The sequence below is a fragment of the Salmo salar genome, chromosome ssa01 (genome assembly GCF_905237065.1).
Source record: "Salmo salar chromosome ssa01, Ssal_v3.1, whole genome shotgun sequence".
Lineage (NCBI taxonomy): Eukaryota > Metazoa > Chordata > Actinopteri > Salmoniformes > Salmonidae > Salmo > Salmo salar.
Window position 1 is genome coordinate 120,876,222 of NC_059442.1, and position 66,921 is coordinate 120,943,142.

The 66,921-nt window shown below is 40.2% G+C and overlaps 1 protein-coding gene and 2 long non-coding RNA genes across 12 annotated transcripts; 1 reads left to right on the forward strand and 2 right to left on the reverse strand.

Annotated features, from left to right (window-relative positions):
• Window positions 1-7,002: 7,002 nt before the first annotated feature.
• On the reverse strand, window positions 7,003-14,250 carry LOC106560605 (uncharacterized). Its single transcript, XR_001318627.2, has 3 exons — window positions 12,724-14,250; window positions 12,508-12,603; window positions 7,003-8,796 (listed from the first exon to the last, which is right to left on the reverse strand). It is a non-coding gene; the product is annotated as an uncharacterized lncRNA (long non-coding RNA).
• Window positions 14,251-17,919: 3,669 nt separating this feature from the next.
• Window positions 17,920-31,596, reverse strand: LOC123724437 (uncharacterized). Of its 2 annotated transcripts, none has more exons than XR_006756988.1 (3): window positions 31,461-31,596; window positions 18,778-18,850; window positions 17,920-18,535 (listed from the first exon to the last, which is right to left on the reverse strand). It is a non-coding gene; the product is annotated as an uncharacterized lncRNA (long non-coding RNA). The 2 variants fall into 2 exon arrangements; XR_006756990.1 differs by lacking the exon at window positions 31,461-31,596 and adding an exon at window positions 26,487-26,544.
• On the forward strand, window positions 31,372-60,218 carry setd9 (SET domain containing 9). Of its 9 annotated transcripts, none has more exons than XM_014123646.2 (8): window positions 31,372-31,595; window positions 32,955-33,135; window positions 37,535-37,728; window positions 40,330-40,485; window positions 49,071-49,194; window positions 50,635-50,750; window positions 50,961-51,066; window positions 59,806-60,218. In XM_014123646.2, the coding sequence occupies exons 2-8, from the start codon at window positions 33,038-33,040 to the stop codon at window positions 59,891-59,893; spliced, it is 882 nt and encodes a 293-aa protein (XP_013979121.1). In that variant the 5' UTR covers window positions 31,372-31,595; window positions 32,955-33,037; the 3' UTR covers window positions 59,894-60,218. The 9 variants fall into 9 exon arrangements, with proteins under 9 accessions (XP_013979121.1, XP_013979049.1, XP_013979058.1 ...); XM_014123574.2 differs by having other exon boundaries at window positions 31,374-32,120; XM_014123583.2 differs by having other exon boundaries at window positions 31,374-32,120; window positions 32,958-33,135.
• Window positions 60,219-66,921: the final 6,703 nt, after the last annotated feature.

Below are 66,921 nucleotides of genomic sequence, written 5' to 3' on the forward strand. Positions count from 1 at the left end.
CATTCACATAACTCTTGTAGATTTTCCACGTAGACAGGGATATTGGAAATTGAATCAAAGTTTACTGGGGGACAACTTATTTTTAACTAAGACAAAATCATTTATAACTGAATTTTTCCAGTATAAAATAGGTTCAACAAATCCCTTTATTGTTTGGGATACCTTTAAATGTACCTTCAGTGGTCATTCAATTCAATATTCATCAATAATAAAAAAGCAGTGTCTGGCTAAAGAGACAAGACTAACAAGGGAAATCCATGAACTAATAGTACAGGTAGATAGCAATAAAACGATACTACAGAGATACAAAATAAGTTAGAGGAAAAACAAAAATAACTTGAGGAACTTATTCAAGAACGATCTAATGTAATATATTACAAAAAGAAAGCAAACTGGATGGAATATGGAGAAAAATTCACAAAACTCTTCTTGAATCTCCAATACAGGAACGCTAACGAAATGAATTTGCAGAAACTTGTTACTGAAGACGGAGTCATCTATGATTTTCCGAATGATATTTTAAAAGAGGAAGCTAATTATTTTAGGCAGATGTTCTCTTTTCCATCTCATCCTCTCCCACTGAATGAAGATTACGGTAGGGAAATTCTTTCCAAATAATAGAAAAAATGCTAAATTAACAAATGTACAGAAATATCAGTGCGAAGGCCAAATTACAGAGGAATAACTTTTTGAGGCTATTAAATCCTTTCAGTCTGGAAAAAAACCCAGGGCTTGATGGCATACCGGTAGAGGTATATCAAACCTTTTTTGATATACTAAAAGCTCCATTGTTAGATTGTTTTAACTACTCCTATAGAAATGGTAGTCTGTCAGGTACTCAGCAGGAAGGTCTGATTTCTATATTATTAAACCAAGACCCAGATGGCAAATATAAAGACCCAGTCTGTCTAAAAAACTGGAGGCCCCTTACACTTTAATGGTGTGATGCAAAAAACTAGCGAAATGCATAGCATTCAGAATTAAAAGGGTTTTACCATGTATTGTTCATCCTGATCAGACAGGTTTTTTACATGGTCCATACATTGGAGATAATATACGACAACTACTAGATATAATAGAACATCATGAAACATCTAAGAAGCCAGGCCTGGTATTTATAGCAGATTTTTAAAAGGCATTTCATAAAGTAAGACTGGATTTTATTTATAAATGCCTTGATTTTTTCAATTTCAGTAATTCTCTTATAAAATGGGTAAAAATAATGTATAGCAACCCCAGGTGTAAAATAGTACATAATGGCTACTTCTCAGAGAGTTTGGAATTGTCAAGAGGTGTTAAACAAGGGTGTCCGCTGTCACTATATCTATTTGTTATGGCCATCGAAATGCTAGCTATTAAAATCAGATCCAATAACAACATTAGAGGATTAGAAATCCAAGGCTTAAAAACAAAGGTGTCCATGTATGCTGATGACTCAAGTTTTACATTAAGTCCGCAAGCTAGATCCCTGCAATGTCTCATTTTTGCCTTTGTGCAGATTGCCATGTCTCATTTTTGATTAATTGAAAATGATACTTTTTTCAAAGTATCTCTCTTTTCAAACAAGCATTGCAGAGCTGGCTACAATTTCAATTTCATCCCCCTGAAAAGATAGAACAAATATTACAACAAATATTATGGCTGAACTCAAATGTGCTGGTTGATAAAATACCTGTATTTATGGGAAAGATGTTTGAAAAGGGTATTTTGTTCTTAAATTATATTGTAAATTGGAATGGTAGTTATGTCCTTCATGGACTTATCAGAATTGTAGGGGAAGGTCTGCTCAATCCAAGAGTACAACCATTTGATTACAGCATTACCCCATTACCCAAAAATGGAGGAGGCAGGTGGCAGCAGGAGGAGGTAGGGAACTGGTCTGTCTGCCCAATATAAAGGGTAAAAACTGGCGAAGGAATGAAAATAGCATAAATAGGAAAGTATACCAGTTCCATTTGAGGACCAGGATGTTGACAACTGTGCCATACAGATTGCAAAATAGTTGCGAAGAAATGCCCTGGGGCATCTGACCCTGTTGCAGGGTTTCCCAACCTTCTCCTTTGCCCAACCTTCTCCTCCGCATCTTCTTTGTGCAGCATGTGACATAGCCAACCATAGCACCAAGGAGTGTCTGTTTGAAGGGTTTTATTGGCCCTTGTCCCCAACCACCGTAATTTATCAGGATGATGAAGGGTCCCTTACCTTCCAGGAGCAAGGTGTGTGTTTATTGTTTAGGTGTTTGAAATTAAATCTGATAGCACCACCTGCCATACTCACTTTTTAGTCATGCTGCACATTTTTCAATTCATCAGTATTTACAGTCCAAATTTTGTGCCACAGCAGTGTGGTTTCCCCCGCGGGGCCCTAACAGTGACAATCGGCAAGCAGTTTATCCTGATTGAAATAAATGGTCAGTCTGCGGTTTTAAATTACTTTTATGTCTAGTAGACAACCCACGGAGTTGCTCCAGCAATGTGTTCAATGCTTGGTCATGATGTTTGGCAAAGGTCTGGAACCATTCTATCAGACTACGATGCAACTACTCGTGCCTTCCGATGATGGCTTCTTGGGAGGCGAGGGCGTTGCGGATCTGGTCCGAGTCTGCTGGGTCAGTCATGGCCAGTTCGTACTATCACGTTTTAGGTAACACCCAGATGCAGACAGTGTTGAAGGAACAAAGTTGAATACTAAAATAGGGGCAGGCAAACATCAGGTCAAGGCAGACAGAGGTCAATAATCCAGAGAGGGTTTAAGGGTCCAGAATGGCAGGCAGTCTCAGGGTCTGGGCGGGCAGAAGGGTCAAAACCGGGAAGGACTAGAAAACAGGAGCAAGAAACAGGCAGGAACAGGGAAACAAACGCTGGGACAATATGGAAACAAATCAAGTGGTCTGAATACATTCCAAATACACTGTACTGTAGGTTATGAGCAGTGAGCCTATTACTTATGAGCAGTGGAATGGTCTGAACCACTTCAGTAGGGCTAGTGATTTTCTTTTGAGTAATGAGAAAACAATAAGCAAAAGTGATGGGAATATTGCATTTTGAAAAGCAAAAATGTGGACCTGTGTGATGGGTGTCATGAAGAATTAGATAGGGCTCCTGTTACTTTCCCCAGATGAAATTGCATGCTTATATCAGACAGTAAAGATACGGTAAGTTGCCTACAAGCAACATGAAAAAAGGATGAAGACCAATTATCTGCCTAACATCCAAACATGCGGCTTCACAGCAGCATAAACCACTATAGTCCTCTTTCCATTTTATTACTTGTAGAAACTGTAACCTACTTTAGGGTCAAATGTGTAATCGATTTGTGACAGGGAACAACTTATTATAGCTTATTATATTACCGACTGACCTTGAAATAGGTTACGTAATATAGGGCTAAATGCGATAATAAGCGCATCTTCATAGAGGAGTTTATTATAGGAGTGTAATAGGCTAGGTGTAGCTATATATTCAAATACGGTACATATAGGCCTACGTGTATATAGTCATAGCTTACAGTTGAAGTCGGAAGTTTACATACACCTTAGCCAAATACATTTAAACTCAGTATTTCACAATTACTGACATTTAATCAGAGTAAAAATTCCCTGTCTTCGGTCAGTTAGGATCACCACTTTATTTTAAGAACGTGAAATTTCAGAATAATAGTAGAGAGAACGATTTATTTCAGCTTTTATTTCTTTCATCACATTCCCAGCGGGTCAGAAGTTTACATACACTCAATTAGTATTTGGTAGCATTGCCTTTAAATTGTTTAACTTAGGTCAAACATTTCGGGTAGCGTTCCACAAGCTTCCCACAATAAATTGGGTGAATTTAGGCCCATTCCTCCTGACTGGTGTAATTGAGTCAGGCTTGTAGGCCTCCTTGCTCGCACACATTTTTTCAATTCTGCCGACAAATTTTCTATAGGGTTGAGGTCAGGGCTTTGTGATGGCCACTACAATACCTTGACTTTGTTGTCCTGAAGCCATTTTGCCACAACTTTGGAAGTATGCTTGGGGTCATTGTCCATTTGGAAGACCCATTTGCGACCAAGATTTAACTTCCTGACTGATGTCTTGAGATGTTGCTTCAATATATCCACATCATTTTCCTTCCTCATGTTGCCATCTATTTTGTGAAGTGCACCAGTCCCTCCTGCAGCAAAGCACCCCCACAACATGACGCTGCCACCCCCATGCTTCATGGTTGGGATGGTGTTCTCAGTTTACAAGTATCCCCCTTTTTCCTCCAAACATAACAAAGGTCATTATGACCAAACAGTTCAATTTTTGTTTCATCAGACCAGAGGACATTTCTCCAAAAAGTATGATCTTTGTCCCCATGTGCAGTTGCAAACCATAGTTCGTTTTTTTATGGCGGTTTTGGAGCAGTGGCTTCTTCCTTGCTAAGCGGCCTTTCATGGCTTTGTCAATATAGGACTCGTTTTCTGTGGATATAGATACTTTTGTACCTGTTTCCTCCAGCATCTTCACAAGGTCCTTTGCTGTTGTTCTGGGATTGATTTGCACTTTACGTACCAAAGTACGTTCATCTCTAGGAGACAGAACGCATCTCCTTCCTGAGCGGTATGATGGCTGCGTGGTCCCATGGTGTTTATACTTGCGTACTATTGTTTGTACAGATGAACGTGGTACCTTCAGGTGTTTATAAATTGCTCCCAAGGATGAACCAGACTTGTGGAGGTCTACAATGTTTTTTCTGAGGTCTTGGCTGATTTCTTTTGATTTTCCCATGATGTCAAGCAAAGACGCACTGAGTTTGAAGGTAGGCCTTGAAATACATCCACAGGTACACCTCCAATTGACTCAAATGATGTCAATTAGCCTATCAGAAGCTTCTAAAGCCATAATATCATTTTCTGGAATTTTCTAAGCTGTTTAAAGGCACAGTCAACTTCATTCATGTAAACTTCTGACCCACTGGAATTGTGATACAGTGAATTTTAAGTGAAATAATCTGTCTATAAACAATTGTTGGATAAATTACTTGTGTCATGCACAAAGTAGAAGCCATAACCGACTTGCTAAAACTATAGTTTTTTAACAAGCAATTTGTGGAGTGGTTAATGACTCCAACCTAAGTGTATGCAAACTTCCGACTTCAACTGTACATACATACATATGCTGCAGTAGAAACGACAACACGATATACAGAAAATAAGGCACTTACTTTGATAAGAATGTACACATGTCCAAAGTTATTATTCGTAAGGGAAACAACAATGAAACAATGCGAGCGCCAGACAGAAAATGTGCCTGTGCAAATGTCAATGTGCCTGTGCAAAACTCCCCAATCAGCCCCAATTAGTCCTGGCCGGAGACCCCGTCAAGACCTGGCACATCCAGCAGATGGAGCCATCACCTTGTGATGTATACTCCGTCTGTCACCAGGCCTCGACGAGTCCCCCCTGGTGGCTGACCTGCTGTACGCCCCCCCCCTTAGCTCTGTCGGGGAGGGGACTGTCGTCAGTGCGACGTTTGTCTCCCTTCTCGATAGGGCATCCGCGTTACTCCGTCTGTCACCAGGCCTCGACGAGTCTCCCCCTGGTGGCTGACCTGCTGTACGCCACAACGTTTAACTGAAAGCCAATATTTTGTAAAGACTAGCACTTATGAAAAACAATGTAGCAATGTATGAATGCAACATTATTCTACATTTTGAAATTATATACCACGTTGTCAATGTCATTTTCTTGACCTTATCACCATTGTTGCTTACAGCTGATTTTATTGCACAGTTCAAACAAAGTGGTTCAAATTAATCAAATCTGGTGTAGAGGTTGAGTGGGTTGTTTGTAAAAAGGGAATTCAAGGAATTGTTATGATTTGCCCTACTTTGCTAAGTAAAGTTGTATAGTTAAAGCTGTAGGCTATGTTTTATCTGACAAATAGGCTACCTATTTGAAAAAATTGCACCAGCTACTCCTGTTTTATTTAGATCATGGACATGTAGCCTAGGCCACTGCTGGAAAACTTGAGGAATGAGGTAACTCCGATTTCAAAAGAGAATACAACTCTTTATAATGGATTTTCCTGACAATTACGCTGACATACGCTACGACGTCTATGTGAATTAATGCTTACTGCTGTCGAACGTGGTTGACGTGCCCCTCCTCAACTGCCCCCATCACCACAGGCCCCACTTGTTGGAAACAAGTGTCATATTTCATTTACAAAGAAAATACAAAATTACAAATCACATATACAACAGTATTTGCAATGGTTCAAATCATTTGGTTGCAAATGTGACTGTGGATATGTTAGAGACTTGTTAGGCTACTAATTTTCACGAACCACGTATGATCACAAAAGTCTGTATGACCAGTTACAGTAAAATAATGTGCCTACTTCATAGAAAATCTAGATACTTCATGGGAATTAATAGTGATGCCATAAAAAGCCTATAACAACAAGTACAGGTCCATAAAAACATGCTTTTTGTTCATAAAAAGACTTCACTCATTCGGCTAGTGTAGCATCATTGGTTCTAAATTAAGTAAAGAATATTTGCGTTAATATTTGGGACTTTAGTTGGGTATTCCCTTATAGAGTCATATGATGTATTACACCATGTTGCATGTACACTGAGGCAATGTAGATTTGTAGTGTAACACACATTTAAATCATTTTTGTCCACTACTGGTCATTTCAGAGCTACAGAAACATAGTTTGAGCTAAATCTACAAAAATATTTGGAGTCTGGGCAACATGTTGAAGTATATTTTTTGGAGTGCAGAATACTTAAAAGATGTCTGTCCATTAACTTGCTTTTATTCCTTACAATAACTTTAGTTGTAAAGTTCTGTTTGTACTCAACATTAAAGCCATGGCAACTTAACTGACCACTTAACTTGGTTCTATTGTGTCACTGTGAATTAAATTGTTTAAGTATCCAAACTGTGTAACTTTTGCACAACTTACTTACAATTTCAAGTAATATTACTATATTGTATACGTTCAGATCTCTTGATAAATAACTTAAATCATTCATGTTGTATCACTGTAATTAATGACTTTAGTTACTCTCTTCTTTGGAGGGCATTCAACAAGTACCAAATCAACATGTTCAAGTTTGCATACAACTTTTGAGTAAATTAAACATAAATCAGTAAAAAAAATTGTATCACATTTTAGTCCTGTGTAACTTGACATATTTTGTTACGTAACTCAAATAATTTGTGGAAACCAGCTGCACTTCAAAATTCAAAGTAAAAAACTATTCTTAAAATCCTTAAGTTCTTTCTGTCAGTCAACTATTCTAAAGCAAGTTAGCATTGCAATCGTTTTTTCTTAAAAATAAAATTACATTTTCTTTAAAACGCTGCATCTTCAGAATCGCAAATCTCTAATTACATGAATGCACAAAACATGATTAATCTATTTTAGCCTCCATCAATAGATGAATGCCAATTCTGTACAGTATGACTCATTTGAACATATGCAAAACTTTTAAAAGGCCCAGATAACAAAACCCCAACTTTAAATCAATTCAATACTGTGTAACATTGCAACATTCCCCATCAACAACTTAACTATTAAAACATAAGCACAGTATAATGACCCTTCCCCAATTAACACTTTCAACTGATGTGGTAGCTTCCATTCAATTAAAAGCTGTGCTGAAGGATATAAAATCAAAATAATGAGGTAGTGATGTGCCGACATCCATTTCACAGTCTAACAACTTGACTACATTTAACTGTTCCTTACAATGCCGATTAATGTTGACAATTTAAAAACATTTCGACCACGACAATTTTCACTCCATTATGTTTACAAAACAAAGTTATACTTGCAGATTATAAAATGTACTTATGCACGCAATGCTTCGGTCCTAAACCTTAATTCCTGTCTAAGGTGTAGGGCCGAATCATTAAACAGACAAATAAACGTTCTAAATGCAAGTAGAAAGTGTGTGCGAACGTTGTTTCTCCAACTTTCTTATATGTACCGGTCCACAACACTACACAGGTATGCAAAAGACCTCTCCTTACAACTCCATGAAGATTCCCTATCTATTTTCATCCTCTGGGACCTCACACATTTTTGATGATGAAGTCAGCAATGTGAGATTTGTGGCCAATGCCTCTAAAGCCTCCTATATTTAGGATTTAGGCCTAGAACTTCATCGCTGATTTGTAAGGTAACTTCACAATGCCAATGTTCAGTTTTCCCAAACATTAACACTTTCAATTAAACTCTACACAAACTGAAGTCAAGTTACTCCTGTATCTCTGTACATGTTAAGACTCAATAGATTAAAGGCCAATAGTTTTGCATGACTTTCTCATTTTTGTGACTGGTTTGACGAAAGGCACAGATCAAATCAAATGCATGGAGACATTTTAGTTGGTATTTGCCTACAAAACATTTAGTCGTCTTTAGTCGTTTTTTTTTATCCCTAATCTCTTTTCCTTATAGGAGAACGTAACTATTTACAATTGTTTAGCACCATACATTTTTGCGTTGGTTTTTCAAAGCAAGGACCTTTGGCTTCATTCTGTCTCTATCCAAGTTTAACAACACTTTTTGTATGAACCCAAATATGTTCTTCATGCCATTTGTGTATCCATGTTGGAGTGAGTACTGTACATTAGCCCATACAAACATACAAGTGCATCAGGCCAGCACCGGAAATCCTTCATAACCACCTTTTCCTGAAGGACCACGTAGACTCTTCCTAGATGGAATGGCACAGCAGCTACATCTCCATCGTAATCAATGACTAAGTTGATGGCTGCTGGTCTCTTGATGGCTGCAGGGTCTTGAGACGTTCCCTCCTGAGAAAGAACATGAAAATATAATTATCATGTCACAATACATTTACGTCATTTAGCAGACGCTCTTATCCAGAGCGACTTACAAATTGGTGCATTCACCTTATGATATCCAGTGGAACAACCACTTTACAATAGTACATGGGGGGGAGGGTAGGGGGGAGGGTTAGAAGGATTACTTAATCCTATCCCAGGTATTCCTTAAAGAGGTGGGGTTTCAGGTGTCTCCGGAAGGTGGTGATTGACTCCGCTGTCCTGGCGTCGTGAGGGAGCTTGTTCCACCATTGGGGTGCCAGAGCAGCGAACAGTTTTGACTGGGCTGAGCGGGAACTGTGCTTCCGCAGAGGTAGGGGGGCGAGCAGGCCAGAGGTGGATGAACGCAGTGCCCTTCTTTGGGTGTAGGGACTGATCAGAGCCTGAAGGTACGGAGGTGCCGTTCCCCTCACAGCTCCATAGGCAAGCACCATGGTCTTGTAGCAGATGCGAGCTTCAACTGGAAGCCAGTGGAGTGTGTGGAGGAGCGGGGTGACGTGAGAGAACTTGGGAAGGTTGAACACCAGACGGGCTGCGGCGTTCCGGATGAGTTGTAGGGGTTTGATGGCACAGGCAGGGAGCCCCGCCAACAGCGAGTTGCAGTAATCCAGACGGGAGATGACAAGTGCCTGGATTAGGACCTGCGCCGCTTCCTGTGTGAGGCAGGGTTGTACTCTGCGAATGTTGTAGAGCATGAACCTACAGGATCGGGTCACCGCCTTGATGTTAGCGGAGAATGACAGGGTGTTGTCCAGGGTCACGCCAAGGCTCTTAGCACTCTGGGAGGAGGACACAATGGAGTCGTCAACCGTGATGGCGAGATCATGGAACGGGCAGTCCTTCCCCAGGAGGAAGAGCAGCTCCGTCTTGCCGAGGTTCAGCTTGAGGTGGTGATCTGTCATCCACACTGATATGTCTGCCAGACATGCAGAGATGCAATTTGCCACCTGGTTATCAGAAGGGGGAAAGGAGAAGATGAATTGTGTGTCGTCTGCGTAGCAATGATAGGAGAGACCATGTGAGGATATGACAGAGCCAAGTGACTTGGTGTATAGCGAGAATAGGAGAGGGCCTAGAACTGAGCCCTGGGGGACACCAGTGGTGAGAGCACGTGGTGCGGAGACGGATTCTCGCCACGCCACCTGGTAGGAGCGACCTGTCAGGTAGGACGCAATCCAAGAGTGAGCCGCGCCGGAGATGCCCAACTCGGAGAGGGTGGAGAGGAGGATCTGATGGTTCACAGTATCAAAGGCAGCAGATAGGTCTAGAAGGATGAGAGCAGAGGAGGGAGAGTTAGCTTTAGCAGTGCGGAGAGCCTCCGTGACACAGAGAAGAGCATTCTCAGTTGACTGACCAGTCTTGAAACCTGACTGATTTGGATCAAGAAGGTCATTCTGAGAGAGATAGCAAGAGACCTGGCCAAGGACGGCACGCTCAAGAGTTTTGGAGAGAAAAGAAAGGGATACTGGTCTGTAGTTGTTGACATCGGAGGGATTGAGTGTAAGTTTTTTGAGAAGGGATGGAACTCTCGCTCTCTTGAAGACGGAAGGGACGTAGCCAGCGGTCAAGGATGAGTTGATGAGCGAGGTGAGGTGAGGGAGAAGGTCTCCGGAAATGGTCTGGAGAAGAGAGGCGGGGATAGGGTCAAGCAGGCAGGCTGTTGGGCGGTCGGCCGTCACAAGTCGCAAGATTTCATCTGGAGAGAGAGGGGAGAAAGAGGTCAAAGCATAGGGTAGGGCAATGTGAGCAGGACCAGCGGTGGCGTTTGACTTAACAAACGAGGATCAGATGTCGTCAACATTCTTTTCAAAATGGTTGACAAAGTCATCCGCAGAGAGGGGGGGAGGAGGATTCACGAGGGAGGAGAAGGTGGCAAAGAGCTTCCTAGGGTTAGAGGCAGATGCTTGGAATTTAGAGTGATAGAAAGTGGCTTTAGCAGCAGAAACAGAGGAAGAAAATGTGGAGGGAGGGAGGGAGTGAAAAGATGCCAGGTCCGTGAGAGGGTGAGGTCAAAAGAGGAGAGGAGTGGAAAGAAGGAGGCAGAGAGAAATGAGTCAAAGGTAGACGTAGGGAGGTTAAAGTCACCCAGAATTGTGAGGGGTGAGCCATCCTCAGGAAAGGAACTTATCAAGGCATCAAGCTCATTGATGAACTCTCCAAGGGAACCTGGAGGGCGATAAATGATGGATGTTAAGCTTGAATGGGCTAGTGACTGTGACAGCATGGAATTCAAAGGAGGAGATAGACAGATGGGTCAGGGGAGAAAGAGAGAATGTCCACTTGGGAAAGATGAGGATTCCAGTGCCACCACCTCGCTGACCAGATGCTCTCGGGGTATGCGAGAACACGTGGTCAGACGAGGAGAGAGCAGTAGGAGTAGCAGTGTTTTCTGTGGTAATCCATGTTTCCGTCAGCGCCAAGAAGGCGAGGGACTGGAGGGTAGCATAGGCTGAGATGAACTCTGCCTTGTTGGCCGCAGACCGGCAGTTCCAGAGGCTGCCGGAGACCAGGAACTCCACGTGGGTCGTGCGCGCTAGGACCACCAGGTTAGAGTGGCAGCGGCCATGCGGTGTGAAGCGTTTGTGTGACCTGTGCAGAGAGGAGAGAACGGGGATAGACAGACACATAGTTGACAGGCTACAGGAGAGGCTACGCTAATGCAAAGGAGATTGGAATGAAAATTAACTAAACAACTGGGGAAGCGAGAGAGCAGGGCCTCCCTCCCTAACCATTCACTGAAACACTCAAATATAACTTTCCCACCTTCCACTTAGAAATTATAATTGATGTAAACTACAGTGGTTCAATGTTTCCAGGAATAGGCTCAAACTTAGTTTATTCAGCTAGATAACTTGGTACAGTATTCTTCCGTGAAACCCACCCAGTGCACCGTGTCCTATGACGCCGTAGATAACTAGCATGCTAGCATCCAATAACACACGGTTAGCACCAATACTTGGTTACAACAAACTACCAATGGATCATTCGTGTCCGTGTCTAGTTCCTTTCATAACGCAGAAGTAATTAAACGTTGGCTAGCTAACACAAAGTCAGTCCTGCTAGCTACACAAGTGGACTACACAACTCAAAAGTTCAGAAACTAAAGCTTACGTTGCAAAAATCTTATTGACTAAAAATGATACAGTACTGCTAGCTGGTAGAGTTGGCTAGCTAGCAGTGGCTGCGTTTACCTTTATCTTTGATATAAAGACAACTATGTAGCTAGCTAACATTATACTAATCAAATCGTTCCGTTGTAATGTATTTTGTTTCTTCAATACTGCTAGTTGGTAAAGTTGGCTAGCTAGCAGTGGCTGTGGTGTTGTGGTGTTGACGTCGTTTGGAAAACGAACAAACAAACGAACGAACGAATACAGCTGGCTAGCTAACCTTGTTAGTTTCTCAAAGTTAGTTTCTCAAAGCTACACCTACACCTTTAGCTACACCTTTATCCTTGATGCAAAGACAACTATGTAGCTAGCTAGCTAACATAACACTAATTAAATCGTTCCGTTGTAATGTAATGTAATGAAATGTAATATTACCCACGGAGCGAAGTACAGCACGACTACTCACTCCAACATCCGGTCATAAACTCTTATGAAGACACAAGTAGTTTCTCCCCTCCTTTATTTTGAGTCTAAGAATATTTGAACAACTTCACACACAAACACAACCCACCGTGCATGTTATGAACACTCCAGAGTCATCCTCTTGGAGTATTGCTGGAAGACATCTGAGGACAACAGCTCGATTGGTGTTCACATCACATGGTTGCTACAGAGAAACATTACAACATGAACTATATATCTGTGTAACGGTATCACTGATATTAAAATATAACATTTCAATCAATTAATTCACTTTACATTTTGCTTACTGATTTAATTTATATACCTGGCTGTACAAATTCAGAATGGAAGCTATCTTCTGTCCATTTCTTCCAGTCTTTCCCTGCTTTCTCTGGATAGGGCTAGCAAGTGTTCTGTGTGTTTGTCCAACATGGAATAAAACGAATCCCGGAGTTGCTGGTTTGTGATGCGATGGCATTCTGCACATACCTAAAGTACAAAGGCAATTGAAAACTGCTTTACGTCCCCCATCCCCCACCCACATACTTGTTCCTTCAGGAAAAGTGCCGGCCATCTGTCTTGGATACGCTCTATGGTGGGGGTTAAGGTAACAATCTCTTTACGTCTCAATGCAAAGGTCCTACACATGCTGCTGTTGACCAATGATAAGTCAAACTTGTCTTGGACCATTTCCTCCAACTCCTCCACAAGGACAATCTTCAACCTCTCTAGACTTTCTTCAGTTTCACCGCTTTATCTTTGAATGTGGCGAGTCACCATCTGGGCTACTTATACTTCTCTTGCCACTGTTACCTTTCACTTCTGGACACACTGACTTGCTGAGTTTGCATCTGTTTGAACACCAAGCTGTCTCTCCATCCATCACAGCCACTTTTGGAGCCAGACTATTTCAGGCATCGATGTTTCTGAACTAATGCTTCAGCAGCACTTTTGATCTCATTGCTGCAAGGGTATGCCTTGTATTCAGATATTGCTCCAGCCATGCCCTCAAAAATCTTCCGTTTAAAGTAAGGCATTTCCCATGCAGCTATTTAGCTTCATTGCCTTCCCTGAGAGCAAATTCTATGTCATGTGGAAAGTTGGGCACCACAAACACGTCTGGCCATGCACTTACCCTTCGGGGTGTTAGGCAGCTGTAGGTCTCTCCACTGTCACTTGTCCCTGCAGAGCTGGAAGTTGAGCTACAGTCCAAGTCCATTACTCTGATCAATTTGACAGTTCCCATGTTTTGTAGTTCATGAATACTGCTCAGATTGCATAGCTGGCCACCAAAATCAGGACACTGTATGGAATTTCACATTTTTCACGCAGTAAAGTAGTTAGTTGAGGGACAGAATCTGGACGACAGGGGAGTGTCACCCGTTCAATGCCTCCGTCTCCTAAGTGGACTCTCAGTCAGGAGGAGTTCAGACTTGTCAGCCTTATCGCTGTAGGACAGGGGAACAAAGATGACTTTTCTACCTGCTCAAAGTATGAAGTGCTTAGTAGTAAGGACAAGTTGTTCATTCAGTCTGTATGCAGTTAGAAGCATGAAGTCATGGAGATCTGATGGTGTTGTTACAACATATGACTCTTGTTGTCACCTCATAGGAGTGCAGGTGCTCTATGTACCAAGACTGGCAGCTTTTGCATATAAACAGAGTTTGATTGGAAACATCATTCTCGTCAACAATTTGTTTGAATTGGGGCAAACCACCATGTAGGCCAGTGCACACAAACATGCATCTGACAAAATGCGTGTTGTCCACAACAACATGTGAAGTGCTGTACACCGAGGTGCTGTCAGTTATTCCCTGTGTATAATCCTGTGCTACAGTCAGAAGAGTGTTCGAAAATATGTTCTTTACAGTGAATGTCTCAACGGCAGGCTTAAAAAAAAAAAAACGGAGAAAATTCCAAGCAGTAAGTGGAATGTCTGAGAATTGTAGTTCTTCTTATGATTCTCTATCGAAACTACAGTATCTGTGGGGTTACGTTGAACTTTCTAAGGCTTCCATTGGCTGTCTAAATGGAATCTTCTCAGGTTTTGGCCTGCCATATGAGTTCTGTTATACTCACAGACACCATCCAAACAGTTTTAGAAACTTTAGGGTGTTTTCTATCCAAAGCCAATAATTATATGCATATTCTAGTTACTGGGCAGGAGTAGTAACCAGATTAAATCGGGTATGTTTTTTTATCCGGCCGTGTCAATACTGCCCCCTAGCCCTAACAGGATAATAAACACAAGTAAAGCATCCACAGGGAAAAACAATAAACTCTACTCACGATGACAGGAACAGTTTTGCAGGCACACAACACGCAGTGCAAAAACAACTACCCACAACCCCAAAGAAAAAACACACACTCCTATATAGGACTCCCAATCAAAGGCAACTCAACACACCTGCCTTCAATTGGGAGTCCAATCACCAACACAACACTTAACACACAAAACCCCTGCCACATCCTGACCAAAACTAACACAATTACGCCCTCTGCTGGTCAGGACGTGACAGTACCCCCCCTGAAGGTGCAGACCCCGGAATGCACCTAAAAAAAGAACACAAAAAAATCCCCAATAACCCAACAAAACCAATAAACAATAACCCCTAAACAATAAGGGAGGGAAGGGAGGGTGGCTGCCGTCAACGACGGCACTGTGCTACACCCTCCCTCCCCAACCAACCTATGCTGGAGGTGGCTCAGGTGCGGGACGTGGACCTCGCTCCACCTTCGGCGTTGCCCACTTCGGTGGCGCCGATAGCTGCGCCGGGCAGACGGGCCACTCGGGCTGACCCTGGCAGACGAGCCGCTCGGGCTGGGCCGGAGGTCAGGCGGGCCGCTCGGGCTGGGCCGGAGGACAGGCGGGCCGCTCGGGCTGGGCCGGAGGACAGGCGGGCCGCTCGGGCTGGGCCGGAGGACAGGCGGGGCACCCTGGCAGATCCGGGCGTGCGGGCCGCTCTGGCTGGGCCGGGCAGACGGGCCGCTCTAACTGATCCGGGCCGCCCTGGCGGCCCCGGGCAGTCGGGCCGCCCTGGCGACCCCTGACTGGCGGGCAGCCCTGGTGACCCCTGACTGGCGGGCAGCCCTGGCGACCCCTGACTGGCGGGCAGCCCCGGCGACCCCTGACTGGCGGGCAGCCCCGGCGACCCCTGACTGGCGGGCAGCCCTGGCGACTCCTGACTGGCGGGCAGCTCTGGCGACTCCTGACTGGCGAGGCTGGGCTGACGCACTAGACGCCTGATGCATGGGGCTGGTACTGGACGTGCCAGCCTGGAGACACGCACCTCCATGCTAGTGCGTATAGCAGGAAACACTGGACCGTCGAGGCGCACTGGCGGTCTTGAGCGCAGGGTTGGCATCACCCCTTCCGGCTCGATGCTCACCTCACCCTGGTACATGCGCGGCGCTGGTACAGGTCGGACTGGCCTGTGCGTACGTATAGACGAGATGGTGCGTACCTCAGCGTAACATGGCGCCCTCCACCTCATACGCAGCTCCCTGTAATCACGGGTAGCTGGCTTACGGCTCTTCCTTGGCCTGGCCAAACTACCCGTGTGCCCCCCCCAAAAAAAATCTTTGGGGTGCCTCTCCGGCTTCCTCACCAGCCGTGTTCCAGCATAACGTTCGCTCCCTTCTCCTGCTGCCTCCGCTCTTCTCAGTGCCTCCACCTGCTCCCATGGGAGGCGATCCCTTCCGGCCAGGATCTCTTCCCAGGTGTAGGATCCCTTGCCATCCAGGATGTCCTCCCATGTCCATTCCTCCACCCGATGCTCCTTCCTCTTCCGCTGCTTGGTCCTTTTGTGGTGGGTAGTTCTGTAACAACTGTCTTCAGAAATGGACCAAGGCGCAGCGGGAATGTGGATACTCATAGTTTCTTTAATAAACACAAGTAAAGCATCCACAGGGAAAAACAATAAACTCTACTCACGATGACAGGAACAGTTTTGCAGGCACACAATACGCAGTGCAAAAACAACTACCCACAACCCCAAAGAAAAACACACACTCCTATATAGGACTCCCAATCAAAGGCAACTCAACACACCTGCCTTCAATTGGGAGTCCAATCACCAATACAACAATTAACACACAAAACCCCTGCCACATCCTGACCAAAACTAACACAATTATGCCCTCTGCTGGTCAGGACGTGACACATATTTACAATTGAAGTTATATGCACATAACTCAGAAGCCTGTTAGGATATATTATTGCACTCAGGGTCAACCAACAAATGTTAACATTATTTTCTGGAGTGTTTTTCCAGTCACACATGACCCCTGCCGATTCATCCAAACCATCCACTTTCACAGTGTAATGTATTACTGATTGTATGTTTGTTTATTCCATGTTTAACTCTGTGTTGTTGTATGTGTCGAACTGCTTTGCTTTATCTTGGCCAGGTCGCAGTTGCAAATGAGAACTTGTTCTCAACTAGCCTACCTGGTTAAATAAAGGTGAAATAAAAATAAAAAATGAACATGTAACAAAATAGAAATATATTTTTTATGTTAATTGCGCTAAATACATTTGTGAGCAAAATTACTTAAATAAGTGTATTTTTTTATGTGTGAGGAAGTAAAATCAATTGAGTTCAAGGTACTTAAAGCAAAACAAATGTTATACTTATAAAAATCAGGTTTTGTTATGTTACAATTGCTTTTAAATTGCATCTACAAGCAAATGAATGTTCAATGTACAAGCTGTCTTTGTTATATGCACTTATACAACTAAGCTACTGTCACTTAAAAATAATATGTTACAAGTAGTTAAAAGTGTGTAATTGTTCAGGTCAACTTAAAAATGTAAAGTTCACATGACTTCTCATCAAGTTTTGTGTCAGTACCACTTAAAGTGTTTGAGTGTGTGAAACATTTGGAAATATTTCATTTCAGTCGACTCAATATATTTGTGCTAGTAAAGCATAAGGGTTTACAGTGTACTACCATACCCCGTTCAAAGGCACTTAAATATGTTGTCTTGCCCATTCACCCTCTGAATGTCATACATACACAATCCATGTCTCAATTATGTCAAGGCTTAATAAGGATCCTCCCCTTTTTTTCAATTTTCGCCTAAAATGACATACCCAAATCTAACTGCCTGTAGCAAGGATATGCATATTCTTAATACCATTTGAAAGGAAACACTTTGAAGTTTGTGGAAATGTTAAATTAATGTAGGAGAATATAACACATTAGATCTGGTAAAAGATAATACAAAGAAAAAAACATGAGTTTTATGTATTTTTTTTGTACCATCATCATTGAAATGCAAGAGAAAGACCATAATGTATCATTCCAGCCCAGGCGCAATTTAGATTTTGGCCACTAGATGGCAGCAGTGTATGTGCAAAGTTTAAACTGATCCAATGAGCCATTGCATTTCTGTTCAAAATGTTGTATCAAGACTGCCCAAATGTGCCTAATTGGTTTATTAATACATTTTCAAGTTCATAACTGTGCACTCTCCTCAAACAATAGCATTGTATTATTTCACTGTAATAGCTACTGTAAATTGGACAGTGCAGTTAGATGAATAAGAATTTAAGCTTTCTGCCAATATCAGACATGTCTATGTCCTGGGAAATGTTCTTGTTACTTACAACCTCATGCTAATCACATTAGCCTACTCAACCATCCCACGGGGGACCCACCGATCCTGTGGAGGTTTTAACAGGTGACATACAAACACACACATACATACACATTATACACACACGTACACCTGGATTGTGTTGTAGTAAGGTAGTGCCTGGAGGGCACACAATTAATCTATTGTGAAATGGTATTATAATGTATATGTATATTCCTTAATGTTTGCTGGACTCCGGGAAGAGTAGCTGCTGCCTTGGCAGGAACTAATGGGGATCCATAATAAATACAAATACATCAATAAGGGATCATAGCTTTCACCTGGATTCACCTGATCAGTCTATGTCATGGAAAGAGCAGGTGTTCATAATGTTTTGTACACTCAGTGTATATCAATCAAGTAACTTCTCAAACACAAATCTAAGGGCAGTGTGATCCACCGTCTCCTCCTCTGACAGGTCCCAAGAGGTGGTGAGGACCTGGCCTTTAAGCCCCCCTCACTCATCTTCTTCTTTTTCCCCAGAAGCAGACTAAAGCTGAAACGACAAAGTATGTTATGGTCATTGTTTCTGTACAATTTCAAAGGAAAATCAAACAAGTCTCCTGCCTCGTAGATGTAAAAAAAAAAAATGCCAGTCTGCCTCCACAAACAAAATATCAACAGATATGCTTGTGACAACAATATCTTCACTCATATGAAGGTATTTGCATTATCCACAGGTCTGACAAATTTATCATCAGTCCTGTACCCACTTGTTTGATTTTTCCAAGAACTTACATTTTTTTGCTCTTACTGAAAAGGTTTGGGCACAGCTTGGACATGTATTTTGTTGTTGTTGATCCCGGTATTTCTGAAATTGAGGACAAGGTGCAGCTTTATAATCTGTCGATATGAACACAAGAGGCTAATTGTTTAATGTCATACTCATAGCATCATGTCATATTATGTGAATCATAATTCCAGAATGAGGTAGTAAGTAGAGGGTTATTTTAGATATTAAATTGTCCACGTCAAGAACAAGATCAATAAACTGCTTAAGAAGGCTGATTCAGTTATTGGAGTTACTTATTGGCCTGACACCAGACTCTCTGAAGGTCATGACAGAGCAGAGAACCAGACAGAAACTGGATATCTGTATAGTTCTTCAAAAGACCCTAGGAGTACTTCTAGCTATTGGCTTGTAATGCCAAAGTGCTCAACAGAAAGTGTTAGGAGGTCGTTTTACCTAATGCAATACCCTTTATCATTTATTTAAATGACCTTACTTGAGGGGTACCCTACTGTTACGTGAATTAAGTTTAATGTTCTTAAACCGAAATTCAATTAAACTACTTAGTCTGCCACCCCCCAGAGTGTGTAAGATTCTGGTTGAATGAAGCAGACGGAGAACCAGCCTACAATAGTCAAAACGTTTATTTATGAGAGCTCTAAAATCCATACAATGTACAAAGCCTTCCAAATGAGCTCGCATCAGTAGAGAACTCCACCCCACTTTAGGCGGCTGTATTTTTCCACAGTACACATACATTCATTATCAAACCTTGCCACCTGTCTTCTAATCTCCTGCCAGCTAAGCCGTTCTCAGGCCGTTGTTTCTCTCCCTAACTTAGGGAGGCCTCTTCTCCTGTTCCTTTCCCAAGGTCGTCTTATCAACTCTGCTGCTCATTTTGAAGTGGTAACAGTGTCCTAATCTTAAACAGTCTACTCACACACAGTATTGGATTATAGTTTTTAACATATTATTATAGCCTTATAATTGCTAATACATTTCAACAGGTTATATGGTTTCTGAGTGAAATCATTTAGTCAAACCTTTAATCATATAATTTCCATTACACCTACTTAGACTGGGTCCCTCCATGATTGTAAAATGTTGAAGGCCTATATTTGATTGTATAGTTGCTATATATTGATGGTAAGATATTATTATTAGGCTCCCACTTCTGCCCTACAAAGGCAAAACGCAGGAACTCCGATTTTTTTTTTACTTTATTATTTTTCTGTCTGATAATCCATGATATATTCTGATCAACTAGCTTGTTCTTGTGTCAGGAAACCATTACAACAGATCAAAGATGTTTTACCAAATTCATAGTTACTGCGTTTTGCCTTTGTAGGGCAGTCTTGCCAAAGTCATATAGTGTTATTGGTTGCACTATTGCCTGCCGGGTCACATCCCTGTTGCCCCGTAGACTTGGACAGTAAACCTTTCCAGTCTAGTCCACTGATGCTGCCATTGATGCTGTCCCAGCGCAAACTTAGGCTACAACAGTCGTTCTATGTTTGACCTAGTCGTCAATAAAAACAGTGAGCTGTGGGGTAATGAATAATTTACACTCTCAAAAATAAAGATTTTATCTGATCTTAAAATGGTTCGATCTGGAACCTTTTTTTTATGAGGGTTCCCCTACAGGCATTTGTGCATTCTGAGTGCACTGTGAAAAATATCTCAATATGCTGTCAACAATGTTACACTGAGCAACTACTAAGGCCCAATTGAGTTTCTCTCTGATCATTTTAATGGTTGTGCAGGCAGGACATACCAATAATTTTTCTATTGGACACACATACAGGCCAATAAATAAACTAGCTACATTATCACAGATCAAATTAAAATGTAAAATACAATTGTTTCTTCTATTATTATACATTGTATGCAAAGTAATACATAATGAGTAATTGTCTTTTTCTTAATTTTGGTTGCGGAGTTCAACATTATTAAGTTGATTAATTATATTACAAATGACAACACGGTCAGTTCCGGTACTACGGAATCATGGGAGATTGAGTTTCAGTCTGTCACTCACAGCCCGCCATTTAAGTCATGAGTCTGAAATAAATAAATAATTTGCTAAAAAGTATATCCATGTGCTTACACGATTGATATTATTGATTGTCTTTTTACATAAATGATAATAACAGTGAGTAGATTTTTAAACAGCTAGCTAAAAGGCCTACACGCTTCTGAGAACCAACCAGCTAATGTCAACGAGTGGCGCAGCAGTCTAAGGCACTGCATCTCAGTGCTAGATGTGTCACTACAGACCAGGTTCGATTCCAGGCTGTATCACAACCAGCCATGATTGGGAGTCCCATAGGGTGGCGCATAATTGGCCAGCGTCGTCCAGGTTAGGGCTTGGCCGGGGTAAGTCATCATTATAAATAAGAATTTGTTCTTAACTGACTTGCCTAGTTAAATAAATACAAAAGAGCTCGTTTTTTTCCAAGTTCCCAATTAGAAAAACTGGCTAGCAACCCTTTTAACTGTATAAATTAGCTTGAGAAGGTTCTATTTACTTTACTTTTCCATTTAAAATAAAGCAGACTCAGTGGTTTCTGTCTAGCCACTATCTAAAAAGCATATCAAGGTAATTACACCATTAGCTACAACATGTGCATTTGATTATGTTGCCCAGTCTGCCAGTACGTCTTTCTGTCTGCCTGTCCACCTAGGATTTCCAGTACCAGGCTAGAGAGTGGTGGTGGCCACTGGAGGGCAAGCAACTTCACTGAGCACATGTAGAAGCTCATCGCCATGAAGTTCATCTATACCAGCTGATAAAAGTTGTCTAGATCCCAATGTAACAATTCACTTTGACCCAAGAGAACAATTAAGACTAAGAATTAGCAAAAGGTAAGACCATAATGAACAATATTATAAGGACAGAGGGGATCTGATCCTAGATCTGCCCTCCTACTCTGAGAGTCTTTGGGCCCTGGACACTAACCCCATTCTCTTAACCTGCTTTACACACATTTGTTTGTGTGTGTCCTAGGAGTTCCAGGTGGGGGTGTACCCACTGAAGGGCAACATCTATGAGCACATGTAGGAGCCCATCCTTGTGACGTCCATCTACACCAGCGAAGGAGGTCACCTATATTATAAGGTACATTACAGAAGCAACATTTAAAAAGTCCTTCGGTTCAGTACATACAGTAAATAGCTTTTATTGGAAAACAGTTTCAAGATATGTATGTTTACTGGGTTTTTTCCCCTTATTGCTCTGGAGCATTTTTCTGATGTAAGTGCTCAAACATGATGGAGGTTGGTGATATCAGCAACTGTGGGAGAAGGTTTGGTGATTGGCAAGGGTAGAATCAAGAGCCTTTAGTTCAACTTCATGTCACGCCTACAGTTCTCTGCAAAGGCCTCATACTCTGTATATACAGTTGAAGTTGGAAGTTTACATACACTTAGTCATTAAAACTCGTTTTTCAACCACTCCACAAATTTCTTGTTAACAAACTATAGTTTTGGCAAGTCGGTTAGGACATCTACTTTGTGCATGACACAAGTCATTTTTTCAACAATTGTTTACAGACAGATTATTTCACTTATAATTCACTGTATCACAATTCCAGTGGGTCAGAAGTTTACATGCACTAAGTTGACTGTGCCTTTAAACAGCTTGGAAAATTCCAGAAAATGATGTCATGGCTTTAGAAGCTTCTGATAGGCTAAATGACATCATTTGAGTAAATTAGAGGTGTAGGAAAAGGGAAACCGCACACTGCTCTTGATAGTATCACTGATCTTTAATAAGCTTAGGTATCGGCCTCACGGCCTTCGTCAGAGCTTTTGTGAATTAAAAACAAAATAGCACCCTTATGTAGACCTAGCCCCACCCACATCCGTTCCAAGCATCGAAAGGGGTTGGAGGGGAAAGAAAACAAATAAGTGCAACCAAATATAACAATATGCATTTCACAAATATTCGAATAAACTGGGTAAATAAGACGTATTAAACACGTCTGTAAAACCACAATGAGGACATAAGTTTTCATTCATCATTAGGTACATTGTATTAAAAACTTCAGAGTAATCTTAAATAGGGACATAATTCATGTTCAAATTCACAACATAATATACATAGGCTAGGTCTACATACGGGTGCGATTTTGTTTTTAATTCACAAAAGCCGTGAGGCCGATACCTAAGCTTATTAAAGATCAGTGATACTATCAAGAGCAGTGTGCGGTTTCCCTTTTCCTTCATCTTGTTCAACTTTTACCATGCACCTGCAAAAAAGATTGCTCAGATGTGCGAGTGCCTTTTGCAAAGTCAATTGGAGGTATACCTGTGGATGTATTTCAAGGCCTACCTTTCAACTCAGTGCCCCTTTGCTTGACATCATGGGAAAATCCAAAGAAATCAGCTAAGACCTCAGAAACAAAAATTGTAGACCTCCACAAATCTGGTTCATCCTTGGGAGCAATTTCCAAATGCCTGGAGGTACCACGTTCATCTGTACAAACAATAGTACGCAAGTATAAACACCATGGGACCACGCAGCCATCATACCGCTCAGGAAGGAGACGCATTCTGTCTCCTATAGATGAACGTACTTTGGTGCGAAAAGTGCAAATCCATCCCAGAACAACAGAAAAGGACCTTGTGAAGATGCTGGAGGAAACAGGTACAAACGTATCTATATCCTCAATAAAATGAGTCCTATATCGACATAACCTGAAAGGCCGCTCAGCAAGGAAGAAGCCATTGCTCCAAACCCGCCATAAAAAAGCCAGACTACGGTTTGCAACTGCACATGGGGACGAAGATTGTACTTTTTGGAGAAATGTCCTCTGGTCTGATGAAACAAAAATGGAACTCTTTGGCTGTAATGACCTTTGTTATGTTTGGAGGGAAAAGGGGAATGTTTGCAAGCTGAAGAACACCATCCCAACCGTGAAGCACGGGGGTGGAAGCATCATGTTGTGGGGTTGCTTTGGTGCAGACTGGTGCACTTCACAAAATAGATGGCATCACGAGATAGGAAAATTATGTGGATATATTGAAGCAACATCTCAAGACATCAGTCAGGAAGTTAAAGCTTGGTCGCAAATGGGTCTTCCAAATGGACAATGACCCCAAGCATACTTCCAAAGTTGTGGCAAAATGGCTTCAGGAAAACAAAGTCAAGGTATTGGAGTGGCCATCACAAAGCCCTGACCTCAACCCTATAGAAAATTTGTCGGCAGATCTGAAAAATTGTGTGCGAGCAAGGAGGCCTACAAACCTGACTCAGTTACACCAGCTCTGTCAGGAGGAATGGGCCAAAATTCACCCAAATTATTGTGGGAAGCTTGTGGAAGGCTACCTGAAACGTTTGACCCAAGATAAACAATTTAAAGGCAATGCTACAAAATACCAATTGAGTGTTTGTAAACTTCTGACCCACTGGGAATGTGATGAAAGAAATAAAAGCTGAAATAAATAATTCTCTCTACTATTATTCTGACATTTCACATTCTTAAAATAAAGTGTGATCCTAACTGACCTAAGACAGGGAATTTTTACTTGGATTAAATGTCAGTAATTGTGGGAAAAATAGAGTTTAAATGTATTTGGCTAAGGTGTATGTAAACTTCCGACTTCAACTGTATATATACATGCAGTACCAGTCAAAAGTTGGGACACACCTACTCTTTCAAGGGTTTTTCTTTATTTTTTCAATTTTCTACATTGTAGAATAATAGTGAAGACATCAAAACTATGAAATAACACATGTGGAATCATGTAGTAACCAAATAGGGCTATCTTCTGTATACCTCCCCTACGTACAACACAACTGATTAGCTCAAACGCATTAAGAAGGAAAGAAATTCCACAAATTAACAAGACACACCTGTTAATTGAAATGCATTCCAGGTGACTACCTCATGAAGCTGGTTGAGAGAATGCCAAGAGTGTGCAAAGCTGTCATCAAGGCAAAGGGTGGCTACTTTGAAGAAGCTCAAATATAAAATATATTTTGATTTGTTTAACACTTTTTTGGTTACTACATGATTCCATATGTGTTATTTCATAGTTTTGTTGTCTTCACTATTATTCTGCAAATGTAGAAAATAGTAAAAATAACAAACCCTTGAACGAGTAGTTGTTCTAAAACTTTTGACTGGTAGTGTATGTTATGCTCTTGTGAAGGCTGGCTGAATTCTGGGAAAGAGTATGATCTTTTATCTTAGCATGGCTACAGATTCACCCTTCTCCCTGTTTTTGTTTGCTTGGAAATATTGATACTGGAGACTGTTATAAGAAGAAACTGTGTAACCTAGCATTTATAGCGGTTATGAAATGCATTGTCATTAATTGGAAGGTTGGTTATCTTCCCACAATGTCAGAATGGATGGCAGAAATATCAAGTTACATAGCTAACACACGCTTGCTCTATGCTGCTACTGGTGAGAAAGGACAATTTTCCGAAAACCCATGAATTTGAACTTTGGCCTTCTATGACGAACATGTGCACTTAGTCTTAGTTGAAATTGTCCAAAATCACAGTTGAACTGGTTGCGTATCACACAGTACAATGTTCTGAATCGCTATTGAAATGTAACACGTACCACACATGTGGCGTGTGGGATACCACATTCACCATTTGAATGGTATGATTTCCTCCTTTTAAATCCAGCGCCCATCAGTGCTACCTATCATCCCAATTCACGAGACACGCCCATTGCAGCTACCTACACTTGGTTGAGGCTGGCGGTGAATACCGTCACTCTCGACGGGACTTGCCGCCAGAGATTAAATATTTAAAAAAATTCCATTGGTATTCTACCTGATGTTGATTTGGACTGTTTGTTTACTGAAATCACCATAGCAACGTCGTACTGGCTTGGTTTTGCCATCACCCTCTTTTTTATTTATTTTTACTAACAAATCAATACAGGAAGTACATGTGGGAACACAAGTATATATATAACTAATATACAAAGGACAATTGGGCTAGGGGGTACAATATCACATGACACAAGGACCTTAAAACCTCTTGGGGCTAGGTGGGACGCTAGCGTGCCACCCGTGGTGCACTCCATCAACAGCAGGTGCATTTCAAGAGCGGCAAATTTGAATCCAAATAAATGTCAAAATTCAAATTTTTCAAAAATACAACTATTTTACACCATTTGAAAGATAAACATCTCCTTAATCTAACCACGTTTTACGATTTCAAAAAGGTTTTACGGCGAAAGCATAAATTTAGAGTATGTTAGGACAGTACATTTACAAGAGTTGTGTGTAATGTTTTGTCAAGTCAAAGACAGGGTCACCAAAACCATAAAACCAGCTAAAATGCACTAACCTTTTACAATCTCCATCAGATGACACTCCTAGGACATTATGTTAGACAATGCATGCATTTTTAGTTCTATCAAGTTCATATTTATATCCAAAAACAGCGTTTTACTATGGCATTGATGTTGAGGAAATCGTTTCCCTCCAATTACCGGCAGTCAAGTCAGCGTAACAAATTAAATAATTAAAATTAGAAAACATTGGTAAAATATTATATTGTCATTTAAAGAATTATAGATTTACATCTCTTGAACGCAATCAACTTGCCAGATTTAAAAATAACCTTACTGGGAAATCACACTTTGCAATAATCTGAGCACTGCGCCCAGAAAAATACGCGTTGCGATACAGACTAGACGTCATGTTGGGGAGATCTAAAATCGAAAATACTATGTAAATAATCCATTACCTTTGATTCTCTTCATCAGATGTCACTTCCAGGTATCACAGGTCCATAACGAATGTAGTTTTGTTCAAAAAAGCTCATCATTTATGTCCAAAAATCTCCGTCTCGTTAGCACATGATGTAAGCCAGCCAGACTTCTCGTCATGAACGAGGGGAAAAAATATATTTCCGTTCGTTCAAACATGTCAAACCTTGTATAGCATAAATCATTAGGGCCTTTTTTAACCAGAACATGAATAATATTCAAGGTGGACGAATGCATACTCTTTTATAACGTATTGGAACGAGGGTACCCAACATGAACTCGCGCGCCAGGTGTCTAATGGGACATCATCGTTCCATGGCTCTTGTTCGGTCAGATCTCCCTCCAGAAGACTCAAAACACTTTGTAAAGGCTGGTGACATCTAGTGGAAGCAATAGGAAGTGCCAAAATATTCCTAAGCCCCTGTGTTTTTCAATGGGATAGGTTTAAAGTCAATACAACACATCAGGTATCCACTTCCTGTCAGAAAATGTCTCAGGGTTTTGCCTGCCAAATGAGTTCTGTTATACTCACAGACACCATTCAAACAGTTTTGGAAACTTTAGAGTGTTTTCTATCCATATATAATAAGTATATGCATATTCTAGTTACTGGGTAGGATTAGTAACCAGATTAAAATCAGGTAAATTTTTTTATCCAGACGTGCAAATGCTGCCCCCTAGACCCAACAGTTAAGGGACATACATATACTTATTATTCTAACAGCTTTTTTGTTAGTAGAGTATTTCATTGTCTTAAAATACAGTTCAATTTCTTTTTGTAAGGTAAGAAAATGTGGTGTTTTGTTTGTAAATTTACATTTGTGAATATGAAATTTGGCCAAAAAATAATGAAATTACATAAAAATGTTTCAGATTACTTCTATCGTAGGTAAAGAATCCAAGCAGTACATCTATCCACAATAGTGTAAGATCATAAATGTGTTCAATTATAAATCTACTGATGTCTTGCCAGTTTTCTTACATGAATACAATGCCCAAAAAAGATACAACACTGTTTCTGGGTGGTCATTACAAAAGGAGCAATTTGAGTTGATGTTTTCCTTAAACTTCTTCATATAGTGGTTGGCAGGATAATATTTATGAATCATTTTAAAGGAAACTTCCTTAATTTTGTTAACAAGTAGGTATGTGTGTGTGGCAACATCCAAACTTTTTTCCAACAGATATTATCAATAAATCCATTCCAATAAGGCATGACATAAGGTATAGATACAACATCCTGCTGAAACAAGGTTCGTATCGCTCTGTTGTTGAATGGATCAAAATAACTAATCTTTTCTACTGATGAGTCAACAGAAGGTAGGCTCAGAGGGTCTTGATGCGTTCCTGAATAATAAAGCAACACCTGGGGGAATGGCATCTAAAACAATTGCAAAATCTTTAGGTGTTTCAAGGACCTTGTAAAGTGATAAGAATTCCTTATAACTGAGTGAAAGACCCTCTGCACTTAACAGTTGACTCACCAATAGGATATTATTTCATAACCAATATTCTAAAAACAAAGAAGTACTTTTATACAATATATCCCGATTATTCCATATATAATATCTGTGTGGAGGAAAATTATGCTTATAAATTAAGGACCATGACAAGAAAACCTGCCGATGAAAAGCAGAAAGTTTCACTGGAACTTTGTCAATATTATAATTGCAAACCAACATGAAGTTAAGGCCACCAAAAGTAGAGAAGACATGAGGAATAACATTCCACATAGAAGTGGGTCTTCTTAGGAATTGTTTTATCCAATTGATCTTAAAAGTATTATTTAAGATAGTAAAGTCCAGAAAATTCAGCCCACCATTAACATAAGTGTTCATTACAACAGTTTTCCTAATGTAATGGGTACGGTTTCTCCACAAAAAGTTGAAAAGCATCTGGTCTATCTCCTTGCTTATTTTACTGTCAAGATATAAAGATAGAGCGCCATATGTTAGTCTAGAGATTCCTAATAACCAAGGCTGAAGGTCTCTTCCTTTTAAAGATAATGGCTACAGAGCGACTTGATTTAGCTTCTTCTGGGCTTTTTAAATAAGAGGGTTAAAATTTAGTAAGCCTCTAGACTTCTGATCCTTAGTAATGGTTATGCCTAAATATGTAAGTTCTTCTTTCACTGGAATACCATAATATGAAGGTGTCACACAATCTTTGACAGCCATGAGTTCACATTTATTAATGTTAGGATATAGACCAGACGCTTTGGAAAAGGATTGCAATCACATTGATCGATATGGGAATTTGGTTAGCATCTTTCAGAAAAAGTGTAGTATTGTCAGCCAGCTGGCTTATAATAATTTCTTTACCAGCTATGGAAATACCTTGTACAGGATTATTATTTAAACAATTTGTAAGAAGTTGGGTGATTAATAAAAACAGGTACGGAGAGATAGAACAACCTTGCCTAATACCTAGATTTGAGTTAAAGAGAGGAGAGATGCCATATTTCAATTTGATAGAGCTGTTACCATTTGTATAGAGTCTTAATAGCCTTACAGAAAAAAAATCCCCAAAGCCAAGTCTCTCAAGGGAGTGGAAGAGGAACTGATGCTCTACAGTGTCAAATGTTTTAGAAAAATCTCAAAATAATATGAAGCTATCCTCGGTTATTAGGTCTGAGTAGTCAAGTATGTCTAATACTAGTCCGATATTGTTAGAAATGTCTGTTCCTTAGAAAGCCAGATTGTGTTTCATCAATGATTGCATCCAGGACTTCTTTAATTCTTTTTGCAAGTAGTAAGGCTAATATCTTATAGTCATTATTAAGAAGACAAATTGGACGGCAGTTATCGATGAGCCGCACTTCTTTTTTATTAACCCCTGACTCATTGTAGGAGGGAGAACATTGTTTTTAATACTCTCTAAAAAGACTTCAAATAGGAAGGGAGCTACTTGTTTAGAAAATAATTTGTACAATTCTGATGTAATTCCATCAACACCTGGTGATTTATTGTTCTTTAGATGTTTGATAGACTATAATCTCTTCAACTTTGATGGGTTCATCACACTGTTTAGATTCTATATCACTGATAGAGTGAACATTATTCAGTGAGTCAAAAAACATCTGTGGATTCCTGACGGTACGTAGAGCTATACAATTTTCTGTAAAAATTGCTACAGTATTTAGTGATACATTTTTGGTTATCTGTAATAACACCATCAATGTTTAACTTATGGATAGTGTTATTTGTAGAGTGAAATTTCTCAAGGCTAAAGATAAAGGATGAATTCTGTTCTCCCTCCTCAATCCATTTTTTCCTTGATCTAATAAAGGCTCCTTCTGATTTTAATATATATATATATATATCAGTTTTTGTAACTCAATCAGTTCCATCTTCTCCTCCCCCGAGGGGCCGGTTGGGGATCTATGAGAAAGGGAAGTTATCTTAATGATCACCTTTTCCTCCTCAGCAAGATTACTACCATATTTTCTAAGGTATTTGGACACCTCAAATTTAATGAGCTCCCAGTTCTTGCAATAAGATTTTTCTTCACAAGCCCTTTCCCTAAAGTGTGAAAGCAGATCTTTAACCTCAAACTTACCTATATCATTATTTAATAAATGAGCTATTTATCTTCCAGTAGGATGCTCTACCAAGATTAGTATCAGGGGTAAATATTTTGATATCAATGTAAATGGCCCTATGGTCTGTGAGGGGAGTAGTACAACTATTTGTAGTAACACACTCACTATCAATACATTTGGATATAAGCCAAAAATCTATTCTGGATTGTCTGGAACCTGTTTTGTTACTCCAAGTTGATGATCTGTCGGCCGGAAACCCCTCTCTCCATATATCAGTAAGATCAAACGTTTCCATAAAAAGTATTAATTGGTTGGCCTACCTGGGGGCCATCTATCAGTTGAATTATCTATAGTAATGTTAAAGTCCCCTCCTATCAATAATAACGAATTCGGAAATTTAGATAACCAATGAAGTATGTTTCTCTATAGATTCAAGCAACTCATCATTCTCATGTTTGGTGTTGTACACGTAGACGTTTACAGTAATGAGCATAATGTCATTGTAACTGATCACAAGACAAATAAAGTGACCAAAGGGGTCACATTCCGAGTGTAGAATAAATATTACCAAAGGTATTTTTCATTGTAGTGACACCAGCGGAGCGTTCAGATCCATGGGAAAGCCAAATATCGTTGCCCCACTGTGACCTCCAGAAGTTGGCATCAGCCGAAAATTGAGTCAGACTCTTGAAAAAAAGCAAAAATCTGTTCGAAATTGTTTAGCAAATAAAAATAAGACCTTGCGCTTCACATTGTTTCATAACCCCCTAGCATTAATAGAAAATATAGACAAAGACAAAACAACAAAGATTATATAAAAGGTATAAACTGTAGTAGGATGAGTCAAAAACGTAGGAGCAGTGAACATAAGCGATAAGGAACCGAGATCTGCATCATTTAAGTCAATTTAAAGTGAAAATAGCTTATTCCATAAACTCTGAGCTAGATGTTATCCGGCTTTTGAAATTCAACTCAACTGAAAATTATGTTCAAGACCAAACCAAGGGTTCTTTGTAGTAAGACAGATTAAAAACCCTCTTTAGTGTAATCAGGAACTATTCTAAGAAATTAAATACAAAATAATAATTTAAATAAAAAGGGTACCTACTATTTTAAGTGCATATGAAAACTGATCATACATTTTTTTTTAAATAAAAAATGTTTTACATATACATGTTCCTAAGACCTTTTTCATTTGGAAATAAGTATTAATAACTAAATCGAACAATAACCGTGTAAAGTCAGAGCAGACCTGTATGCCCTTTAAAACAGTATCTTAGTTACTGTATAGATAAAAAAAAAAAATACAACTTTCAGTCTTCTTCGTAAGTTTGTAAACAAAATAGGCCTTCTGGTCATACAAGAACAAACGAATACATTGAAGTACCTGAGTATTCCGAAAAATAGTCACCTGATGCTTGTTAGGTAAAGTTAAACAACACAAGGAAAATGAGATGGCCGAAATCATCAATCTGTTCCTTCTGGTCAGATTTTAGGGAGGAATATGGATTTCTGAACCGTTGATGAAGCCTCGTCCTCCTACGAAGTAAGCAGCCTTTCCCTCATTTCGTTATCGTTGGCCACAACTTGTTCCTTCTTTCTATGTCCTCCGGGCTGAGATGCTCGGTGAAACGCATACCATGGCTCTGAAGGAAGGCGTTCTGCCTAGCAGCTTTCCTGACAGCATCCCTGTAGAATCAAGCAGTGAAGAGGATGATGATACCCCTTGGTCTTGAATCATTTTGCTGTTGCTTCTTGCCGAGGCGATGCACAACGTCGATGGTATTACCAACTTTGTTCTTCTCTGCAGGCTTAACTTCTTGGCAGATACGGATAGCCTCTCCTCGCACATCCTCATTCTCCACCTCTGGCACGCCGTAGAGTCTCAGGTTCCATCTTGTGTATTATTCCAGATCAGTGAGACGTCTATGGTAGACATTGTTATTCTTTCCCACACTTTTTTCAACTTTTGCCCCTCTCATTTTCACATCCTTTCACCACATGCAAACTCCAGTCTTTTTCATGCCTTCGATAACCATTTTCACAATGGCGTCAGACCTGGAGTTGATGAGTATGGAGAGGGTAGAGTTCATGTTGGGTTTTTTGGAGGGTGGAGGTTTGCACGGAGTAACCGGTAAAGAGGGGGAATTCGTCATCTTCAACAGCATGATATTATCCATAGGCCAAGCGCAGTTATGGCAGTTGTCTATAAGCACGTTTCTCTCTTGTTGATTAGCAATAGAACGGCTAGCTTCTTCCTTTTTTTGTCACGACTTCGCATGGACATGCCGAAATAAATGATCAAATTCGTATTCCAATCACTGGAAAGTTATTATTTCTTGAACAAATAAAAACAGTAATGACTGTAAACTTGTTTTTTTTCACAATATTTCTGAAGTTTGGTGCGGAGCTCGGTAAAAAAGCGTTTGCTCAAGCCGCCATCTTGGCCTCCTTCATAACGTTACAAACTCCGCCGTCACCCTCTGTCTCCCTGCTATGCCTACTGGTATGACTGTTTTAACGCAGCATAACTTGTTCACGGGCTGAACGGCAGATGTTTCCACTTTGCGCACGACTTGAACAAGTCCAAGGTTAATATTGGACAGTTAGAAAAGATTACGTAACATTTTGGCAGTGAGGGTCTTGATAAATGTACATATGTATACAGTGTATATGCTATTGTTGCATACAGTCATGGCTACTGCTATTCATTGTCAAATGGGCTATAATGACAATACCTTCCATTTCAAAACGCTATGTGTTTTCAATGTTTTTGGGCTACAAATTAACAATGTTTAACTAGGCTAGAGTAATTCAACTTCTTCGTGCAGGTCTATAAACTATTTGCACGACGTGTTATTTTTTATTTTACTGCTTAAGTAGCCCTGTTTCTCCCTTCTTTCAGCAGATGGCGGTAGCGTTTTTTTCCAGCAGCAACTTGATTTACGGGGAGAACCCAACCAACATGTCAGCCTACATGTCCAGATCATGTTCAGAATTGTCATGACAAGAATTCAAGACAAATGGAAGTCCTACAGACACAGATTCGTTCCGTGGATTGCATTGAATCTTCGTAAAAATGAGAGGTAAGTCTTAAGTCTCTGAATTACGTGTACAATGGTTTTATGTATGAAGAAATTGATCGAGAAAGGTGCACAATTCAGTGCAATTGTGTTGGCCTATGTTAATATAATGGTAACAATGTAATTAAAGTACTTGCTGAAGAAAAGACCACTCAAGATTTCTGAAATATACTCGTAATATTCTATTTATTCCCCTCGCTCTAGTGCTTAAACGATTTAAGCTATTAACCGGAAACGAACTATTAAATCTGCAGACTGACCCAATTTAGATTGCTTGAGAAAATCTTAATGATAGCGCATATACTTTTTGAACTGCAAAAATATTTAAATGAGCTCCCAATGCATTTCAATTGAAATGAAAAGAGCCAGAAAACAAAAACGTATAGACCTCTCTCTTTCACCGTTTAAGCTATCAACTCCAAACCAACATTGAATGTTAAGACTGACCCTACTTAATAGCTTTTTGATTATTATATATCGTTTTTGAACTCTAACCAATTTTGAATGTGTATAACTTAACATGGGTTTGAATGAGAATCATAGTTCTACAGAGGTAGCTGTTCAAAATGGTCCTGCTCCTTGGCCAATTAAAGGTGCTATATGCAAAAATCACTATGCCATTTCCTGGTTGCTAAAATTTGAATATTTTGCCTAATTTTAGTTTGTGACGATAAGCAAGTACAGTTGAAGTCGGAAGGTTACACACTTGGGTTGGAGTCATTAAAACTCATTTTTCAACCACTCCACAAATTTATTGTTAATCTGGGAAGGGGGTTCTGCTAGCGGAACACCTGGCCTACAGCCAGTGAAATTGCAGGGCGCCAAATTCAAACAACAGAAATCTCATAATTAAAATTCCTCAAACGTACAAGTATTATACACCATTTTAAAGAAACTTCTTGTTAATCCAACCACAGTGTCCGATTTCAAAAAGGCTTTACGGCTAAAGCACACCATGCGATTATGTTAGGACAGCGCCTAGCCACAAAAAAACCATACAGACATTTTCCAAAGAAGGAAAGGTGTCAAAAGTCAGAAATTGCGTTAAAATGAATCACTAACCTTTGATGATCTTCATCTGGTGGCACTCCCAGGATTCCATGTTAGACAATAAGTTTGTTTTGTTCGATAAAGTTCATCTCTGTCCAAATACCTCCTTTTTGTTTGTGCGTTTAGTCCAGTAATCCAAATGCACAAAGTCTAGACGAAAAGCCCCAAAAGTTCCATTAGAGTTCGTAGAAACATGTCAAACGATGTTTCTAATCAATCCTTAGGGTATTTTTATCATAAATATTCAATAATGTTTCAACCGGACAATACTGTTTTTATTAGAAAGGGAACGGAGCGCATGACTAAACTAAAGGCTTTCAGCTGAGCACCTGCTTAGAGTGGTCTTATTCGCTCCCCTTTCACAATAGAAGCTTGAAACAACTTCTAAAGACTGTTGACATCTAGTGGAAGCCTTAGGAAGTGCAATCTGACCCCACAGACACTGGATAATTTGATAGGCATTCACTTGAAAACTACAAACCTCAAATTACCACTTCCTGGTTGGATTTTTCTCAGGTTTTCAACCTGCCATATGAGTTCTGTTATACTCACAACCATTTTAACAGTTTGGAAACTTTAGAATGTTTTCTATCCAAATCTACTAATTATATGCATATTCTAGCTTCTGGGCCTGAGTAACAGGCAGTTTACTTTGGGCACGCTTTTCATCCAAACTTCCTAATGCTGCCCCCTATTCCTAAAGAGTTAACAAACTATAGTTTTGGCAAGTAGGTTAGGGCATCTTCTTCATGCATGACAAGTCATTTTTCCAACAATTGTTTACAGACAGATTATTTCACTGTATCACAATTCCAGTGGGTCAGAAGTTTACATGCACTAAGTTGACTGCCTTTAAACAGCTTGGAAAATTCCAGAAAATTCCATCATGGCTTTAGAAGCTTCTGATAGGCTAATTGACATAATTTGAGTCAATTAGAGGTGTACTTGTGGATGTATTTCAAGGCCAACCTTCAAACTCAGTGCCTCTTTGCTTGACATCATGGGAAAACCAAAAGAAATCAGCCAAGACTTCAGAAAAAAATGGTAGACCTCCACAAGTCTGGTTCATCCTTGGGAGCAATTTCCAAATGCCTGAAGGCATCATGTTCATCTGTACAAACAATACTACGCAAGTATAAACACTATGGGACCACGCAGCCGTCATACCGCTCAGGAAGGAGACGCATTCTGTCTCCTAGAGATAAACATACTTTGGTGCGAAAAGTGCAAATCACTCCTAGAACAACAGTAAAGAACCGTGTGAAGATGCTGGAGGAAATGGGTATAGAAGTATCTATATCCACAGTATAACAAGTCCTATATTGACATAACCTGAATGGCCGCTTAGCAAGAGAGAAGCCACTGCTCCAAAACCACCATAAAAAAGCCAGACTACGGTGTGCAACTGTACATGGGGACAAAGATCGTTGAAGAAATGTCCTCTGGTCTGATGCAACAAAAATATAACTGTTTGGCCATAATGATCATCATTATGTTTGGAGGAAAAAGGGGGAGGCTTGCAAGCCGAAAAACACCATCCCAACCATGAAGCACGGGGGTGGCAGCATCATGTTGTGGGCATACTTTGCTGCAGGAGGGACTGGCGCACTTCACAAAATAGATGAGATCATGAGATTGGAAAATTATGTGGATATATTGAAGCAACATCTCAAGACATCAGTCAGGAAGTTTAAAGCTTTGTCACAAATGGGTCTTTCAAATGGACAATGACCCCAATCATACTTCCAAAGTTGTGGCAAAATGGCTTCAGGACAACAAAGTCAAGGTATTGGAATGGCCATCACAAAGCCCTGACCTCAATCCCATAGAAAATATGTGGGCAGAACTGAAAAAGTGGGTGTGAGCAAGGAGGCCAATAAACCTGACTCTGTTACACCAGCTCTTTCAAGAGGAATGGGCCAAAATTCACCCAACTTATTGTGGAAGGCTACCAGAAATGTTTTACCGAAGTTAAACAATTTAAAGCCAATGCTACCAAATACTAATTGAGTGTATGTGAACTTCTGACCAATTGGGAATGTGATGAAAGAAATGAAAGCTGAAGTAAATCATTCTCTCTACTATTATTCTGACATTTCACATTCTTAAAATTAACTGGTGATACTAACTGACCTAAGACAGGGAATCTTTACTAGGATTTAATGTCAGGAATTGTGACAGTGTGTAAATGATTTTGGCTAAGGTGTATGTAAACTTCCGACTTCAACTGTATCGTGTAGATAATCATTATACCATCTAAACCGCTGTGAAATATATTTTCAATAACCAAAATATTGTATTTTCAGCTGTTTGAAGCTGGTGTACAAAACCAAAAGACGCAAAAACAAAAGTTATTAACGGGAAGCATAGAAATGGCAGACATAGAACAGATCTACTGCTTCTTAGACTATAGTTCTATGTGAATTTGGTCAGATCGCCCAAAAAGTTACATATTGCATTTTTAAGCTATAAGACCATAGAGATATGTGTATCTGTACCATTATGACATCTGTGACTGCATGGGCAATGCCATTGAGGCCATCTCCATTTTAATGTAGACAATTTTCTTCTCTACTACTTATATGAGTTGGTATACAAACTGAAAGTGTGCATACTGCCATCTGGAGTGTGTTGTTTTTCTACAGGTATAAAGCCAAGGTTGGCGAATTACTGCCACCTCCAGTTATAGAATGTTTGCTGAAGAGTGTAATTAATTGGTTGATCCCTCCTGATGACTTGGATGGAATCGTGATCCTTCCTTAATCCATAGGAAGTCCCACCTAGTTGACTGCTTCAAAATGCCCCTGCAAAAACAAGTTTTATCCATCTAGGGTCCTCTATCATTCTCTATGTATAAGACTAACTTTCAAATGTTCAATCTATCCTAACTTTCTGTTCTTTTAAAACCTTTAACTCTAAAAATATGCATAAAATAACCCACCAACAATAACTCTCGACCGTTCAAGCTAGACACCAAACCAACATATTCAGGCTATCCTATCCAATCAATCAATCTTTCCATCTACCTACTTTTTCCAACTATAATCAGTCACTACCACTACTACTGCAGTCACTTCTATTACTTATTTCACAACAATAGATACTTTAAGACAAGCTAACAAGCATATATTTTCTTTAGGAAATGTGCTTTTCTAGTTTCATTATCTTTACTTTGCATAATCTGCTGATTTATGTTGGCTATCCCCTTGATTATTAGGGCTTGCATTCTTGTGCTCAAGCAGGCAAGCACCTCTGCAGCATCCAGACATTTAGTGGAAGCATATTTTTTTTTGCCTCAAAGTAAGTGAAGAGCTGATTTGCAATGGCCTATTCTGTCTTTTTTTCCCCACAGAACTATTCGCCAGGTCACAGAGCGCTCAAAAGACAGGCTGGCCTCGGATGAGGTGGTGTTAGAAACACTACTACATCTTTTTAGGGCACTGCTCAGAAATGACGTTGCACACCAGGAAGAGGTGTTACGTCTGCTTCCCGCCTCGACTCAAACCCGCTACCTCAGCCCAGAGACCACTGAGGGACCAGACATAGGTTGTGTTTTTGTTTCTGCCTTTTGTTAGGGAATGGAATCATGGGTGGGAAAGACATAAAAGCACAGCATTTGTTAAACTGGCTCCTAGGCACAGGGTGTGCAGGCTTTTGTTTCAGCCCAGCATTAACGCAGCTTATTCAATGACTTAGGGGCTTGATGAGTTGTCGATGAGTTGAATTAATCGTGTTAGTGTTCTATTTACCAGAGATAAGAATCAGACCTAGGTCAAATGTATACAATATCATATACTTTTAAATACTTACTGACTTGTGCTTGATCGAAACTGTTCCAGTATACAGAGGAAACTAAATCAAGCACAGCTCAACTATTTGGAGGGATTCCTCACGAAACCTAGACAAATATTGACCATGATTTTGGGGATTTTCATGAAATGTAATCAGTAGAATGGTCCTTTAGAGGAAGGATTGTTGACATACAGTGCATTCTGAAAATATTCAGACCCCTTGACTTTTTCCATATTTTGTTACATTACAGCCTTATTCTAAAATGGATTCAATTATTTTTCCCCCTCATCAACCTACACACAATACCCCATAATGACAAAGCAAAAACAGGTTTTTAGAATTTTTTTTGTACACTTATTTAAAAACAAACTGAAATCACATTTACGTAAGTATTCAGACCCTTTACTCAGTACTTTGTTGAAACATCTCTGGAGAAACCTGAAAATAGCTGTGCAGCGACGCTCCCCATCCAACCTGACAGAGCTTGAGAGGATCTGCAGAGAAGAATGGGAGAAACTCCCCAAATACAGGTGTGCCAAGCTTGTAGTGTCATACCCAAGAAGACATGAGGCTGTAATTGATGCCAAAGGTGCTTCAACAAAGTACTGAGAAAAAGGGTCTGAATACTTATGTACATTTCAGTTTTCTATTTTTAATAAATTAGCAAAAATGTCTAAACCTGTTTTTTGCTTTGTCATTGAGGAGTATTGTGTGTAGATTGATGAGGGGGAAAAAACAATTTAATCAATTTTAGAATAAGACTAACATAATAAAATGTGGAAAAAATCAAGGGTTCTGAATACTTCTGAATGCACTGTATGTAAAAGCATAATTGAGAAATCATTTATCAAAGTTTGCATATTTATTACATTTTGGCCTTCTCCTTTAAGACTACATAATGTTTCATCGGTAGGTGCTACAAAGCAAACATTGGTGTCATATGAAGCTTTACCGCTTGTTCTGTAGTATTTTGATTTCCCTCCCGCAAAAAAATATTTCTGAAATATAGCTAAACATGAATATTGGAAATATACAAATTTAGATTTGGTATTTTTTAAATATATATTGTAGAACACAATATACTCAACGAGCATATTAGTTCCAGAGTGGCATCTCTGCAAGTTTTAAAGTCATGGCCCATTTTATACAGAGAAATTGGTGTAGTAGGCAATGTAACCAATCACAGACCTCCTTTTAATTATGTATTGCACTCCCTGCAAATCACCAGCAGAGGGCGACCCTTTTGAATCCATTTTCACGTTCAATCTGTTAAGGTTTACAAATCGGATAATAACTCTAAAAGTAGCAGACATCCCACTCTGGAACTTTGATATGCCCGTGGAGTAAACTATGTTCAATAATGTGTAGAAACATTTGCCAAACCAAAAATGGTATACAGTATTTTCAATGTTCATGTTTATACAGTATTCAAAAATTGTCATTCTTTATTGAAATGAAAATACTAGTCATATTACATACCAAGAGCTTCATATGACACATTTTTTTGCTTTGAAGAACCTAGAGATGAAACATTAGGAAGTCGTAAAGGAGTCCTGGGTAAGGCCAAAAGGTCACTTTGAATGTATTTTAAGTGTTTGACTCAGGTCTGATGATGATGATAATAACACTTATACACTGAGTATACCAAACATTAGGAACACCTTCACAACAGCCTTAATTCGTTGGGGCATGGACTCTACAAGGGCCAACATCCCTGTGGAACACTTGACACCATGTTGACTCCAATGCTTCCCACAGTTGTGTCAAGTTGGCTGGATGTCCTTTGGGTGGTGAACCATTCTTGATAAACACAGGAAACTGTTGAGCGTGAAAAACCCAGCAGCGTTGCAGTTCTTGACACTCAAACAGGTGCGCCTGGAACCTACTACCATACCCCTTTTAAAGGCACTTTACTTTTGTATTGTCCATTCACCCTGTGATTGGCACACATACACAATGTCTCACCTATCTCCTCTTCGTCTACATTGATTGAAGTTGATTTAACAAGTGACATCAATAAGGGATCATAGCTTTCACCTGATCAGTCTGTCATGGAAAGAGCAGGTGTTCCTAATGTTTTGTACACTTAGTCTATATTAATGTTATATGTGTAACTATACCATGTTCAGATTTTTATAAAACTATTTGTTACTCAAGAACAGTCAAGATAATGAGCCAACTCAAGAGCACACATCCTATACGTGCAAAAATTAACAATCTGTACCGTTCCCTTCTCAGCCCTATTAATTGTGCATGTCTTCCATTATATACCTGTCTTTCAAATATCCGGCTGGTGCCAACCATATGGAACATGTTTTCCTGAAATGCGTGACTAATTATTATAATATGAAACAGGAGAACCAAAAGGAGAGCATGGGCCCATCGAGACGATGTTCCTGACGGTTGGGTTCTGTATTGAGCGAAAGCCTAGTTCCTTGCCGTTCGCTGGAACAGGAGTCTTTGTTACCAGGGGCTTTGTGCCTAAAGGAGCTACAGTGGCCATGTACCCAGGTAATTCTCACCACTGATGAGGACTAAGGCCGGGACTCAATCTGATCGCGCTTGTCGACAATGCACCATTTTAAAGGTAATTTCCAATTGAGCCCACATACGCAACGTGTTTTTCTCCTATTTTCCCCCCCTTTCAGGGGTGTAACATTATGTTGTTACTATTATGGAGATGGGTTTCAAATACATGATCCGAGTATGTGTGAACCTAGAAGCGTACTCAGTCTGATACTGTATGAGCAACATAGTGGCTAATTGTAGGGGAGAGTGGGGTGAGTTGAATTAAAAAAAAAAATAAAAAAAAAAAATTACATTCAGCATCACTCCATCAAGGGAGTGTTCTTTCCAACAAATATATCTAGATATATTTCAAGATGTTGTGTATCCTTGGAAATAATCAGAATTCATATTAACATGACCGTTTTGAAAACAGATTGTCCAAAACAAAGTGGTCTCTTGGTGCAATTTACCTGGGTATGGGGTAAGTTGAACCACCGAACAGGCTCAGTTAAAAAAATAATATTTTATCACAGGCTTAATGCCTAACAAACACTTTGTACTTTTTATCGCTGGGATATGAACTTCCTTACCACTTTTTTTTTTTTTTTTTTTCCCCCATTTGTTTTCTTCCTCCACAGACTCCATAAAATTATGACCTCTTCCTCAATATTTGGTCAAATTATATATTTGGTTTATGGTTTCCTAGAAACAAGGGTGGGTTACCCATTTGGCTAAACTTACCCCACTCTCCTCTATAGCTAGCAGGCTATGTGTTCGTAGTAGAGCTCAACCGATTGTGATTTTTCAATGCCGATACCTATTGGAGGACCAAAAAAAGCCCATACCGATTAACCGGTAATTATTATTATTATTATTTTTTTTGCATATACATTTGTAATAATGACAATTACAACAATACTGAATGAACACTTATTTTAACTAACTATAATACATCAATAAAATCAATTTAATCTCAAATAAATAACGAAACATGTTCAATTTGGTTTAAATAATGCAAAAACAAAGTGTTGGAGAAGAAAGTAAAAGTGCAATATTTGCCATGTAAAAAAGCTCATGTTTAAGTTCCTTGCTCAGAACATGAGAACATATGAAAGCTGGTGGTTCCTTTTCTCTCTATACCATTTGTATTTCATATACCTTTGACTATTGGATGTTCTTATAGGCACTATAGTATTGCCAGCCTAATCTCGGGAGTTGATAGGCTTGCAGTCATAAACGGCGCAATGCTTGAAGCACAGCGAAGATCTGCTGGCAAATGCAGGAAAGTGCTGTTTGAATGAATGCTTACGAGCCTGCTGCTGCCTACCACCGCTCACAGACTGCTCTATCAAATCATAGACTTAATTATAATATAATAATACACAGAAATATGAGCCTTAGGTCATTAATATGGTCAAATCCGGAAACTATCATTTTGAAAACAAAACGTTAATTATTTCGGTGAAATACAGAACTGTTCTGTATTTTATCTAACGGGTGGCATCCCTAAGTCTAAATATTGCTGTTACATTGCACAACCTTCAATGTTATGTCATAATTATGTACAATTCTGGCAAATTAATTACGGTCTTTGTTAGGAAGAAAGGGTCTTCACACAGTTTGCAACGAGCCAGGCAGCCCAAACTGCTGCATATACCCTGACTCTGCTTGCACAGAACGCAAGAGAAGTGACACAATTTCCCTAGAAATTCATGTTATCAGGCAATATTAACTAAATATGCAGGTTTAAAAATATACTTTTGTATTGATTTTAAGAAGGGCATTGATGGTTATGTACACATTGGTGCAACGCCAGTGCTTTTTTCGCGAATGTCCTTGTTAGATCATCACCCGTTTGGTGAAGTAGGCTGTGATTTGATGAGAAATTAACAGGCACCGCATCAATTATATGCAACGCAGGACACGCTAGGTAAACTAGTAATATCATCAACCATGTGTAGTTAACTAGTGATTATGTTAAGATTGATAGTTTTTTATAAGATAAGTTTAATGCTAGCTAGAAACTTACCTTGGCTCCTTGCTGCACTCGCGTAACAGGTAGTCAGCCTGCCACGCCGTCTCCTCGTGGAGTGCAATGTAATCTGCCATAATCGGTGTCCAAAAATACCGATTTGTTATGAAAACTTGAAATCGGCCCTAATTAATCGGCCATTCCGATTAATCTGTCGACCTCTAGTTCGTAGATCAACTGAGGTGAATGAAGCTACAGAAGCCAAGGTGATAATGGCTGGTGTCATTTTTGCTTTATTTTTGTTTTTCAATTGCATAGAAATGCAGTAAATGAGCTTCAAATTTCAAAAATGTATTGGAATACCATTTGGATCAAGTTCAGCTTTCCCAAACTTAGGTCCTGCCCTGTTCATGCTCCCTCACCGATGCTTGCCTCTCCTAACGGTCCCCCACAACCTTGCTTGTCTTTCATTGAAAATGCATGGCTTCTGTTGTTTCATCGTCCCCAGTGGAAATCCACTGTTATCATGAACGTGATCTCTGCGAATACGGGAATATTGCCTTTAAAAGCTGCATTGTCGACAGCCTGTGATTGTATTGAATTCCAGTGGGGTGATACTGATGGTTTGTGAGGACTGATGGTTTGTTGACAATTGTAGCATTTTAGCTAAGCCAACCCAGCTACGGACAGAAGTGACATTTACGTAGCAGGTTATGAGAATTAATGTAACAGGTTAGGAAAATGTATGTAGCAACTGGGATTATATGTAGAAGCCAGAGAACAGTTTAAATTAAGCATTACAAGTTGATAGATCAATATATCCCCAAGCAACCAGGACAAAGTGTGCTGTCGACAGACTCGAACCCAACAAGCAATGGCTTACCTTAAAGGAAAAGACAAAGAACAACTTGGAGATGCAAATGAAAGCAACGAACAGCTGAAGGTTATCCAGGAAAACATAGCTAAAATGCTCTTTATGCTTACCAAAACAAACTGTTACAATCTGTTAGACTAGTTTCCTTTTGAGGAAATCTACTTTATCGTGTCATATGTGTATATACAGGGCTGGCACGTGGATGAACAAGACAACAAAATTGGCCTTCTGGAAACAGGTGCAAACTTTAAAAGTTTACCTGAATTAGCTAGAAAACGGAGACAAAATAATATGAGAATATTATCCCTACTGGAAGATGAAGAAAAAGGGGACCTTTCCAGCTACGTGATCAAGCTGATATTGGAGGAGCTAGGCGTGGATTTATCACCGGAGCATCTGGTGCGCTGCCATCGGATCGGCGTGAAGCAGAAGAACGCTAAATACCCTTGCGATCAGACAGTGACTGGAGGAGAAAGGAATCAAGTCTCAACTCCGAATCCTGGCAATTGTTGTTGTTGGTGGTTATTTGTGAGAATAGAGAGGGGCTATATCTGGGGGATTGTGATGGGGTGACTGGGATCAGATACTTCTCTCAGAGGACCCACCCTAAGTAGACCCCCCCCCCACCAGCAACTATACTGTTGGGGCTACAGGTTAGCAATGAACCCCGAGTCGGGATTGCTAACAAGGCTGGAAATTCAAAACATCAAAAATCTAATAATTTCAATTTCTCAAACAATCAACTATTTTACACAATTTAAAAGATAAACATCTCCTTAATCTAACCACATTGTTCGATTTTCAAAGAGGCTTTACGGCAAAAGCATAAAGTTAGATTATGTTAGGACAGTACATAGCCACAAAAGTACAAACATCCATTTTCAATTCAAGGTCAAGCGTCACCAAAAGCAGAAACCAGCTAGAATTATGCACTAACCTTTGTCAATCTCCATCAGATGACACTCCTAGGACATTATGTTATACAATACATGCATTTTTTGTTCCATCAAGTTCATATTTATATCCAAAAACAGCATTTTACAGTAGCGTGAAATTCAGATTTGTTTCTTCTCTGAAATGCTTCCGGTGAACATAACAAAATTACTATTCGACAACATTGGTAAATTATAATATTGTCATTCAAAGAATAATATATTATTATCTCGTAATTGCTACCGAATGGCCAGATCTCAAAATAACTTTACTGGGAAATCACATTATGCAATAAACGGGGTGCTATGCTAAGAATAATAAGCTATGCTATACAGTTAGCATCATCTAATATCGATAATAACATTGTAAATATCCCCTTACCTTTGATTATCTCCATCAGAAGGCACTGCCAGGAATCCCAGGTCCGGAACAAATGTGGTTTCTTTTGACAAAGTTCATAATTTATGTCCAAATAACACCAAGTAGTTAGCGTTCATTATGCTCCCACAAAACGTGGTGGGGGGGGTTGTAAAATCACGCCGAAAAGCTAAAAAAAACCTAGTAAATAATTTATTTACGTTCGTTCAAACATGTCAAACGTTGTAGCATTAATCATTTGGTCCATTTTTAACGATAAACATCAGTAATATTTTCACACAACCTATCCTATGTCTTGATAAACAATTAATGACAAACTCACGCTTCTCAGATTTATGCGCAGGCGCAATAAAATGAAGTGACGACATGTCAACTTCCTTGCATTCTAATTTGCTCTCTGTTTATCATAGACGCTTCAAACAACTTTATAAAGATCGTTGACATCTAGTGGAAGCCGTAGGTGTTGCGAAATGAATCCTTTCTCACTATGGTATCTATAAAACAATGACACTAAATAGTACAGTCACAAAATTCACATTTTTTTAAAATCTATTTTTCACAGGTTTTTGCCTGCAATATGAGTTTTGTTATACTTACAGACACCATTCAAACTGTTTTAGAAAATTCAGAGCGTTTTCTATCCGAATGTGTTAATAATATGCATATCCTAGCTTCTGAGTTGGTGTAGGAGGCAGTTAAAAATGGGCACATATTTTTTTCAAAATTTCTCAATACTGCCCCCGAGCCCCAACAGGTTAATTACATTTATTAGGTAATACAAACCAACCACAGTACTTAAGTGGCAGTATTTCTTCAAATGTATGTATCCACATTTTTTTATTTTTAAATGGTACGTTAGGAGAGGAAAAAAGGCCTAAAAAGGCATAGCACCTCTAGTAATTTGCATTATGTTTTTTGTTAAGTCTGCTCAGTCCAGATGCTCTATATATGCCTTCGGAAAGTATTCAGACCCCTTGACTTTTTCCACATTTTGTTACGTTACAGCCTTATTCTAAAATATATATATTTTTTAATTACATTTTTGAGGGTTCTTGGGTATTATGCTATAAGCTTGGCACACCTATATTTGAGGAGTTTCTTCCATTCTTCTCTGCAGATCTTCTCAAGCTCTGTCAGGCTGGATGGGGAGTGCACAGCTATTGTTTGCACAGCTATTTTCAGGTCTCTCCAGAGATGTCCGATCAGGTTCAAGTCCGGGCTCTGGCTGGACCATGCAAGGACATTCAACGACCTGTCCCGAAGCCACTCCTGTGTTGTCTTGGCTGTGTGCTTAGGGTTGTTGTCCTTTTGGAAGGTGAACCTTTGCCCCAGTCTGAGGTCCTGAGCGCTCTGGAGCAGGTTTTCATCAAGGATCTCTCTGTACTTTGCTCCATTCATTTTTGCCTAAATCCTGAGTAGTCTCCCAGTCCCTGCCGCTGAAATACTTCCCTACAGCATGATGCTGCCACCACCATGCTTCACCGTAGGGATGGTGCCAGGTTTGTAGAAACATCATACATCATAGCTTCCCTGTAGCTCTGTTGCTAGAGCACCAGCATGGTGTGTGCAACGCCAGGGTTGTGGGTTCGATTCCCACGGGGGGCCAGTACAAAACAAAAAAAAAATGCATGAAATGAAATGTATGCATTCACTACTGTAAGTTGCTCTGGATAAGAGCATCTGCTAAATGACTTAAATGTAAATCTCAAGGATGATCAATGGAAACAGGATGCACCTGAGCTCAATTTCGATTCTCATAGCAAAGGGTCTGAATACTTATGCAAATAAGGTATTTCTGTTATGTTTAATACCTTTGCTAACATTTCTAACAAGTTGTTTTCGCTTTGTCATTAATGGGATTGTGTGTAGATTGCTGAGGATTTAAAAAAATATATATTTTAGATTAAGGCTGTAACGTAACAATGTGGAAAAAGTCAAGGGGTCTGACTACTTTCCGAAGGCACTGTATGTAATGTATAGTATATAATAACTATATTTGTACTATGATGCCCACTGGCCTCTTATGCCATGTGTGCTAAAATGTTTTAAATGGGTCTTCAATGATCAACGGAAGAGAAGTTGGATTTTGTTGGAACAAAGTTAACCTTATCACATGGAATGTGCACTGGCTCCATGATATGGGGGGGAGCATATGGTTCTCGAACACTTAGATTGTCAGTAGATGTGGTTTTCTTGCAAGAGTTACATTTATAAAAAAAAAAAAAAAGAAATTGTATATTTAAAGAGGAGCTGGGTTGAAGAGGCCTATGCTGTAATTTACTGTAGTAACAGCAGAAGTGTAGGCATCATTATAACTAAGAATACACTATTTTACCTTACTTTACCTTTATCCCAGAACCCTGTTTTCTAATGTTGAATTGTACCTTAATGGTGAAAAATACAAATTGATTTAATTGTATATCTCACCAGGGGATAATCTAGTGGTTTTAAGATTCAAGCTATATTAGATCAAATCCAGACAGGAAGTATTATTTTAGCAGGTGAACTAAATCATACATTTGCTAAGCTTGACAGACGTAGTAATAAAAAAGGCACATTTAGGGAATCTCCAGAGGCTGAAAATGTTCATCTCTACAAATGGAGGACACCTGGACATTATTATTATTATTATTATTATTATAAAATACTATTCCTTTTTTCCCTCAAAGTTAGAAAAGCTATTCAAGAATTGACTACATTTTTATTTCCAGAAATGCACTCAACATTTTACTGGATTCAAAAATGTATGAAATAGTGATATCAGATCATTCTCTGGTATCATGTTTAATTACACTAGAAAATACACTTAGCAACCGTTAGGAGAATGAACAGAGTGCATCTTCTGGACACAAAATGTATTAAATACATAAACAAACAAATAATATTTTACAATTACAAATGTAGACAGAGGACAGAAAAACCAACCCCCAATATAATGTGGGATGCCTTTAAGGCGTACATTAGGGGGATGATGATGATCTCAAGGCTTTTACTTGTGACATAGTTAAATGCGCTAAAGAGGAACAATGGGTACATATTTAAGATGTGCATGCTCATCCCCAGAATCGTTTTACGTGTCTATTTTCAAAGTAGTATAAAGTTAAGAACATTATTAACTTCATAGTTTATAACAATGTGGAGGAAAATTAAACTTCTACAAGAACCAATATCATTCCCTAAAAACCCAGCCTTATGGAACAATCCTTGCATAGCTTTTCAGAATTCAGATTTATTTTATAATTTTTTTATTGGTCCACATGGAAAACTAAATGCATAGAAACCATAAATTACTTGGTAACAGGAAATACATTGATTTCCATGACGGAATTAAAAAGCAATTTTGTCTGACCAATGTAGATAGTTTCAAATACATGCAACTTAAGTTACATTACACAATTAAATTTGAAATCTTTTGGACATCAGAGGGAATCTTATTTGAGCCAGAAAATGACATTCATACGAAATACAAAACCTTGCAGAGAGTATATCCAACTGACAATCTTTTTGAACCAAGACTGATGTTGGCACAAGATGGAGGGGAAGTTGGAGCATAAATAACCACATTACAGTTAACTAAAATGTACGCTTAATCTGGTATAAACTAATGTATAGAATTTACAGCATAACTGCAGAGTTATGTCTTAAGTGTAAAATGAATAATGACTCAATAAACCATGCTTTCTGGGAATCCTAAAAAGTCCAGAAGTTATGGGCGGAGCTAGAAAGTTGGCTGTCAGAAGTATTACAATGTAAACTTACTTTTAATCTGTGTCATATTTCAAGACGTGGCATATGTCCCAATGAGCTGGACGATTCTCTTATCACTCACCCTGAAAAAACATATACTAAAAACTTGGAAATCAATCAATCCGCCATTAACAAAATGGAAAAATCTAATGATTTATTGAAATAGCATGGGTGACCGAGGAAAAACAAATTGGCACAATTTAAGACCAAGTGGCAAACAATAATGCAGGCACTAGGGATGGGTCTGTGAGCATGCAGGTCTGGGCAGGGATGGGGGTGTGAGCATGTGGGTCTGGGCAGATGAGATGTAGTCGTTGTTTGTGTGTGTCTGTAAGTTGTTCGTATCTGGAGTGAAAAAAAAACTGGGTTAGGCTTAGCTAAAATGCTAGTTGTCCACAACTGTTATCCCCAACACGACAACTAGATAGAGCTGTACTGATAACCACAACCGTACAAACCATCAGTCCCGACAAACCATAATTTATAACACCGACCTAAAAAGAGGGATACATATTTATACTCGTGTATCTCTTTAGTATAAGCAAGAACATAGATTAAAAAGTACCCCTTTTAACACATAGCATAGCTATTTTGAAAGTAATTAAGGAAATGCATATCACTTGGACAAGTGTTGTGATTTACCGTTGTGTGAATGAGTGACTAATTTCTGTGTTATCCATGCAGGGACCATCTATCAAGCATATGAGCCCATTCTCTTCCAGTCCATTTGGAACCCTTTTGTATTCAGATGCATAGATCATGTTTTGATTGATGGCAATGACAAAGGCATCTCTAAAATAGTGTACAGGTGAGAAATGTGGCATAGAAAAATGGGTAACACTTTACTTGACACCCAGTGTCATAACATGGTTATAACCATTGCATAATGTCATGGTGACATAACCTGTCATATAATCATAACACTCATGAACATATATTGCGTTATTTTATGGCTGGTTATGACACCTCCATAAATGTCAAAACCCACTTTTTTTTCGCAATTTTTTTCACTGCCAAGAAGTTCCCTTTCATTTGAAAGTTTGTTTCTTAAGTCCTTTGTTGTAATTAATTTTCTAGTCTTGTTTTTTTATTTTTTACATATTGCATTTTTTTGTTATTTTAACTTTATGACACTGTCAAGAAGTGTTATGACCATCCTGTGTCACTTTACTTGGACTAAGAAAATACACTTTATGACACTGTCAAGAAGCATTGTGACCGTCATAATCATACATACCCTCTTTTTGACTGATATAAGGGCATCTTGTCCTGCTCCTGAAATCTGCTCCTGCATTCATCCCAGTGGCTGCCTTTCCTTCCAGTTCTCTGCTTTCCAGTTCTCTGCTGCCAGTGACTGGAACGAAGTGCAAAAATCGCTGAAGCTGGAGAGTTACATTTCCCTCACTAACTTTAAACATCAGTTATCTGAGCAGCTAACCGATCGCTGCAGCTGTACATAATCCATCTGTAAATAGCCCACCCAATCTACCTACCTCATCCCCATATTGTTTTTATTTACTTTGCTGCTCTTTTGCACACCAGTATCACTACTTACACACCATCATCTGCTCATCATCATCTGCTCATCTATCACTCCAGTGTTAATCTGCTAAATTGTAATTACTTTGCTATCTCATTTGCACACACTGTATATAGACTTTCTTTTTTTTCTATTGTGTTATTGACTGTACGCTTGTTTATTCCATGTGTAACTCTGTGTTGTTTCTGTCGCACTGCTTTGCTTTATCTTGGCAAGGTCACAGTTGTAAATGAGAACTTGTTCTCAACTAGCTTATCTGGTTAAATAAAGATGAAATATATATATTTTTTTTAAACTGAGCATTGGGGTAGGTGCATGTCTGACATCAATGTGTCCGCAATTACAATGATCATTTAATATGGTCAATTTAAAGAAAAAAGTATATAACAAACATACTGTTGACATGTAGGATTTGGTGTAATGGAATGTTTTGCCTTGTGTTGTAGGTTTTGTGGGTTTTGACACTTATGTAGGTGTCATAACCAGCCCTAAAATAACAGAATATATGTCACAACAGGTCTAAATATGTCATGAAAGTTTTATGACCATGTTATGTCAACTGGTATGACATGGTTATGACCGTGTTATGATGCTTGGTGTCAAGTAAAGTGTTACTGAAAAATGTCCTAGGGCTTGATGACTGTCCTACGACAATTTTTCACATGTAGATGGACAGAATTCATATTTAAAAGTATTGATGTTTTCCAGGTCGTGCAGTGGAAGAGACAGGCTTGGTCCTTTCAGGTTGAGTGACATCACTTGGTTGACAGCCAATACAGAAAACCCGCTAGCAGTGGGTCAATATGTGAACAACTGCTCAAATGGTACCATCACATCTCTGCTCACCCATAGGAGAAATGGGGCTATAATTAGATTAAATATTTCTATACAGATATGCCTATATATTCTATATCATGAAGACTATTTATTTTACATAATTATTGTCTGTCTGCAATGTTGCAAATGCTGTGACCACTGACTATCTAAATATTCCTTTTCCTTTTTTTGTGTGGAATTATACTCTTATCTTTCAGAGAGGGCTGCAAATGTGTGCTATCAGGAGTATGATGTGCCTGAAGCATTTCCTCTTGAACTTCGCCAGTACCTTCCCAATGTGAACTACAGACATGACACGCAAAGGCAAGAATTTAAAGGATGTTTGAAATAATGTTGGTCCCTACTTCCTACAGTATTTGTTTGATTGTGTTACTGTTGACTGCGCCCATTGCAATCTCAAAAGTTAATTTATTAATTCAGCAGCTGTGTGGTTTGATTCACTCATAAGTAATTTAGAGCAATTAACAGTAAGTGTAGGCCAGAGCTATTAATATGGATACGGCTCTGGTCTAGGCTACTGGGGTGTTTATTTAACCGTTTTATACCAGGGATAACAAACCTAGTGTTCCTGTTTGTATTCACAGCTATAAATGTATTAATACAAATGTTAATGACCTTCTGTTTTGGCTCCATTTCCAAACAGCAGCTTTTGCTGTTGTTGACTAGTGAGTAGTCTTCTGAGCCAGACTGTCTTGAACTGGCTTAGTCTCGATGTGGCATGTGGCGACGCTTTCCATTGCCTGTCCAGCATAGCCACACCGTATTACATAGGAGAAAACCTAAACGTCCCTTGTCTGTCAAGAATGTTTCATAAAATTATGTTTGAACTTACTCTGCTGTTGAGTTCTAAATCCGGCTGAGAATATCACAGTGAGATGAATGTACGATTGCTGAAATCGCTAGACTTTCCCCTTTAATATGCCATCTCTCAGGCTGGGCTCTGTCGCTCAGAGGAAGGGGAGAGCAGACAGGTGGGGGGCTTTCTGGCGTTATAAGGCACTGAACCCTGCGACATTCACAGAGCGCATTGTACACAAATGTCAGTCAGAACCTGTCCAGAACCGCTTCAATTTCCTTAAATAGAAGACTTAACTTTTTAACCGCTTAGATGTTATAATAATCTCAATGGCCGATCTCAATGTCCAATAAATAATACTTGGTTATTTTGTCTCAAATTTCAAACCAATAAGAACCAACACCACGGACAATCGGCAGAGTAAATTCAAACGTGATTTGGGACATTTTAAGTTTTCTTATATGTAATAATGCGTGGCTACGCTGTACAGGCAATGGAAAGCATCGCTATGGAGTCAAATCCGGTTCAAAAGTTGAAGGGGTGCGAGATGAAACCTCATTGCGTGTGCTAACAGAAGAAATGTGGTCGAGCGAGCAGAGGATGGGGCCCCCGAGTCCACAGGCCAGCCGAGAGCACAAAATAAACTTGAGAGCTTGCTAGTGTGACTTTGAGCGAGCAGAACATCATAGCCACAGATCAAAAATAAACATTTCTTAAACAATAAATATAGAATTGTAATCAAAGAAATGTGATTCAAATGTGTAACAAATACATTTTAAATCATTAAATTGTCCACCAGCAATAGTCACTTGTCATGGTCAAGTTTTCGCTCTCAATTTCTCAAGTTGCTCGCTTTTAAGTCTTGGCACCTTGGTTTTGGTTCTATATTGTGGTGCTCCGCCCTATAGTGGGCTTTGCTCCTAGTGGTTTACCCCACTACCTAGGCAGCCAATAGCCTGACAAAATAATTATGCATGTGCTCCAGCCAATTGGAGTACAGCTCTCCCTGTATATAGGAGCGCACACCTACAGTCTTCCTATTTCCTTCAGCGAGACTGAAGATTAGTCTGAAGACTTGCATGGCAAGATAAGTCTCAAGATGATCCTGCCGCCGTTGATCCAGTGGGGTTACACCATTCAATTTCGCTGCCCCTCCACCCTTTACAGGGGTCGTGGAAATGGTGATGGCGTCACCCGAGAAGGTTACGGCTCTTAACAAGGAAATTGCAGAGCTTCTGGTGAAGGAAGCGCTAACAGTAGTTCCCCCAGAGCAGAGAAACAACGGGCTTTACTCTATTTTCTCATGCCATGGGTTTTAAAGAAGTCCGTACCTAAACTACCTTTCCGCATGCTCACAATGAGGCACCTTCTGGAGTGTATCCATCAGGGTGACTTTTTCCATGTTCCGGGGCTTCCGCGTCACAGGAAGTTTCTGTGCTTTGCTTTCCAAGGAGTGGCATTCGAGTACGAGTGCCTTTTGGGTACGCCCAAGCTCCTCGCACATTTTCCAAATGTGTGAAGGCGGCAATAGAGCCGCTGCGTCAACAGGGTTCTGGCGTACTTGGACGATCTGCTGGTTCTCACCCTGTCAGCAGAGCTGGCGATCGCACACACGACCTGACTGGTGACTCATCTCACCCGTCTGGGTCTTGCAGTGAATTGGGAAAAGAGCGCACCTTAGTGCTAGACGTGTTGTGTGAACCACCGTTTGAGCCTTTGGCCCAGATCTCTCTGAGAATGTTGTCTTTGAAGACTGCATCATTACTTGCCCAAGCGTGTCAGCGATCTATGCACTCTGTCAACGCGACGTGAATGTATCGCCATCAATGGTGATCTGAGCAGGGCGGTGTTGTTTCCTAATCCGGTGGTCATGCCTGAGATTATTAAGAGCTCTTACATATTACGGACCCTAGAGCTATGGGCCTTTTTTCCTCCTCTTCATGCTAGAGAGAGAGGAACATCTCCATCTGTGTCCTGTCCCCACCTTATGTGAAGGGCACAGCAATGGTTAGGTGTTTGTGTGCTATGGTGCTGGAGCGCTTGGTCGGCCACTCTCAAAACAGCGGTTGTCTCACTGGCTCTGCGATGTCATTGCCTTGGCCTTTGAGACTAAGGGGCCCCCAGTGCCTTAGGACATTAGGGCTCACTCTACACGTCAAGTGGCGGTGACTTCTGCCCAAAATGTTTAGGGGTGCAGGGGTCAAGGATATCTGCACTGCAGCATCGTGGTTGACGCCTTCCCTTTTTATACATTTCTACCTGTTAGATAAGTCATTGGGCTGTTTCGTACAGTCTACTTGGTTTAGCTGCCTAGAGGACTTAAGCTGAAGGGGGTGAGGTGGTGGGCTGTTTTGGGCAGCTCCCCCCACTGGACATATGGGTGATCATGCTTACATTACTTGATCTTTGGGATTTTAGGCTGGGTTTCTGTATATGCACTTTGACCTTTGCTGATGTAAAAAGGGCTTGATTGATTGATTGATTGGCTGTCTACATCCCTCATTCTCAACTCTGGACCTTGAAGCCACTAACCAGGAACTGACTTAGACCTGGGACACCAGGTGGATGCAATTAATTATCCGGTAGAACAGAAAAGCAGCAGGCTCAGGACCTCGTAGTGTAAAAGCTGAATACCCCTGGTCTACATGTTTAGTTCAATACATGATTCTCTGACCCACCAGTCTTTTTATTTTTATTTATTAAAGATCCAGCAGCAGCTACTCTTCCTGGGGTCCAGCAACATTAAGGCAGTTATATACCATTAGAAATATTACATTTCACAACACTTTTCACAACACATTAAGTGTGTGCCCTCAGGCCACTACCAAATATCTACAATACAAAATCCGTGTGTAGAGTGCGTGTGTGAGTATCTGTGCCTGTCTCCGCTGTTCCATAGGTGTGTATTTTTTTATTTTTTAAATTTATGATTCTACTGCTTGCATCAGTTACCTGATGTGGAATTAGAGTTCCATGTAGTCATGGCTCTATGTAGCACTGTGCTCCTCCCATAGTCTGTTGTGGATTGTGAAGAGACCTCTGGTGGAATGTCTTGTGGGGTATGCATGGGTGTCCGAGCTGTGTGCTCGTAGTTTATATAGACAGCTTGGTGCATTCAGCATGTCAATACAAGTAGTGATGAAGTCAATATCTCCTCTACTTTGTGCCCTGAGAGATTAACATGTATTGTATTCGTGTTAGCTCTCAATGTACATTTAAGGGCCAGCCGTCCTGCCCTGTTCTGAGCCAATTGTAATTTGTGGCACCTGACCACACGACTGGACAGCAGTTCATAGGGTTGTTAATAAGGCAAAGTAACGCTTTATTATGGACAGACTTCTCCCCATCTTAGCTACTGTTGCATCAACATGTTTTAACCATGACAGTTTACAATCCAGGGTTACTCAAAGCAGTTGTTATCTCCACTTTCTCAACTTCCACATTATTTATTACAAGATTTAGTTGAGTTTTAGGGTTTAGTGAATGATTTGTCCCAAATAGAATGCTTTTAGTTTTTGAAATATTTAGGACCAACTTATTTCTTGCCACCCATTCTAAAACTGACTGCGGCTCTAAGTGTTGTAGTCATTTCACTCGCTGTAGTAGCTTTACTCAAAGCCAGTGGCATGACAGCCAAGACATAAGACTCCTGAACATCAAATCAAATGGCTATCCCCCCCGCAGCTGCTACTCTCTTATCTATGCATAGTCACTTTAATAACTCTACCTACATGTACATATTACCTCGACTAACCGGTGCCCCCACACATTGAATCTGCATCGGCACCCCTGCTGCTCTTCAATTATTTGTTACTTTTATTTGTTACTTTTTTTTTTAGGTATTTTTCTTAACTGCAGTCTCGGTTAAGTGCTTGTAAGCATTGCACTGTAAGATATACACCGGTTGTATTTGGCGCATGTGACAAATACACATTTATTTTATTTGACATGTAACTTTTTATCCACAATATAGCAGTGGGTGTAAAGCCATAACACATCCATTTTTACAGCAACAGACTGATGGATAATGTCAAAGGCCACACTAAAGTCTAACAAAACAGCTCCCACAATCTTTTTATCATACATTTCTCTCAGCCAATCATCAGTCATTTGGGTAAGGGCCGTGCATGTTGAATGTCCTTCCCTATAAGCATACTGAAAGTCTTGCCAATTTGTTTACTGTAAAATAGCATTGAATCTGGTCAAACATAATCTTTTCCAAAAGTTTACTACGGGTTGGTAACGAGCTGATTGGTTGGCTGTTTGAGCCAGTAAAGAGGGATTTACCAATCTTGGGTAGCAGATTGACTTTTGCTTCCCTCCAGGCCTGAGAACACACACTTTTTTGTAGGCTTAGATTGAAGATCTGGCAAATAGGAGTGGCAAAAAAATTACAATGCTTGTCTTTCATAATTTGGTCAGTTATACTTGGATGTGTAGTGTCGGCGTTTGTTGCTGGCATGTCATGCCTAAGTTTGCTAATCTTGCTGATGGGGGGGGGGAATAATTAAAGAAGTAGGCAATATCACTGGGTTTGTGATGAATGAGCCATCTGATTCAATTAATGATGGAGCTGAGTTTGACTTTTTGCCCAAAATGTAATTTAAGGTGCTCCAAAATGTGTTACTATCATTCTTTATACAATTTCTTTGTTTCATAGTATAGTTTCTTCTCTTTGTTCAGTTTAGTCACATGATTTCTCAATTTGCAGTACGTTTGCCAATTGGTTGTGCAGCCAGACTTATTTGCCATTCATTTTTCCTCATCCCTCTCAACCATACCATTTTTCAATTCCTCATCAATCCGCGAGGATTTACGTTTTTACAGTAATTTACTTCATGGGTGGATGCTTATTAGTGACTGGAATAGGCAATTTCATAAATGTGTCAAGTGCAGTGTCTGGTTGCTCCTCATTACAGACCAGCAAATATTCCTTACATCATCACGAAACTAATTGTATGACCTCATATACACTATATTAGACCCAGCCTTTGGTACTTTGGTTTTCCTAGATATGGCTACTATATTGTGAACACTACATCCAATGGATTTGTAAAGCAAATTTCTGTAGCATTAGTAAAGATGTGACCAATACATGATTTCATTCCTGTGCTGTTTGTAAATACCCTGGTAGGTTGACTGATAACCTGAACCAGGTTGCAGGCACTGGTTACAGTTTGAAGCTTTCTCTTGATTGGGCAGCTTGATGAAAGCCAGTCAATATTAAGGTCACCCAGAAAATATACCTCTGTTGATATCACATACATTGTCAAGCATTTCACACATTATCCAGATACTGACTGTTAACACTTGGTGGTCTATAGCAGCTTCCCACAAGAATGGGCTTTAGGTGAGGCAGATGAACCTGTAGCCATACTATTTCAAAAGTATTTAACATGAGATCCGCTCTAAGCTTCACAGGAATGTGGCTCTGAATATAGACTTCAACAACGCCCCCATTGACATTTGTCTTTTCTTTTAGACGTTATAACCATGTATTTCAACCAGTGTATTATCTAAGTGTGTTTCAGAGAGTCAGAATATGAATGTCATCTGTTACTAGCAAGTTATTTATTTCATGAACCTTGTTTCTTAGGCTACATATGTTAATGTGAGGTATTTTTAGCACTTTTCTGGGATGCCTGATTTTTGTTAATCGCTTAACTGGGAAACTTAGACATGACAATGTTATTCATGTTTGAGCTGATAGTACAGGGTGAGAAAAACACAGTGGACTTCCTACTAGGGCACACCGCCTCAGTGCTAACAGTATAATTCTGGTTCATAGGCACATGATTGCTGTATACAATAGTTGTAGGCTCGACAGAGGCATTCAGGGGAGTTGGAGGGACATAAATGAGATGACTTACATTGTGACTGCCAACACCCCTGGGATAATGTAAATCTGCTGCAGCATTACGACAAGTCAGCTACACAATGGTAGGGAGTTGGGCTTGGGTCATTGATAAATTGTCTCAATGCAGCCTTGAAATTCGTGGACAGTTCAGTTCAGGAGCCAAGATGATTTGGATCGACTCCGTCATTCCTGTAGAGCATGTTCGGTTTCCAGAAGTTGTCAAAGTTATTTAGAAAAGCTATTCCAACAGAGCTACAGTAATCTTTTAGCCAGGTATGTAATGCCAGTAGCCTGCTGAATCTTTCATAACCACGGCCCAACGATGGTACCAGACCTGAAATAATTCGCCACTTTTTGGAATCTCTCAGAGCTAGAATCAGTTCTTTAAAATCAATTTTCAGCAGTTCCAAGCTAGCCCTCCTGATGTCGTTTGACCCCACATGGACTACGACAGCGTCAGCACCCAGCAGCTGTCGTAGAACACTTGGAAGCTGCCTTGTAACATCATGTACTCGTTCTCCAGGATAGCACAGGGGTTTTGCCCCAGGAACCAAGATGTTTCTTACCATAGAGCTGCCAATGACGACAGCTGGTGCAACGGCTGAGGTCCGGCCGTTCTTTCGCCTCAAGTGATTTCGCAAACCCCTCAAGGACCAAAGGGTGGTGGGGCCCGATGGACCTGAGCCAGCTGTAGTATCCATTGTGGATGATGAATGGGCCAGACTCTTAGTCTCACTGTCCCATGAGGGGGGAAAGCTCTGAGGATCTGAACACGAGGTAGAAGCCACCGAAGAGAGAGAAACAGAACAGAGGACTAAGGCGCAGGTACCTCCGGATCCAATCTCGATTTGGAAGCCCCCCAGGGAATAAGGCGCCGGAACCTCCTGGATCCAGGGCGGCAAAGCCAAGAAGGCCCCGTTTTCTGTTTTCGACTTCCATGGTGAGTGACATATCTCCATGGCTGGGAGGTAAGATCGAGAACAGGAACATCCACTAAGTCACCAGGAGCATCCTCCTAAATCCATTCTCCAGGGAAGGCAGAGACTCCTCCGGGGAGGGATTCCTGCGGAGTACCGGCAGTCGGCTGTGGAGAGCCGACACTTTGATTAGGTGTGGCGAGTTGAGTGAGGACACAGTAGTTGTTAGTCTATTGGACTACATTCTAGTACTTGTTGGCAGCCACAGCTGGGTCTTACCTTTTTTTCACAAGGGAATTGTTGGGACCGGCAAGGAGTACAGCCATCTAGCTCTATGATTTCAGGCTGATGGGGGGCGGGCTTAAAGGCAGGTAAGTGTCTAGAAACCTTAGATTGTCCATCACTCCAGTGAATGTGGCCAAACTAACAAATTCCTGCCCTTGGCCAATCCAGTGTTGTGATTGGCTATTATTTGGCCTGCAATCCATTGTGTGATTGGTTGAGCCTTCTTGTTTGTGTGCCTTCAAACAGATGCACTGCAGAGCCGTCTGTTTAGCTCAGACTAAGATTTCGCTAGGTAGCCTGCTTGAGCAGTAACCTCCAAACATATTGGGAAATAAATTAAAATAGGTATACTATACCTTAAGTTGAGTGTAATCTACTCGCTAGAGTAAGTTAGCTAATTACTTCTTAGCCAGCAACATTCGTCTGTAAAACGAAAAGCTGACAGTCAGCTCTAGCAAACACCATAAAATGAGTCCACTAATTGAAGGCAGGATCCAATATTTAGCGTATTAAGCCCAAGGACACAGCATAAATGGGGATTTTGAATTATATGAAGACAAAGGGGAGAATCTGCTGCAGTTCATACAGTACTTAAACAGTCCAAAATAATAGAAACTGACATGAATATGATAAACCAGCTAAACATGTCAGAATCTGCTTTATTTGCCCAGTACATTTGCATGTACAGGAATTTGACTCTGTGAAATGGTACTGTCCCAATAAGCAGACAAAATATATAGATGCAGAATTTCCACCCTGCATGCTTCCTTGCCCTGGAGTCGTGCAGGACCTTGGAGTGCAGACGTTAGCCAATGACCATCTCAGCAGACCGGACAATCCGTTGCAGTGATTCAGGAGGTGAGGATGGACTCTGTTGTTTAGAACTGAATCAGCACACACAGCATTCGGTTCTGCTCACTCAGTCACACGTGCAAGCTCTCAAGTTTAATTTGCATTCACCACGCTGGCCTGCGGGACCTGTCCTCTTCTCGCTCGACCACTTTTCTTCTTTGACTATTTGCTCACGCAATGTTTAATCTTGGTCGCACGGTCTATCTCGCGCCCGATCGACGTTTGAATCGGCTGTGACTGTTAACATAGCCACATCTGGACTAGCCCTGGCTCAGCTTGCATTGGTCAAAGCAAGTCTTAACTAGAGTGACAACAGCTTCTTTCTTCTCCTCCAGGCCTTTACGATGTGTGGTCCTTGTAGCGTTAAGAGACATCCGTCCAGGGGAGGAACTATTTTCTAACTACTTCACCATTGTGCATTAGGTCACATTTTAAAACTGGTACTACCTGAACTTGTTCAAGAAGAAACACTTGGCTACAGTGTGCCTTAGTGCACACAACCCAGGTCTAAGATTTTTGAACACGTAAGATTATGAAAAGTACTTATTCAACTAGTCAAGTGAAAGCCCCTCTGAAGAACTGTGGCCAGATGATTCTGTGTAGCCTGAGGGAAGACAACGAAAGAGACTGAAGGAAGAATGGAGAACATGAAACTGAGAACCATATTCATAAGAACATTTTCCTTTATTTCTGCATCTGTACACACGATTTGTCTGGAACAAAATATATAAAATATTCAACGAAAGTGTACAGTTTTATGAACAAACTTTACTTTTGAATGATGAGATTAAATCCTGTCTTGTCTACTTTACACTATAGTCTTAACCCCAATTGAACGGTCAACCTTCACAACTTCACTGTGGTAAGTCAAATACACTATATTTACAAAAGTATGTGGACACCCCTTCAAATTAGTGGATTCGGCTATTTCAGCCACACTCGTTGCTGAAAGGTGTATAAAAATCGAGCACACAGCCATGCACTCTCCATAGACAAACATTGGCAGTAGAATAGCCTTACTGAAGAGCTCAGTGACTTTCAACGTGGCACTGTCATAGGATGCTACCTTTCCAACAAAGCAGTGCATAACATTTCTGCCCTGCTAGAGCTGTCCCGGTCAACTGTAAGTGCTGTTATTGTGAAGTGGAAACATCTAGGAGCAATAATTGCTCAGCAGCGAAGTAGGTCACGCAAGCTCACAGAACTGCACTGTTGAAGTGCGTAAAAAAATTCTGTCCTCGGTTGCAACACTCCCTACCGAGTTCTGGAAGCAACGTCAGCACAATAACTTAGTTGGGAGATTCATGAAATGGGTTTTCATGGCCGAGCAGCCACTGACAAGCGTCGGCTGGAGTGGTGTAAAGCTTGCCGCTGTTGGACTCAGGAGCAGTGGAAACGCATTCTCTGACGTGATGAATCACGCTTCACCATCTGGCAGTCGGATGGATGAATCTGGGTTTGGTGGATACCAGGAGAACACTACCTGACACAATGCATAGTGCCAACTGGAAAGTTTGGTAGCAAGTCCTCGCAGCAATGTTCTAACATCTAGTGGAAAGCCTTCCCAGAAGAGTGGAGGCTGTTATAGTAGCAAAAGGACCAACTCCATATAGATACCCATGATTTTGGAATGAGATGTTCGACAAGCAGGTGTCCACATACTTTTGGTCATGTAGTGTATTACAAAAGGACACACATTTTTCTGTACAGACAGAGGGAGAGGTCAAATATACACATTGAAGAAAAATGGTTACCACTAAATACTCTTCAACCTTTTACTTTAAATACAACCCTACATTTTGTTTTTCTAAAGCTCTGCAAAAGTATTTGCTCCTCAGAGTAGGGAGAAAATAACTGCACAACCTGTTACCCATTTGAGCATGTTTTTGTATGTCAAAATCAATGGTGTAGATGCACTGAGTATACAAAACATTAAGGACACCTGCTCTTTCCATGACAGACTGACCAGGTGAAAGCTATAATCCTTTGTAAGCATTTCACTGCATGTGACAAATAAAATTGTATTTTATTGATGTCACTTGTTAAATACACTTCAAACAGTGTAGATGAAGGGGAGGAGACAGGTTAAAAAATAAATTTTAAGCCGAGACAATTGAGACATGGATTGTGTATGTACAGTCGTGGCCAAAAGTTTTGAGAATGACACAAATATTAATTTTCAAAGTCTGCTGCCTCAGTTTGTATGGTGGCAATTTGCGTATACTCCAGAATGTTATGAAGAGTGATCGGATGAATTGCAAAGTCCCTCTTTGCCATGCAAAATGAACTGAATCCCCCCAAAAAACATTTCCACTGCATTTCAGCCCTGCCACAAAAGGACCAGCTGAAATGTCAGTGATTCTCTCGTTAACACAGGTGTGAGTGTTGATGAGGACAAGGCTGAAGATCACTCTGTCATGCTGATTGAGTTTGAATAACTCATCTATGGTTACCTGCAAGGAAACACGTGCCGTCATCATTGCTTTGCACAAAAAGTGCTTCACAGGCAAGGATATTGCTGCCAGTAAGATTGCACCTAAATCAACCATTTATCAGATCATCAAGAACTTCAAGGAGAGCGGTTCAATTGTTGTGAAGAAGGCTTCAGGGCACCCAAGAAAGTCCAGCAAGCTCCAGGACCTTCTAAAGTTGATTCAGCTGCGGGATCAGGGCACCACCAGTACAGAGCTTGCTCAGGAATGGCAGCAGGCAGGTGTGAGTTCATCTGCACACACAGTGAGGCGAAGACTTTTGGAGGATGGCCTGGTGTCAAGAAGGGCAGCAAAGAAGCCACTTCTCTCCAGGAAAAACATCAGGGACAGACTGATATTCTGCAAGAGGTACAGGGATTGGACTGCTGAGGACTGGGGTAAAGTCATTTTCTCTGATGAATCCCCTTTCTGATTGTTTGGGGCATCCAGAAAAAAGCTAGTCCGGAGAAGACAAGGTGAGCGCTACCATCAGTCCTGTGTCATGCCAACAGTAAAGCATCCTGAGACCATTCATGTGTGAAGTTGCTTCTCAGCCAAGGGAGTGGGCTCACTCACAATTTTGCATAAGAACACAGCCATGAATAAAGAATAGTACCAACACATCCTCCGAGAGCAATTTCTCCCAACCATCCAGGAACAGTTTGGTGACAATGCCTTTTCGAGCATGATGGAGCACCTTGCCATAAGGCGAAAGTGATGACTAAGTGGCTCGGGGAACAAAATATCAAAATTTTGGGTCCACGGCCAGGAAGCTCCCCAGACCTTAATCCCATTGAGAACTTGTGGTCAATCCTCAGGAGGCGGGTGAACAAACAAAACCCCACAACTTCTGACAAACGCCAAGCATTGATTATGCAAGAATGGGCTGCCATCAGTCAGGATGTGGCCCAGAAGTTAATTGACAGCATGCCAGGGCGGATTGCAGAGGTCTTGAAAAAGAAGGGTCAACACTGCAAATATTGACTCTTAGCATCAACTTCATGTAATTGTCAATAAAAGCCTGACACTTAGGAAATGCTTGTAATTTTACTTCAGTATTCCATAGTAACATCTGACAAATATCTAAAGACACTGAGGTAGCAGACTTTGAAAATTAATGTGTCATTCTCAACATTTAGCCACGACTGTATGTGTGCCATGAATGGGCAATACAAAGTATTTAACTGCCTTTTAACGGGGTATGGTAGTAGGTGCCAGGTGCACCGGTTTGTGGCAAGAACTGCAACACTGCTGGGTTTTTCCACAGTTTCCTGTGTGTAACAAGAATGGTCCACCACCCAAAAGACATCCATCCAACTTGACAACTGTGGGAAGCATTGGAGTCAACATCGGCCAGTATCCCTGTGGAACGCTTTTGCGTTCTGAGGGCAAGGAGTGGGGGGGTGCAACTGAATATTAGGACCGTATTCCTAAATGTTTGGTATACATCCTTCAAGTAAGTACATCGGGGAAAAACAATAAGTTACAAATGAATGGAAAGACCACTCCATGGGGAGGTACAAAAACAAACACTCAAAAGTTACTTTCCTGCAAAGTCCACCATCATCCCCCCTCAAATCATTAAACATGGCTGTATTCACACAACTGGATGTCAACCAACACAGCAACAAGTTGTAATCCTAGACAGACCAAACACTCAGCTTGAACAAACTGTTTTTCCTGCAGGTTGTGATACTAAGCACTTCAATGACATTCGCTTCCCTCAACACGTTAAATAGACAAGCAAAGACTCAAGGCTGTCTAGTACATTTTAATACTGCATACACCACTCCTGCCATAGTTCCATAGCTAGCTCCCTAAGGACTTATCACATACACTGCTAGTTATATTTATGAGACAGTGAAATGACCCCAAGTCCAGCCTGGGCACTGTACAGCGCAGGTCTATCAGATGCTCTTCAATTAATACATAAATAATAGAAAAATTGCAAAGTGGTTTAATACGGTTTATGCATCGAATAGCTTTGATGAGTACTCATGTGTCTGTGGGACTGAGTATATTGATTAGAATTTCCATGACAGACTGAGGGTTACAATTCCACGGAGAGGAAGGTTTACATATCTTAACATATTTAAAAATTATTGCCTTGTAAAGAGGGAAGCAACACAGTACATTTGACTTCCAATAGAGTACCACATTAGGAGTCATAATACCCATAAAACCTAGAGGTCAAACAGGGAAATGGTTCCAATTGTTTTCCACCATTCATTTTTTCCCCATATGGGATTTTAGAAACACTTAAAATAAGGGCTGTGTTTCGTGTAGGCTTACCCTGGCGTGACATTTTGATAACTGTGTAAATCTCTCTAGGACAAGGTGACATCAGTATATTAGCCTTTTTATCTCTTCCCAAAATGAAATGCTAATTAGCTGTTAACCTGTTATTGCTAGGGGGCAGTATTTTCACAGCCGGATAAAAAACGTACCCGATTTAATCTGATTATTACTCCTGCCCAGAAACTAAAATATGCATATAATTATTAGCTTTGGATAGAAAACACTCAAGTTTCTAAAACTGTTTGAATGGTGTCTGTGAGTATAACAGAACTCATTTGGCAGGCCAAAACCTGAGAAGATTCCATGCAGGAAGTGCCCTGTCTGACAATTTCTTGCCCTTCTTGATTATCTCTATCCATTACAGGGGATCTCTGCTGTTAAGTGACACTTCCTACGGCTCCCATGGGCTCTCAGAAGGCGGCAAAAAGCTGAATCGTGGCTTTGCAGGCTCTGGCTGAAAAAAAGTAGCGCGTTTGGATAGTGGCTGTTCACAGTACTGTGAGACTCAGGCGCGTGCCCGAGTCGACCCCATGCTTTGTTTTCTTTCGTCTGTTTACCTAAACGCAGATTCCCGGTCGGAATATTATCGCTTTTTTACGAGAATGGCATAAAAATTGATTTTAAACAGCGGTTGACATGCTTCGAAGTACGGTAATGGAATATTTAGAAATCTTTTGTCACGAAATGTGCCATGCTCGTGACCCTTATTTACACTTCGGATAGTGTCTTGAACGCACGAACAAAACGCCGCTGTTTGGATATGACTATGGATTATTTTGAACCAAACCAACATTTGTTATTGAAGTAGAAGTCCTGGGCGTGCATTCTGACGAAGAACACCAAAGGTAATCAAACTTTTCTAATAGTAAATCTGACTTTCGTCAGGGCTAAACTTGGTGGGTGTCTAAATAGCTAGCCGTGATGGCTGGGCTATCTACTCAGAATATTGCAAAATGTGCTTTCACCGAAAAGCCATTTTAAAATCGGACACCTCGATTGCACAAAGGAGTTCTGTATCTATAATTCTTAAAATAATTATGTTTTTTGTGAACGTTTATCGTGAGTAATTTAGTAAATTCACCGGAGGTTTGCGGGGGGTATGCTAGTTCTGAACGTCACATGCTAATGTAAAAAGCTGGTTTTTGATATAAATATGAACTTGATTGAACAAAACATGCATGTATTGTATAACATAATGTCCTAGGTGTGTCATCTGATGAAGATCATCAAAGGTTAGTGCTGCATTTAGCTGTGGTTTTGTTTTTTGTGACATTATATGCTAGCTTGAAAAATGGGTGTCTGATTATTTCTGGCTGGGTACTCTGCTGACATAATCTAAATGTTTTGCTTTCGCTGTAAAGCCTTTTTGAAATCGGACAGTGTGGTTAGATAAAGGAGAGTCTTGTCTTTAAAATGCTGTGAAATAGTCATATGTTTGAAAAATTGACGTTTTTGTATTTTTGAGGAATTTGTAATTCGCGCCACGCCCTATCATTGGATATTGGAGCAGGTGTTCCGCTAGCGGAACGTCTAGATATAAGAGGTTAAAGAACTACAAATGCCATGATGATCTGGACGAGACTGCTGAATCGAGGCAAGGCTAAGAATCTCTGGATTAACTATCCAATGTGGGCTAAATGTAGCAATTAATAAATTGGCTGCAGATCTTTAAAATTTGACAATTATGTGAATTGTCTTGTGCAAGTTTTAAATTGACACAATACCTGTTAGCAAAGGTGTCAGCTAGAGATGACGTGCGGGAGCTTGCATGGATGTAGTTTTGCATGTCTACTTTGATGCTAATTAGCATTCAAATCAGTAAATAGAGCCGAATATATTGATAAGTCACCTTGTCTGAGAGAGATTTAAACGGTTATCTTAATGACACACCAGGGTTAGCCTACATGAAACACAGACCTTATTTTAAGTGTTGCTAAAATCCCCTATGAGAAAAATGAAATGGTGGGAAACAATTTGAACAAGTTCCCTGTTTGACCTCTAGGTTTTATGGGTATTATGACACCTCCACTGTGGGGCTCTATAGGGTTCAAGGGTGAGCACAGACAAGGCCCATAGTGATTAATTCAAAGGAAAAGATGAAACTAAATCTGGTTTTACGCATTATGGGCTGGTTAATAAATTGTGTGTGGTAAATCAGGAAACTTTGGGAGCCCTAGAGATGTTTGTACTTCAGCCAACCATAACTTCACAACCAGCATCTATAATTTCAATTGAAAACAAGTCAAACCTTTGCTAATAACCTCAAAACACTCACACTGAGTTGCTCATCATTGTCAGATGCCCTTAATGCTCTTCAAGTACTCAAAACCGCCAAGACATTCTATCACGTCCATCCCAAGTGAGTTCAAATGATGCATAGATAAATGAAGTTGACTGAATGCTGGCCAACAGCACATCTTGACACACAGGTACAGATGGGGCAGAGGAGTAATAGTGACATTCACAGCAGCAATGTAAACCCCCAGGATTTGCATAATTGATATTTAAGAGAGGGGGATTCAACTCCCAAACAAGTCTTTTCACTACTTATGAAAAGTATACCTTGCTGGATATAAGATACATGCATTGTTTTAACTTAAAAATAACAATCATGTCAAATATAACTACTATAGCGCATTTAAAACTAAACAGCTGATTGTGCCCACGTCTGCTTACAAAGCA

Bases quoted from the DNA above. Each gene is read 5' to 3' on its own strand.
- setd9 (XM_014123574.2), top strand. From the start codon at position 32,051: ATGCAAACTCCAGTCTTTTTCATGCCTTCGATAACCATTTTCACAATG. The intron at 33,136-37,534 runs GTAAGTCTTAAG...TTTTCCCCACAG, and splicing joins AATCTTCGTAAAAATGAGAG to AACTATTCGCCAGGTCACAG. The intron at 50,751-50,960 runs GTACCATCACAT...CTTATCTTTCAG, and splicing joins TGTGAACAACTGCTCAAATG to AGAGGGCTGCAAATGTGTGC.